Source organism: Perca fluviatilis, chromosome 7, assembly GCF_010015445.1.
Source record: "Perca fluviatilis chromosome 7, GENO_Pfluv_1.0, whole genome shotgun sequence".
NCBI classification, from domain to species: domain Eukaryota; kingdom Metazoa; phylum Chordata; class Actinopteri; order Perciformes; family Percidae; genus Perca; species Perca fluviatilis.
In genome coordinates this window covers 37,924,117-37,987,614 of record NC_053118.1, presented here as the reverse complement: position 1 = coordinate 37,987,614, position 63,498 = coordinate 37,924,117, and the positions used below count along the sequence as shown (strand labels likewise).

At 41.2% G+C, this 63,498-nt stretch overlaps 1 protein-coding gene across 1 annotated transcript; it reads left to right on the top strand.

Annotated features, from left to right (window-relative positions):
* The first annotated feature begins 16,415 nt into the window (after positions 1-16,415).
* LOC120562474 (cell wall integrity and stress response component 2-like) lies at positions 16,416-29,166 on the top strand. The gene is made up of 9 exons (XM_039806186.1): positions 16,416-16,549; positions 16,813-17,136; positions 17,269-17,304; positions 17,439-17,582; positions 24,617-24,700; positions 24,802-24,830; positions 27,588-27,644; positions 27,977-28,042; positions 28,342-29,166. Exons 1-9 carry the CDS (start codon positions 16,489-16,491, stop codon positions 28,432-28,434), a joined length of 894 nt encoding a protein of 297 aa, XP_039662120.1. The 5' UTR covers positions 16,416-16,488; the 3' UTR covers positions 28,435-29,166.
* The last annotated feature ends 34,332 nt before the right edge of the window (positions 29,167-63,498 follow it).

Sequence of the window (63,498 nt, the reverse complement as noted above, 5' to 3'; positions counted from 1 at the left end):
CTTTTGCCTGAGGGGAGGTGGGAAAACAATCTGTGTGCAGGGTGGGTAGAGTCTCTCATGATGCATGATGCATGATGTCCCTGCATCGGCTTGTGTAAATGTCTGAGAGGGCTGGTAGGTCGCATCCGATGGTCCGTTGTGCAGACCTTACCACCCTCTGCAGCATCTCCTTCTCTGCCACTGTGCAGCTGCCATACCACACAGTGATGCAGGAGGACAGGGTGCTCTCACCACGCACCTGTAGAAGGAGCTGAGGATGTTGATATCCAGCATTGCCTTCATCAGCTTCCTCAGGAAATAGAGGCGTTGATGTGCTTTTTTAAGGTGCAGGTGTTGTGGCGCCAGGTGAGGGTGTTGGAGATGTGTACTCCGAGGTATCTGATGCTGGGTACCCTCTCCACAGCTGCACCGCCGATGCGGAGAGGAGGGGGGCAGTGCCCGTCTTGTGGAAATCCACAATCATCTCCTTGGTCTTGATGGTGTTCAGAATGAGGTTGTTCTCCTTGCACCACAGCTCCAGTCTATCCACCTCCTGCCTGTATGCTAACTCCTTCCCTTTGGTGATGAGCCCAACTACTGTGGTGTTGTCTGCGAACTTCACTATGAGTTTGCTGTCATAGTGAGCTCTGCAGTCATGTGTGAGCAGTGTGTAGAGCAGCGGGCTGAGGACGCAGCCCTGGGGGGAGCTAGTGTTGAGGATGATGTATGATGATGTGGTGTTGTTAACTCTTACAGATTGGGGTCTGTTGGTCAGGAAGTCCAAAATCCAGTTGCAGAGTGATGGAGCTAGACCTAGTGCTGCTGCCAGTTTGTTCACCAGTGTCTGTGGGATGATTGTGTTAAATGCAGAACTAAAGTCCAAGAAGAGCAGCCTCACGTAGGAGTCCTTGTTCTCCAGGTGTGTGAGGGACTTGTGGACCACAGCAGCGATGGCACCAGCTGTGGAGCGGTTTCGCCTGTAGGCATACTGGTGATGGTCAGCTGTTATGTCGATGGCCTTTTTTATGTGCGACATAACCAGCCTCTCAAAGCACTTCATTGCTATTGGTGTAGCGATCGGGCGGTAGTCATTAGGGATTTATTTTCCTTTCTTATTCAGACTTTATAGTGTTACCTTTTTCTTCTTCCCCACAAACAAATAATGAACCGTACTTACCAGATGGCGTACAAGGGTTGATAGAGTAGAAAAGTAAAATATATTTTAAAAAATTACTTAAACTCACAGTCACTTAGCGGTACTCGGCAGTCAAAAAACCGTGTCGCTACAAACCAAAGAACAAAGACTGAATGACAGCTCGGCTCTTATAAACCAGCTGATACAATTACTGCTTCAATCAGCTGATGGTCAAAAGGGTGTGACTATAGAGGTGAAGTCCCTCCCCTTCCTGGTGGATCACCATGGGACCTTATTCAGAGAAAATATGTACTGTAGTGAGCGGGGAGAGACTCATTATTTTATGATCCATTTTAAATTGTGGTGTCAGATGTATAAGACTGGGGAAAAACGTAAGAAGACTACACACTTCAAAGTTGCATGGATGACGTCTCTCTGAAGCTCTGCGATGTGGGTGTGTTTCCGTACCAGGATGTAACGTGTGAGTGGCAAATTTTTATTTTAAGCATTTTGTTTAATGATGTTAACCATTTGTTTAAAGATTTTTTTAAACCTCCACAAAATCCTGCTCCTTCCTCTTAGACTCTTAAAGACCCAGAGAAGGGACAGCTGCAGCCATGAACTCTCAGCCTAGTAGTTTTATTTTTAAGAAACTCTAGCTTCTCATTTTGTTTAACTTTTAGCAGATAAAGTGAAGAAGGCAATAAACCGTGTCTCCTTCTGCCTCCTGAAATAAACTGTTGTTTAGGCTAATGTTAGGAACAGAGAGCAGAGGGGAAGGTGAGACAATGGTGTGACTGTTAATGATGTCCTCTTTTCAACTATGGCCATGCTAAGAGATAAGTGTAGAGGGGTGGCTTAATGGAGGTTTTTTACTATATGATGTTTTGATGTTTAGACTTTAGGTTAGAAATACTTTTTTCAGACGTGCTGCTTGTACCTTTGAAACTGTGTTCCTCTATTTTGCAAAATATAATAAATGCTCAAAGACCAGACTTTGGTTTAATTCTCAAACAGTCTTTATTCGTTTTCATTCTTATCATTGATATTACTAAAACTCTGCTGCTTCCACCATAAACGGATCTTGCTCATTCTTTTGCTCCTCGGCTGAGAAAACTTCACAGAATAAAACACATCAGGTAAGATAACGTAACATGTGTTGTGGAACAGAGGCCTAAGCTAGCTGGCTAGCGACCAGGCCGAGCATCAAGAAAGGTGACGTATGTTGTGGGAGACGAGAGATGTCGTTCACTGAGCGGTTTCACAGAAACTAAGTGGAACCAACACAAACTGAGACTATCTTCAGTTGCTAAATTATATTTTAAATTGACCAACATCATGGATCAATTCAAACTGGATTAAAAAATGATTTGTCTCTCCCTATTCACTACCATTCATATTGGTACCACATACAATTACCACAACCCCACTAGTTTACAATGAGTCATGTTCTACTCGCAAAATCTTTATATCTATGCACAGTTCATAAAAATAAGTTCTTATAGAAATTACATCAATATTAGATCACAGTATTCCAATGTACATAAAGTAGTTAAAAGTAGCTCAACCTCAACAATGAAATGCTACTCATGTGTTGATGCATCAGTATGAAGGATTCACTTTCCATTATGACTTTGCTAGTACATGAAGGAAGCACAAAATGAAGTGGTGAACATTTCTTTATTTGCAGATTATATTGTAATGAACTTTGAGTTAACCAACACTAATGTAGAAAAATACAGCCCTTTTATTTAACAATGCATAATTCATAAGGCAACAACAGTTCCTTTGTGGACAGCACCAAGACGGATCAAACTATAGCGTACACTTTTACGTCAAATCTGGCCTCCGCTAATCAGCCCCTAAGTAGCGCCGCGAACCCACCCACCCCACCCATGCAGGTAACCACACGGCAATCAACATGCGAATACACAATACACATGCCAAACTTTGCAAATGGCATTCAAGCACAATGAACTGAATGCAGGACCCCGCGGACTTGTTTCACCACAGATCAGCACACTTTCATTTACACTATCGTCCCCCCATTTAATTAACCTGGGCTAGACAGGCTTGTATCCACTCGTACCAATCAGCTGGGCTGTCTCTCACCCAGCACTTACCCTGAGAGTCAATTACTGTTGCTGCAGCTTTAAAACCCACTCATATTGTACATATATAAACAATAGATAGGCCCTACGGACATAACTAGACAGGACTACACATAAAACATTTAACAGTTTCTATTTATATGTGACCACTTAACTCTCCGAGTTGTCAGGACCTCTCCCTTAAACCGGTCCGAACCGGCTCATGTCGATCCGGGCCCCGTGGGGGTGAGGTCAGTCCAGCGCTGGAGCAACGGAACGGCTGACAGCGTGTCAGACCCTCCTCCAAAGCGTACGTGAAGGAGGGTCTGGCTACTCCGCATAGCATTTTGGGGATGGGAGGAAAACATGCTCTGGTTTAGTGGCATTTCTTTAAAGGTCCCAATGCATGAGCATTTCACTTTATGAGTTTTTTTTTAACATTAATATGAGTTCCCCCAGCCTGCCTATGGCCCCCAGTGGCTAGAAATGGTGTATAGGTGTAAACTGAGCCCTGGGTATCCTGCTCTGCCTTTGAGAAAATGAAAGCTCAGATGGACCAATCAGGAATCTTGATCCTTATGACCTCATCAAATCAAATACATGCATCCGGCCGAATTTCCTGGGGCACCGGAGCAATCCCGAAGGAATGAGGCAGTCAAGGCAAGTAAATCCCAGGGGGTCAGGTGGAGTCAGGACCCCACCATCTAAAGTTTTTCCCCACTAGAAATATTAAAACAATGCTGTGTATTGTAAATAGCATAATGATGTATACTTAAAATATCTGTGTAAGTAGTAAAACAATACAAGCCCCCAAAAATGCTTTTAAGTTTAGAAAATAAAATTTGAGTCCCCCCTCCCCTTGCCTCACAGTGGTTCGGTCCACTGCCTGCTGTATGTTAGGATCTGCACTAGACTCAAAGTCCCATCGGTAGTGACAGGAAAAGTAGTAAGTAGGCTGTTCAAGGCTATTTTATTCACATTAAACATCGCATGAAGTTTATCTTTTCTGAAATAGAAATGATGCTGAGTAATTAATGGATTAGTCACGACAAAAATAGTTCGCTATGTTAGTGTAATACAAAAGTATTGTATTTCTTTTATATGGGGACACTTTTTCAAAATAAGTCATTGTGGCTTGATTGTAAACAACTTAAAAATAAATACATGGTTTTTAAAGAAGAATATTTTGGTCAATTCGGTCAGCTTTTTAATTGAATCAAGAGAAACACTGAAAAGAAGGATAATGGATACGGTCTCCATGCTACACTAATGATAGTATTAAGGCTTTCCTCTGTGTACATGATCCTCTCTGAAGTATAAATGTGGCTGTATTATTTGTGTCCTCTTCAAAAATTGCTCTTCAGAAATTTTACGTTTATTGTCCCTCCCCCCTACTGTTAGATCAGATTTACACCCATGCGTCAAGGATATAGACTAACAAACAGAGCTGGAGAACAGGCAGCACTCCTAGTTCTCCCGGTCCCTCCCTGTCACTGTCACCACACCTCCCGTGACTGCAATACTGGTGGCTTGGTCCCGACAACCAGGAAACACGCTCCTCCCCAGAACACCATGCCCCTCGCTCGGCTCTACTTTATCAGTTCAGCGTCTCAGTAATCAAGTCCAGCTGAGACTGATCAACTAGCAGAGTCTCTGACAGCAGCAACAATGTGGATCAGGTGGATCTTATTAGTCTTTGATTAGTTGTCACAGTCCTTACAGACAACCACCATCCAAGTTTACTACAATATTATAATCACATATAAAGAAGACTGTTACTGACTCTACTAGGGACACACACAACTCAAGTTGCTGGAGCTTCAAAAATAAGCAGTACATCTTAAAATCAGCTCTGAAATCTGCAGCTGGAAGACTATTTCAGGAAGTTAACAGATAAATGAAGTTCAAATCCAGCTGCTGTTCTCACCTGGCTGCAGATGAGAAAAGGTTTTTACAATTGATGCAGGAAAATACATCAGTCTTTAATAAAATAATCCTTAATGATTCTTTTTGTTATTTCCAGTCTTGAACTGCTCCAGTAAAAGGTGACGAGTTGATCAGTGGAGTCTGATGGAGGCAGAAGTGTTGGTCAAACTCCATCAGGAGATCTGATGTTTTCATAGTTCACTGTATCATCATCTACATCCGAACACCTGGGAGAAACAACACAACACAATCAAAGACACACTTTCCAATCCCAATCCCACTTCTCTGATCTGGTAGGCATCCAGCGCCACATTTAGCTCAGGGAAATAAGAAATAAGGTAAAGACAACAAGTACATTTCATTACATTCATTACAGTGAGGAAGACATAATGTAGTATTTATGGGAGCTCAAGGAAATTGAAAATTAAGTTCATTTTGCTTTGTATTGTCCATATTATCATGATTTAAGATTGTAATTATTTAACAAAGTTGTAGTAAAAGCGATGAGGCACGATATAGATCTGTTAGTTTGGATGGTTGAACATGAAACATTTTTATTTGCAGACTTTTTAGAACAAACATGGGCTAAAATAAAGACGGCTTTGTATCGATGATTCTGTCTGGAAGTGACATTCCTTGTTTCTTTTTTTGTGTCTGTAGTAGTTTTGTTTTCTGAATGAAATGTTAAGTTCTAGTTGGTCCATTTAGGGGTTACACTATTGTGTTGTGGCTGCTGTAATATGTTTTCTTTATTCTTTGTGCAGAGTAGAGTACAGTTGTATGTCTGTGTATTTTAATAGAAATTGTCTGTAGAACAAGTTTCAAAGTTAAATTTTTTTTTTGAAATTTGTGTAGCTTTTTTTCACCGTATTGTATCGCTTTTGTCGTTTTTTTTCAACATTTGTCCCTTTTTAAACGTTTTTGTCACTTTTTTGACATTTTGGGCGATTTTTTCCAACGTTTTTTTTCAACCATTTTTTTATTAAAGTGATGGTTCGGAGTAATTTACCCTAGGGTCCTTTGCACCATGACCTCGAGCCAAACACCCCCACAGAAACTTTTTTCACCTGGGTCTAACATTGGGCGAGTTAGCGTAGAGTAGCGTTAGCCGCTGAGTAGCTTAGCGCGGGGCTAATGGACCCACGTTTGTATCTCTTAAATGACCCCACTAATAATGCCCAAAATGATACCAAAGGTCTACACTAGTATATATAGGTTATGCTCTCATAAAACGCTGGATTGGAAAGTTTGTAAGTACACCAGAAGTTTATGAACACTTGCCTGCTCTCTTCAGCTCTCTGTTGCTGCTGCTACCTGCAGTTAGACGAGTGCTTAGGGTCGTCTAAAAATTACTACACCGAAAAGAGATACAACAAAAATATGTATTAATTTAATGATTAAATAAGGTAATGTCTCCAAACTTACCTCAATTATTACTTGTCTCCTGCTAGTTATATTACAGCACTTACTTTAAAAAATAAGTTAAATTAAAAATATTTTTGTTGCATCTCTTTTCGGTGTTGTAATTTGTAGATGTCCCTAAACCTCGTCTCACAGCAGCAACAACAACAACAAGAGCAGAAGCCAGCAGGCAAGTGTTATTTACATAAACTTCTGGTGTACTTACAAACTTTCCAATCCATCGTTTTATGAGTGCATAACCTATATATACTAGTGTAGACCTTTGGTATCATTTCGGGCATTATTATGGTCTTAGAGATCAATAAAAAACGTAGGTCCATTAGCCCTGCACTAAGCTATTCAGCTGATAACGCTTCTCTCACGTAACTTCCATATTAGACCCAGGTGAAAAGGCTTGGGGGGTGTTTGGCTCCAGGTCATGGTAAGTTTCAAAGAATGCGAACCATCACTTTAAAGGACAAAGTCCAGGTAATAAGCTTCCATAACTTTCTCTGTTATTTTACAGATTTATTTCTCAAAGTGTTTGTGTGGACATTGGAGCAGAAGTAGTGGATGAAATGTATTTTGTATTGGTGTCATGTAATTCTGTGTGGGATGGACCACATGGTGGCATCTGCGTAAACAAATACTCTTATCATTAGAAGATGCTTTTAGTCACAATTACTGGATTTAAGACCAAAGTAACATAAATATGTTGAACTAATATTTCGTCCACTTCACCTGTTTATTGTTGTCTGCTGTCTTCTTCTATCTAAATGTACTGTTTTATAATGAAGGTGTATATAAGGCATCAGCTGTGAAAACTTTTCATTATTTTGGTATGAAGCACTCTGGCGATTTCCTCTGTCTGTGTTTTCTTCTCTGGAAAGACCAGAAGAGAGAGAGGACTTCAGTTTCCACAGTGAAAATCAGCTTCATCAAAACTTGTTGTTTCTAGAGTTTGATGTGTGGATGTTCTCACCTTTAGCTCACCGTCCACATGTTGAGCCGCCACAACAATTATTATGAGGCTGCTAAACCCACCGGGCACAAAGAGGAACCTCCCCAACCTGGAGAGGAGGGACAACATCAGAAAATAAACTTGATCAACATTTTAGTTACAGTAAAGGTGTCTAAATGTTCCACTACATCGATGCCAATATGCAATTTTTATTTTATTCTGAAAACATGTTTCATCATTAACAGAAAAGCAGATTAAACCAAGATCTTGTTAAATGTCCTTGGTTTCAGAGAAAGACTTCGCGCCAGCTTTATTCATGTTGTCAGTGAGTTCTTCAAGAAAATATTATATTATATATATATATACACAAAAACACCTTTTAGAAATAAATCTGTAAAATAACAGAGAAAGTTATGGCAGCTTATTACCTGGACTTTGCCCCTTAATTAAAAAATGGAAAAAATCGCCCAAAATGTCAAAAAAGTGACAAAAACATTTTTTTTAAAGGAACAAATGTTGAAAAAAGCGACAAAAGCGATACAATACGGTGAAAAAAAGCTACAAAAAATTTCAAAAAAAAATTAAACTTTGAAACTTGTTCTACAGACAATTTCTATTGAAATACACAGACATACAACTGTACTCTACTCTGCACAAAGAATAAAGAATTTAGTCCATTTAGTGTAACCCCTCCATGGACCAACTAGAACTTAACATTTCATTCAGAAAACAAAACTACTACAGACACAAAAAAAGAAACAAGGAATGTCACTTCCAGACAGAGAATCATCGATACAAAGCCGTCTTTATTTTAGCCCATGTTTGTTCTAAAAAGTCTGCAAATAAAAATGTTTCATGTTCAACCATCCAATCTAAAGATCTATATCGTGCCTCATTGCTTTTATTTCAACTTTGTTAAATAATTACAATCTCAAATCATGATAATATGGACAATACAAAGCAAAATGAACTTAATTTTCAATTTCCTTGAGCTCACATAAATACTATAGTATGTCTTCCTCACTGTAATGAATGTAATGAAATGTACTTGTTGTCTTTAACTTATTTCTTATTTCCCTGAGCTAAATTTTGGGCGGTGGACGTCACAGATCAGAGAAGTGGGATTGGGATTGGAAAGTGTGTCTTTTGATTGTGTTGTGTTGTTTCTCCCAGGTGCTATGATGTAGATGATGATACAGTGAACTATGAAAACATCAGATCTCCTGATGGAGTTTGACTAACACTTCTGCCTCCATCAGACTCCACTGATCAACTCTGCCAACTTTTACTGGAGCAGTTCAAGACTGGAAATAACAAAAGAATCATTAAGGATTATTTTATTAAAGTCTGATGTATTTTCCCCTGCATCAATTGTAAAAACCTTTTCGTATCTGCAGCCAGGTGAGAACAGCAGCTGGATTTGAACCTCATTTAACTCTTGTTAACTTCCTGAAATAGTCTTCCAGCTGCAGATTTCAGAGCTGATTTTAAAATGTACTGCTTGTTTTTGAAGCTCCAGCAACTTGAGTTGTGTGTGTGTCCCTAGTAGAGTCAGTAAACACCTCTCTTTATTCTATGTGATTATAATATTGTAGTAAACTTGGGTGGTGGTTGTCTGTGAGGACTGTGATAACTAATCAAAGACTAATAAGATCCACCTGATCCACATTGTTGCTGCTGTCAGAGACTCTGCTAGTTGATCAGTCTCAGCTGGACTTGATTACTGAGACGCTGAACTTATAAAGTAGAGCCGAAGCAGGGGCATGGGTGTTCTGGGGGAGGGGGAGCTTGTTCTCCGGTTGTCGGGGCCAAGACACCGGTATTGCAGCTCAGGGAGGGGTTGGGTGACAGTGACAGGGAGGGACCGGGAGAACTAGGAGTGCTGCCTGTTCTCCAGCTCTGTTTGTCAGTCTATATCCTTGACGATGGGTGTAAATCTGATCTAACAGTAGGGGGACAATAAACGTAAAATTTCTGAAGAGCAATTTTTGAAGAGGACACAAATAATACAGCCACATTTATACTGTTGAGGACATGTGTACACAGAGGAAAGCCTTAGTACTATCATTAGTGTAGCATGGAGACCGTACCATTATCCTTCTTTTCAGTGTTTCTCTTGATTCAATTAAAAAAGTTGACCAAATTGACCAAAATATTCTTCTTTAAAACCATTTATTTATTTTTAAGTTGTTTACAATCAAGCCACAAAAATACCTTAAAACATAATGACTTATTTTGAAAAAGTGTCCCCATATAAAAGAAATACAATACTTTTGTATTACACTAACATAGTGAACTTTTTTGTCATGACTAATCCATTAAAGGTCCCATGGCATGAAAATTTCACTTTATGAGGTTTTTTAACATTAATATGAGTCCCCCCCCAGCCTGCCTATGGTCCCCCAGTGGCTAGAAATGGTGATAGGTGTAAACCGAGCCCTGGGTATCCTGCTCTGCCTTTGAGAAAATGAAAGCTCAGATGAGCCGTTTTGGAATCTGCTTGTTATGAGGTCATACCAAGCAAGGTTACCTCCCCTTTCTCTGTTTTGCCCGCCCAGAGAATTTGGCCAACCCATGAGAGAGAGAGACATCATGGCTTTCAAACGAGAAAAGTGGCAGTTGGTCAAGGCCACACCCCCACCATCCACCTTTCCACTCCCACTCTCCCCCTCAATAGCTACAGACACAGAAATGGCACATCCTAAGGAAAGCTCATTGTAGGACTGGCTCTAGTGGCTGTAATTCTGCACCAAAGCTGAATTTCGGGAAAGAGACTTCAGATAGAGTATTAGGGGACCACTAAGGTCTATATAAAAGAGACTTCAGATACAGTATTAGGGGATGACTAAGGTCTATATAAAAGCATCCAAAGAGCACCATGTCATGGGACCTTTAGTTACTCAGCATCATTTCTATTTGAGAAAAGACAAACTTCATCCGATGTTTAATGTGAATAAAATAGCCTTGAACAGCCTACTTACTACTTTCCTGTCACTACCCGATGTGACTTTGAGTCTAGTGCAGATCCTAACATACAGCAGGCAGTGGACCGAACCACTGTGAGGCAAGGGAGGGGGGACTCAAAATGTTTCTAAACTTAAAAAGCATTTTTGGGGGGTTTGTATTATTTACTACTTACATAAATATTTTAAGTATACATCATTATGCTATTTACAATACACAGCATTGTTTTAATGATATTTCTAGTGGGGAACAACCCTTAGATGGGGGTCCTGACCCCCTTGGGATTTACGCCCTTGCCTTGACGTTCCACTTCCGCCGGATGCATGTATTTGATTTGATGAGGTCATAAGGAGCAAGATTCCTGATTGGTCCATCTGAGCTTTCATTTTCTCAAAGGCAGAGCAGGATACCCAGAGCTCGGTTTACACCTATCACCATTTCTAGCCACTGGGGGCCATAGGCAGGCTGGGGGAACTCATATTAATGTTAAAAAAAACTCATAAAGTTAAATGCTCATGCATTGGGACCTTTAAAGAAATGCCACTAAACCAGAGCACGTTTTCCTCCCATCCCCGAATGCTATGCGGAGTAGCCAGACCCTCCTTCGTCGCACTTTGGAAGAGGGTCTTGCAAAGCAACGTCTGACACGCTGTCAGCCGCTCCGTTGCTCCAGCGCTGGACTGACCTCACCCCCACGGGCTCCGATCCAACACATTCTCACACCCAACTCAGAAATAAGGACGCCTCAGTCGCCCTTCTCGCTTCTATTTGACGTTAAAAGTCTCCTTAGCGGCCTTCATGTAAACCGTTAAAAAAAAAAAAAAAATGGTCGCCATACCAGCCCCCCCCCTTTTCTAAAAAAAAAAAAAAAAAGGGCCCCAAAAAAAGGAAAAAAAAAACCAACACACGCCGCAAACCCAACCCCCCTGTGGGAAGTCCGGGGGTTCCCCCCCCCCCCCCCCCACCCACCCCCCCAACCCACCCCCCCCACATACCACCCCCCCAATCCACCCCAACCACCCCCCCCCCCCCCTCTCTCCCAAAAAAAACAACACAAAGGGCCCCTCCGCCCCCTCTTCCTCCCATCAAGGCTGCACAAACCAACCACCACTCCTTAAACCTCCCAAAATAAACGGGGTGGGACAAGGCAGCACAACCGCGCGACCGCCCGTTTGAGGGGGGTCATAGAGAAGGCAAAGAGGCCATAAATATAAAGTATAGTATATAATATGTAATCTTTATGTTCCCTTTCGTGCCTAGTTATTTCTTTTATTCTTTTAATATTAGTGTGTGTGGTTCCCAACTAAAGGGGTAGTAACGCTCCCGCAAAGGTAAGTGGGGTCAAGGGAAGGGTAGGGGAGAAGGAACGAAGCCTGCCTCCCTCATGCACAAATGAGGCCAAGGGGGGTGTAAAATAAAAATGTACAATGGGGAACAAAAGTGAAAACAAAGCAGCCGTCCCTTGTACAAAACCCCCTGTTCCAAAGCCATTGTTCAATGTGCTTGTATACCCCCTCCTTTTTCCCGTGGGGGTGTGGGGTTTCGGTGTGGGTTGTTGCCGTGTTTCCCAGGGGGGGTTTTTCCCAAGGGCACATTTGGAGAAAAACGTGCGCTCGTTTTGTCCACAAACGAAGTGGTGTCCCCTAATAACTGTTGTCAACATTAAAAAAAAAGCCCTTATAAACAATAGTTTTTAACAAAAAGTTTTTCAAAACCAAAAATAAAAAAACAAAAGAACACCACAATATAAAAAGCAACAAAACAAATTACCACCACCCTCTTTATAGAAACAAACATAATATACAAAAACAACAACAATGAAAAAACACCCAACAAACTATGGTTAAACACTAAAACAAAAAACCTACTAATTTATGTACATTGAAATACTGTGATCTAATATTGATGTAATTTCTATAAGAACTTATTTTTATGAACTGTGCATAGATATAAAGATTTTGCGAGTAGAACATGACTCATTGTAAACTAGTGGGGTTGTGGTAATTGTATGTGGTACCAATATGAATGGTAGTGAATAGGGAGAGACAAATCATTTTTTAATCCAGTTTGAATTGATCCATGATGTTGGTCAATTTAAAATATAATTTAGCAACTGAAGATAGTCTCAGTTTGTGGTGGTTCCACTTAGTTTCTGTGAAACCGCTCAGTGAACGACATCTCTCGTCTCCCACAACATACGTCACCTTTCTTGATGCTCGGCCTGGTCGCTAGCCAGCTAGCTTAGCTCTGTTCCACATCACATGTTACGTTATCTTACCCGATGTGTTTTATTCTGTGAAGTTTTCTCAGCCGAGGAGCAAAAGAATGAGCAAGATCCGTTTGTGGTGGAAGTTTTTCGTGAAGCAGCAGAGTTTTAGTAATATCAATGATAAGAATGAAAACCAATAAAGACTGTTTGAGAATTAAACCAAAGTCTGGTCTTTGAGCATTTATTATATTTTGCAAAATAGAGGAACACAGTTTCAAAGGTACAAGCAGCACGTCTGAAAAAGTATTTCTAGCCTAAAGTCTAAACATCAAAACATCATATAGTAAAAAACCTCCATTAAGCCACCCCTCTACACTTATCTCTTAGCATGGCCATAGTTGAAAAGAGGACATCATTAACAGTCCCACCATTGTCTCACCTTCCCCTCTGCTCTCTGTTCCTAACATTAGCCTAAACAACAGTTTATTTCAGGAGGCAGAAGGAGATTTAGGTTTATGGCTTTCTTCACTTTATCTGCTAAAAGTTGAACAAAATGAGAAGCTAGAGTTTCTTAAAAATAAAACTACTAGGCTGAGAGTTCATGGCTGCAGCTGTCCCTCTCTGGTCTTTAAGAGACTAAGAGGAAGGAGCAGGATTTTGTGGGGGTTTAAAACAATCTTTAAACAAATGGTTAACATCATTAAACAAAATGGTTAAAATAAAATTTGCCATCACACGTTACATCCTGGTACGAAACACACCGACATCGCAGCTTCAGAGAGACGTCATCCATGCAACTTTGAAGTGTGTAGTCTTCTTACGTTTTTCCCCAGTCTTATACATCTGACACCACAATTTAAAATGGATCATAAAATAATGAGTCTCTCCCCGCTCACTACAGTACATATTTTCTCTGAATAAGGTCCCATGGTGATCCACCAGGAAGGGGAGGGACTTCACCTCTATAGTCACACCCTTTTGACCATCAGCTGATTGAAGCAGTAATTGTATCAGCTGGTTTGTAAGAGCCGAGCTGTCATTCAGTCTTTGTTCTTTGGTTTGTAGCTACACGGTTAAGGGACTGTGAGTTTAAGTCATTTTTTAAAATATATTTTACTTTTCTACTCTATCAACCCTTGTACGCCATCTGGTAAGTATGGTTCATTATTTGTTTGTGGGGAAGAAGAAAAAGGTAACACTACAAAGTCTGAATAAGAAAGGAAAATAAATGTGACATAAAGTTAAAGTCCCTAATGACTACCACCTGATCGCTACACCAATAGCAATGAAGTGCTTTGAGAGGCTGGTTATGTCGCACATAAAAAGTCCATCGACATAACAGCTGACCATCACCAGTATGCCTACACTGCTGTGGTCCACAAGTCCCTCACACACCTGGAGAACAGGGACTCCTACGTGAGGCTGCTCTTCTTGGACTTTAATTCTGCATTTAACACAATCATCCCACAGACACTGGTGAACAAACTGGCGGCAGCACTAGGTCTAGCTCCATCACTCTGCAACTGGATTTTGGACTTCCTGACCAACAGACTATAAAGTCTGAATAAAGCCCTATTCGCACGGGATAAGTATTATCTAGGGACCTCGTGTGAATTATAAATTACCCCCCACGTCTGAGTTTCATCTGGCGCATTCGAACGGGATAAGCGAAGCCTGTGATTTTACTCGAATTTACTGACATTAAACAACAGTAGAAACATGGGTGTGGGTAGCTCTGCTACGTGTGTTTGTGTGTGGTCAGATCTCGAGGACACACACACACACACACACACAATCTCAACCGGGTAGTCAGTCATCGTCCGAACTGCCACCTCTCCTTTTTCTTTCTCTCACTTTTTTCTCCGGGTGGTGTCAAGCAGGGTCCGGTTAGATGGATAAAACTAAACATTTCACCAGGTTAAAATCTATTAGCTTGATTTATTTGTAACATTAACCTCTAATTATGAAGTGAGCCCCCTCGCTTGATTGTGCATTATTTTTGATTAGCTATTGCTTGGAGATGTCTTGTCGTTATCTCTAGATGTATGATACAAACATAAACAATATATTTACCGCATGCTGCTATACATGTCATCCATCGCCATCTAATTATTCTTTTTGTCTTCGCACTTGTGGTGGTTTTCATCTTTCTCTTTCTGCAAATTGTATATGATGTATAACGACATGACCCAGCACCCAAAACACTGTCAAACACCCTAACGCACCCTCCATTCTTCGAAAGATGGATAAAAAGGCGCAAAAGAAGGAAATAGGTACCTTTGAAAAAAAAAAGCCCCGCCAAATCCTGGACAAATGAGAGATGCGATTCGCACGGGACTAATATTATCACAGGACCTCCGTTTTCAGCAATATGGTAGGTCATTTGCGGGGGAATTATTTACAAAAAATTACAAACAAATGACCGATTCGCACGCGGATTAAGATCACAGACAACCTCCGCATTAATTACAAATGACTGGAGGTCACCAGGTAATACTTATCCCGTGCGAATAGGGCTTAAGAAAGGAAAATAAATGTGACAAAAGGAAAGAAATGGGTGGAGTCATGTTTGAGCATGTCGACCCAAAGGACAAGAAAGTAAGAAATAAGCTGTTTGTTAGTATCAAATGTGTCTAAAAAACAAATCAACATAAATATAATAACTCAGGCTATGTTCAGAAGTTTCAGAAGCACACGACCTCCTACTGTGATCTAATATCGATGTAAAAACATTTCCCACATCTTAAACGTCCAACTAGTCGTCTCTGCAGTGTGTCCCATTCTGCCTCTCTGTCCCTCCAGACACATTCACACTTCCTCAAACCCATTCACTGCCATTCTCTTCCTGTCCACCAGATGTCCTCTGACTTTTTCTCCTGTCCTGTCCAGTCGCCTCACTCAGTTCAGTCAGGACTCTCATCAGTGTTTTAACCGTTTGTTGAAACGAGTCTCAGTGAGCCCAAACCTTCCAGGGGTTAAAGTAGTTTTCAACACAACTCAATAAGTGTCTCTTTGTCCTAATAAAGTGTGGACTGTCTGTGTGTTTCGGATGTTTATGTGGTCCTCATTAGAGGGTAAAACCTGCAGAGCTCTGCTGCTGGTGTTACCCACATTCTCACCCAAACACTTCTCCTTCAGTTCTCAGAAACAAACTGCAAAAATACAATGAGGAAGCAGCAGGTGTCAGACAGTAAGACATCATCTCATGTGTGTTCTTTCAGCTGCTACAGTATCACCATACTGCACCACGGACATCAAGAGTGAAGTCCTGCTGGGGGAGGAGTTTGACTCTTCACCTGTGTGTTCATGTGTGCTGTCAAACATCACCATGAATCCTGTCTGGTTTCTAATAAACACCATCTGAAGAAAACAAGCTGCATTACTGCAAACATTTATCCTAACCAACAATCTTCACACCCTCAACTTCCTCAGTCGTCTTCTTCTTCTTTTAAGGTGTGAAATACGTCAGTGTCACAAGTGCACCCTGGGACTGGACACCGTGTGAACACGAGACTCAACATGAGATTAATACAGTTTGTTTGTTGCAGCTTTAGATTGGATCAATGAACGCAGAAACATTTAAATATGAGAGAAAACTATCTTTCAAATATGGAAAAGTGGAAATTGTAAAAACCTTTTTGGCTGTTTGGCGTCTATAAGAGATTCAAAGAGCCTATGCCTAACCCTAAAAGTCATTATGAGGAAGTGACATCATCCTAATTACAGGAAGTAGGTGCAGCGTCTCTCGACTAAAGCACTATTTTAGAAACAGTTCTGAGCATCAGAACGAGAGAGAGAAGAAGCAGAGACACAGAGAAGCACGATGGAAGAGTTCAAATGGATCAAAATGTCTTTATTTCTGATACCGCTGCTTCACTTTACAGGTAAGAAGACTTATACCATATATATATATATATATATATATATATATATATATATATATATATATGTATATATATATGGAAGGCACATTAAAAATAAAATGTATCATAATTATTGAATTTAATTTGTTAGTTAAATTTTACTTCAAGAAAAATCTGTGTTTTTAACATGGTGAGTTTAGTGAACTCTTGGAAAACAAAGATAAAGAAATAATCGTCACACTATGAACACAACAGACATTTATTTTCTCTCATCTTCTTAACAGCAGCAGCTGGAAACCATTTCCTCTCCTCCACTGTCAGAGCTGGAGATGATGTCACTTTGCCTTGTGAACATGTGATAGACGGTCAGAGAAAGTGTGACAGTACTACCTGGATCTTCAGTCGTTCAGGAAACACAGTGACGCTGTTTGAAGATGGGCAGATTAAAGAAGAAGCCAGAGTTAAATCAGACAGACTGAGTGTTAGAGAGAACTGTTCTCTGGTTATAAAGAAGGTCACAGAGGAGGATGCTGGTCGTTACACCTGCAGACAGTTCAGATCAGGACAACATCAAGGTCCAGATACTCTGGTTGATCTCTCTGTTACCAGTGAGTATTTACATCATGATGTTTTCAAATTGTCTAATTTGAACAAAATACTGAAACATAATAATTGATTACAGTGATGAAGTTAATTTTACTCTTGTTGTCTTTTTCTCACAATATCTCCATCTTCACCAGCGACTGAACAGAAGAACACTAATGAGGAGAAAGCAGGTGAGAACATGTTGAGCTGTTTAAAGTCACTTCAAACTTATGAGATTAATTACCTAAAATATTAGTTTATTTTATGGATTTGAAGTTTTAATATTGCATCACAACAGTGTGTTAAGTTGTGTTCATCTGTTCAGGTAAGGACACAATAACAACAAAACCAACAACAACAACAGCAGCAGCAGCAGCAGCAGCAGCAACAACAACAACAACAACAACAACAACAACAACTGAAAGCAGCATTAAATCAGGAACCAATGATGCTTCACCAAAACGACAAGGTATGACTCAACATGTTGATGGATCTGTTTCTGCAATCTCTCTCTCTTCCCGTCAGTCTCCTTCTCTCGAGAATGTATATGTTTGTAGTGAATGTGACATACATAATTCACCTTTGTTGTTTAATGTAATATATTGTGCATGTAATATATGTTGGTTCAGGGATCGCGTTGGCTTTGCTGCTTGTGTGATGACGTGGGACCCGGATGTTGGGTTGCTGGGCAGCACCATTTTCTGAATGAATTGTTTTTCCTATTTTCCTTTATTTTACTCAGTAATTAATTTTGCGATTTCTATGGAAAAAGAAAAAAGAAGAGCTTTTTAGAACTAGTATACGTGAAAATAAGACGGTGCTTTTTGGTAGGGGGCATGAACAAATACAGTAGGCATCAATGAAATATCCAAGGCAAATATCCCAACAGTGTGTTGAGTTGTGTTCATCTGTTCTGGGGTCCGTTCCAGGTAGGAGGTTTAACAAACTCTGAGTCTAACCCTGATCTCTGAGTTGATTTACCCTGAGATGGAAACTCTGAGTTTTTGGTTCCAGAACAGCTGATTAGAGTTGGTTCAATCAACTAGGCGTAGGTTCACTCAAGGTTACGCGCGTGCACAAAAGGCAGCATGAATGGAGCCATGATTCTACGATTCACCATGGCAACAACCACAAACAAACGGGTCGGCCCACAAACAGCGTCGTTTGAATGTGTATTTCGTTAAAAAAGCAAGACAGCGGCAGCTGCTGCAAAAGATTGAGAATTGGTGTAGGAGAAAATTGCTGCTCGAGTCAATGCGTACGCATTGACAGTGTATTAATTTCATATTTAATCACAGCTAACTTAGAATATTACTGGTGAAAATTGGAATCGTATTACACCTATAATTTCATTTAGGTGCAATCCTGCAGGCGAAAAAGTAAACTATAGGCTACTAATCCCATTCTGAGGCTGCAGCACCATGATCATTAACAGAAATATAATGTATAATCATTTATTTCTTTTTAATGGCTCTCACTGGTTTGTGTCCAGGGAACACTACAAAACCGTTTAAAAAAAACGTTTCAAAGCGAGTTACACTTTTCTGACGTCTCTGCATACAGTGGCTTTACTATTACAGTATGATCCGCTACACTGTTATAAAGAAAACTGCCGTTTGCAAAAAACTTAATGCGACACAAAGAATCTGCTGGGATGTTAAAGCCTGTCCACGATGGTGGATGTTAGTGATATGAGGACGGATAAGGTATCTACATATCTAATGGACTGTGATAAAAAATACCTCTCAAATCGGTTATGTGGAAATGAAAATACATCTATAGTCGGGACTCAATACCATCTCCAGACGTAAACTCTCTGTGAATTAATACAGCTTTTTCATCAACGGGATCGTCGACAAAAGGACATGACAAGTGTGGTGTAATCTGTTTTATTGTGAAGGGCCTAACAGGAAGTACGGGTACTACTGTGTGATAACCTGAATGTGAAAGGCTGTGAGTTGGAACGACGCAAATAAATGCTGTTCAGTTTCTCTACAACCTGTCGCTTGAATCTATGCCCAATAACACAACATGGTGTCAGAAGTGGTAAGCAGTAAGCAGATAGTAAGATAGAAAGTAAGCTATCATGGGAGTGAAAAGAAGACTTTATCCGGAGAAAAAGATGTCAGATACAGACGAAGCAGGAGCTAGCGCCTCGCATGCTACCGCCTCGCATGCTACCGCCTCGCATGCTACCGCCTCGCATGCTACCGCCCCAGCTACAAGTAAACAGCAGCAACAATGCTAACGCTAATCCACCCCCGAACGCCACATTCACCATTCAGCCTCCAGAAGCATTTGATTTTTCTAAGCCTCAGCAATGGGAAAAGTTGATACGGAGGTTTGAAAGATTCTGATTAGCCAGCAATCTCCACCTTAGCTCAGAGGCTAACCAGGTAAACACGCTCATCTATTGTATGGGGGATGAAGCGGACGACATTCTTCGAGGTCAAGCTTTATGGGATGTGCAGAGACATGATCAACAGTATCAAGCGGTAAGAGACACTTTGGACATATATTTCGTGCCCAGGAAAAACATTATCTACGAAAGAGCCCGATTTAATCAAAGATTGCAGCTAGCTAATGAGACTGTTGACTCGTTTGTCACCGCGCTTTACGCTTTGGCTGAAAACTGCAACTACGGTGCACTACACGATGAGTTAATAAGAGATTGCCTCGTCGTGGGACTCAGAAACACTAGCTTAGCTGAGAGATTACAGATGGACAAGGATTTGACGCTGGAGAAGGCGGTAAATCAAGCCCGGCAGTCAGAAGTCATAAAAAGGCAACAAACAGACATCAGAGGAGAAAGCAACATGGAAAGAGATGCTGTGTCAGTGAAATATAGGAAACAACAGCATCCAAAATACAAGTCCCCAACTCAACCAAAATACACAACAAAGTCCAAAACACCAAATGATAGATCCTGCTACAGAAGTGCTAAAACCCCTGCACATGCTAAAGGACAATGTCAAGCAAAAGATGTGACCTGTCATACTTGTGGTAAAAGAGGGCAATACAGTGTGTAAATCTGTTAAATCTGTGCATGTGATAGAAACAGAGAAATATAATGACACACCCATGTTCCTTGGTTCTGTAGACGCAGGTTAAGATCCTTGGTATGCAGATCTTACAATCAGAAACCACAAAGTCAGATTTAAGATGGACACTGGAGCTGATGTTTCAGTTATCCCAGCCCAGATGTACTACTGTATAAACCAAAATGAGACAGAGTTATGCAAACCAGATGGACCATTGTTTGGACCAGGTGACACTCCTCTCAATGTATTGGGTATGTGCAGAGAAACATTGTGCAAAGGTGAGGAAGAAATAGAAGAAAACGTGTATGTTATCAAAGATTTGCACATAGCGCTGTTGAGCAGGCCAGCAAGTGTCAAGCTAAACCTTATGTCTAGAGCAGATAGCATAGACATGAAAGTGTTAAATGAGAAATACCCAAAGTTGTGTCAGGGTTTGGGGTTAATGCAGCAACCTTATACTCTTTAGCTGAAACCTGACGCTGTACCTTTTTCCCTGGCTACACCAAGACGTGTCCCCATTCCTTTGTTGGGAAAAGTGAAACAGGAACTGGAAAAAATGGAGTCCATGGGAGTAATCAGCAGAGTCGAAGAGCCAACTGAATGGTGCTCAGGTATGGTCCCAGTGCCAACCAAAACTGACTCAATGCGCGTTTGTGTGGACCTCACTCACCTCAATGAAGCAGTGTGCAGAGAAAAGTGCATCTTGCCTTCAGTGGAACAGACACTTGGATCCCTGGCTGGAGAAAAAGTCTTCAGTAAGTTAGATGCAAACAGAGGCTTTTGGCAGGTTCCTTTGTCACCTGAGTGAGCACACTACACAACATTCATTACCCCTTTCGTACGCTACCATTTCAACAGACTTCCTTTTGGGATAGCCTCAGCCCAAGAACATTTTCAGCGGAGAATGTCAGTGATTCTCAATGGGCTGCCAGGCGTGGTTTGTCACATGGATGACATCCTCATTTGGGGAAAGGACCAGCATAATGTCAGACTTCACACTGTGCTTCACAAACTGCAAGTGGCCAGTGTCACACTAAATATGGAGAAATGTGACCTAAGCAAACAAGAGGTAAAGTTCCTTGGACACATTTTGTCTGCAGAGGGAGTCCAACCTGACCCGGACAGAATCAGAGCAGTCAAAGCGATGAAAGAGCCGTCAAACTTCAGCGAAGTGCGCAGCTTTCTTGGGATGGTCAACCAGTTAGGCAAATTTATTCCAGGACTGGCTGAAAAAGATAAGCCCCTAAGAGATCTGCTTTCAAAGAAAAACCAGTGGGTTTGGAGCTATGCACAACAAATATGCATTTGATCAGCTGAAAAGTGAAATGATGTCAACGCCTGTTCTCACACTCTACGATCCAAACAAAGAACTTAAACTGTCTACAGATGCCTCATCCTACGGACTTGGAGCGGTTGTATTTCAAAAAAAAGGTGAGCAGTGGAGGCCTGTAGCATACGCCTCACGCTCCTTAACTGAGACAGAGCAGAGGTATGCACAGGTGGAGAAGGAGGCGCTTGGACTAATGTGGGGATGCGAAAGATTTAAAGAAACTTAGAAACTGACCACAAGCCACTTGTCAGTCTGCTGGGACAACAAGCCCTAACCGAGCTTCCAACCAGGATCCAGCGGTTCCGACTCAGGCTCATGAGGTGCAGTTACTCCATCTCACACACTCCAGGCAAAGCACTCTTCACGGCGGACACACTGTTACGCGCACCTGTCGAGCAAGATCAACGTACATCACACAACTTAAAGAACAACTAAAAACAGACAACACATGTTCTGAAGTCATGTCATTGTGTCAGAGAGGCTGGCCAGATTACAGCCATCTCACAGGTCCAATCAAAGCATATTGGCCACACAGAGACACTCTAACTGTACATGATGAACTGTTACTGAAAGGCACCAGACTCGTGATTCCTACCACTATGTGCAACTCTGTCCTCGTAGCCCTATATGAGGGACATCAGGGAATGTCTAGATGTAGAGAGAGAGCTAGAGAGACAGTGTGGTGGCCTGGTCTGAGCGGCCAAATCAAGAACTTGTGAAAAACTGCACCATATGCATTAAGGAACGTGCCAACTCAGTGGAGCCTTTAATGCCCAGTGAGTTCCCTGAAAGACCATGGCAAAAAGTTGGAGCTGATCTTTTTACTCTCAACAACAGTAACTATGTACTGGTGGTGGACTACTAATCCAGATTTGTGGAGATAGCCAAACTGACACCCAGGAGATCAGAAGATATTATAGTACACCTAAAGTCAATCTTTTCCAGACATGGCATTCCAGAGCTTTTCTACAGCGACAATGGACCTCAGTTCTCAAGCCAGCTGTTCACAGACTTCGCAGCAGCATATGGTTTCAGACATGTAACGAGCAGTCTGAGATTTGCACAAAGCAATGGTGAGGCTTAGCGTCATGTCCAAACTGTGAAAAGACTACTAAAGAAAGCAAAAGACCCATATCTTGCACTTTTAGCCATCAGAGCGACCCCATTGGCTAATGGGTACAGCCCGGCGCAACTACTGATGGGACGGAGACTTTGCACGCCAGTACCCCAGCTTCCCTCTTTGCTCGTTCCCAGCCTGCCAAACGAGGCTGCAGTGGTGAAGAGAGAGAGAGAGGAGACTAAAGGACAGTACTGTGTATAACAAAAGACATCGTGTGAGAGATCTTCCTCAACTATCTCCAGGACAACCGGTGTGGATCACAGACACCAAGAGTGAAGGGACTGTCATCTCACCTCATTCTACACCCCGCTCATATGTCGTGGAGAGCCCTTCAGGAGTCATCAGGAGGAATAGGCATCATCTATTACCATTGCCTGAAATCACACCAAAGGTACAAATGCCAAGTACCCCAGTCAGACCTACAGAGGGCGCCAGGCTCACACCAAACTGTTCAGAGTCTGCAGTTAAGACTCCAAAGGCAGCTACCCCAGGTCCTGTCAGAACTAGGCTTGGCAGAGTTGTCGTAAAACCTCAAAGACTGGACTTGGGAATACAAAAGAGTTACATAAAAAGTAAAAGAAAAAATTCATGCTGCATTCATCTCATAGAAAGGGGGATGTGGTGTAATCTGTTTTATTGTGAAGGGCCTAACAGGAAGTACGTTGTACTACTGTGTGCTAACCTGAATGTGAAAGGCTGTGAGTTGGAAGGACGCAAATAAATGCTGTTCAGTTGCTCGTGTCGCTTGAATCTATGCCCAATAACACAACAAGTTTGAGAAAAAAACATTTTATAATCTGCCTAGCATATTATTCATGCAGATAACAAACTGCATTAAAATGCGCCAGATAGACTGAATGAATGAATGAGGAAATTAGTTTCTCCTCCCTCTCAGAGGGAGGAGACTGACCGTGCATTCATGCCACCTCGGAATAACAGGCACCGCCCCCGTGGTTACGTTGTTTTTTCCGACTGCCAGCGTTCACATGGTCGGGATGCATGTTCTTCTTCTGTTATATTGGGCGTTTGGCATAACAACTTTTTGCATGACTGCCACCGGTTGGCCGTAGCCGAGAGCATCAGGTGTGAGAAAACATGGAGGCCACAATAACAAAAGATTTTCTGCTGTTTTCTTATGCGAGCATCCAAACAGCACATCGCCAGGTGTGTGTTTGTGTTATCTGCAGGACACGGAGAATTTGATTTTTTTTTTTACATAGGCCTATTTATGAATAATTTCAAACATATTATGTCTGTGCATGTTTCTTGGCAGAGGCATTTGTCCACAATAAACAGTTTATTGTCATTGAAATATGTTCAGTGAACCAAAGTCGCCTCCATCAAACGTCAGTTGTCAACAACGCGTCACCAACTGGGAAACTCGGGTATCAAAATCCAGCCCGAGTTTCCCACCTCTGATTCCCACAGGAAGTTACGTGAATGGTGACGTTTTCACTCGGAAAAACGTTTTTCCATGAACGCACGGTCAGAGAAACTCAAGGTTTTTTTCTCAGTCTCCTCCCTCTAACTCGAGGTTTCTTGAAGAAAACCTGCTCCCGACCAGGTTAGGTTCACAGGCTCAGTTACCATAGTTACTGACTCTGAGGTGAAGTTACCTCATCTCAGGGTTAACCAACTCAGAGTTTTCACTAAACCTGCTTTCTGGAACGGGCCTCAGGTGAGAACACAACCACAACAACCACAGAATCATTAACAACTGAAAGCAGCATTAAAGGTATGACTCAACAAGTTGATGTATCTTTATGTTACATATCGACTGTGAAATGAGGTTGGAAGCTTTGGAAGAACTGTGTGGCTTCAATTTGTTTTGTTTAAATAGTTGCAGATTGAGTTTTCATGGCATGCTCTATTGTACCAAAAGTAATTTGATTTGGTTAAAATTATAAGCTCAATGTTTAAACATTGACATATAATTCTCTTTTAGCTACAGAATTTTCAACAAAGCAAAACCTGCAGTCAAAATGCTTTAAATATTTCTATTATGTTGGCAGATATGTCGGTGTACATCATCGTGGCTCTGGTTTTGGTAGCACTCCTAATAATCGTGGCTGTCATCAGTTGGAAGAAAATGAAAGGTGAGAGAAAAGCTCAAAACTTTTATAAAGCAGAAAGTTTTAATAAAACTGGATTTTCGTTGTGCAAGCCTTTAGGTCAACCCCCTATTTTGTCTTTTCAGGAAACACAACACGGAGGAACGACAATGTTGTGAGTTTAAAAACTGTTCTTCACTACACATTTGAATTCTAAAGCTGAGAAAGGATAAGATTAGATGAACAGCAGGGGAGACTGGGGGCAGTAGTAACAACCTTTGGTTTGGACATCCTTAGTCAAAACCCTATAACGTGTATCTGTGTTCTACTTGTTGACAGTCATCAAATGTTTTTACCAGCAATGTTAGAGTCAGAACATGCATTGAAACACTACAAGTCAAATATTTCAACTGCCCACTTCTAGGGGTAACTGTAACAGCACACGTAATACCTTCATATTAATACCAATGACCACAATAAACTCCCTAAAGTATTGGGATATAGTTAAAACAATGTAACATCTATTCAAAAGCTAACTCAAAACTTTACTAAAAAAAAACTTGTTTTAGTTTTTTATGCTTTATTCTAACATTTATGCTGATCTTTCTTTTTACATTTTTCTTCTAATTTAAATTCCCATGCCATGACAATTTCACTTTATTATGGATTTTTTTTTAACATTAATATGAGTTCCCCCCAGCCTGCCTATGGTCCCCCAGTGGCTAGAAATGGTGATAGGTGTAAACCGAGCCCTGGGTATCCTGCTCTGCCTTTGAGAAAATGAAAGCTCAGATGGACCAATCAGGAATCTTCTCCTTATGAGGTCATAAGGAGCAAGGTTACCTCCCCTTTCTCTGCTTTGCCCGCCCAGAGAATTTGGCCCACCCATGAGAGAGAGAGAGACATCATGGCTTTCAAACAAGCAAAGTGGCAGTTGGTCAAGGCCACACCCCCACCCTCAACCTTGCCCCCCCCTCTCTCTCCTCCTCAATAGCTACAGACACATAAATGACACATCCTAAGGAAAGCTCATTGTGGGACTGGCTCTAGTGGCTGTAATTCTGCACCAAGGCTGAATTTTGGTAAAGAGACTTCAGATACAGTATTAGGGGACCACTAAGGTCTATATAAAAGAGACTTCAGATACAGTATTAGGGGACCACTAAGGTCTATATAAAAGAGACTTTCGATACAGTATTAGGGGACCAGTAAGGCCTATATAAAAGAGACTTCAGATACAGTATTAGGGGACCACTAAGGCCTATATAAAAGAGACTTCAGATACAGTATTAGGGGACCACTAAGGCCTATATAAAAGAGACTTCAGATACAGTATTAGGGGACCACTAAGGCCTATATAAAAGAGACTTCAGATACAGTATTAGGGGACCACTAAGGTCTATATAAAAGAGACTTCAGATACAGTATTAGGGGACCACTAAGGCCTATATAAAAGAGACTTCAGATACAGTATTAGGGGACCACTAAGGCCTATATAAAAGAGACTTAAGATACAGTATTAGGGGACCACTAAGGCCTATATAAAAGCATCCAAAAAGCAGCATGTCATGGGACCTTTAAAGCGCCCATATTATGCTCATTTTCAGGTTCATAACTCTATTTTAAGGTTGTACCAGAATAGGTTTACATGGTTTAATTTTCAAAAAACACCATATTGTTGATAGTACTGCACAGCTCTCTCTCACTGCTGCAGATCCTCTTTTCACCTGGTTTCTGTTTTAGCTACAGAGTGAGACCTCTTTTCATCTTCTTCTTCTGTACTATCTTTGATTGCACTCGCACATGCTCAGTAGCTCAGATGTAGAGCATGTCAGCTAGCTAACTCTAGAGACAGTAAAAGAAAGCCTGTTTCTCCGACTTTGGTCAGTTACAAGGCAGGATCAGCTGGGAGACTTCTAAATGAGGGCGCACATGTAAGTAGTTCTTTTGGAGATTATGGTGAACTTGTGTGTGTTGTAGCAGTGCTTTGCTATTGAGAACCATCGTAGCATGCTAAGCAGTGTAAGCAGTCGCCTTGCGCTAGCATTAGCCGGCTAACGCTAACGCTACGAGCTAACGGTTGTGGTTAGCCAGCTCATTTCGGACTGTGACGTCACAGTCCGAGGCCAATTTTGAACAGCTCACTAGGAGACTGAAAGCAGGACACATTCAGAAACCTGTATCTCACTCAAAACAGCATGGATGGATTTTTTTCAAAGTTTGTATGTGTGTGGAAGCACCAGAGACACAAATGAACACCCCAAATCCCAGAAAAAGTGTTTTTTTCATAATATAGGCACTTTAAAGCAGGTGCTTTGTAAATAAAATTGTCATTGCCATATTGAAATAATAATTTCAGTTTAATTAAAATGGTATACTTATACTGTATATCATATACTGTAACTATACAAGTCTTGGCAGAAAAACTAAGGATGAGACATCAGTTTGTCTGTTGGCAGGCAGGGAGGGATCATCACAGACCCTTTGCATGTTTTTCATGGTTGTGTCTCGTTTCTGATTGGTGCAGTTTGAGATGTTACATCGCCCCTGGTCTCCCCTAATGACTGTGTTGTATTACAGTAAAAAAATTATGTTGTATGTCTATTGTAAGTGGTTGCGGCAGCAAAAGTCAAGGAAGTGATTGTGAGATAAAGTAAAAAGTGGCCCAAAGCTATTTTTTTGCTTTGCTAATTCAGCCATAAAACATACCAAACATAACAGCCCCTAAAGTGACGACAGAGTTTAATCACCTCCTCTCTGACACAGTGTCAACAAAAACTGAACATTATCAGCGTCAGAGATATTTGTGGTGGTTGTATTGGATTGCATCTCAAGTCCAATTGAATTCATTCACTGGACTGAAGTTGTAGATTTGAAAATGTTTGGATACTCCCATGTAAGATGCTTTTCATGCAATATGCTTTTTGTCCAGGGGCTGACCTCAAACTCTGCAGCAACTCAGTCTGCTCCAGAAACCAATCAGGACACGGTGAGATCACACACACAGACACACAAGGTCATGTTTGTAAATGAGAAGATGTTCTCAAACAGTTTACCTGGATAAATAAAGGTTGAATAAAAAACACAACACCCAGTACAGTCACAACCAATGTGTGTGTCTAACACAAGAGTCTTGAGAGCGTGAGAATGTGCAAGAAAGATAAAAACCGTAAAAAAGGGGAAGTAAAATGATGCAGCTGTACTTTAATAGAAGAGAACATGGGTGTAAAACCAGAAGTCAAACCACCATGAAAAGACCACTATTGATGTTATAGTATGTTTAAGTTACTGAGCAGCCATTATGTTGTCTCCTCTGTGCAGGCTGATCCTGAAGGTGGTGTTTCCTACGCCTCCATCAGATACACCAAGAAGACCAACAGAGCCCAGGTCAGCTGTTTATTGGTTTTACTTGTGATGTTAGTGAAGAAGAAAAAACAAAAAACTCACTTTGCTTTTGCATTGTGTTGAACTGTGTCACAATGTGTGCTGTGGTTTGATGCGTTCTAATATGCTGTGTTGTAAAGTGTGATGATGTTTTGTATGTTGTGTTTTACTGTTGGATAGCATTATCTCTTATCTTTTATAGTGTCATACAGTGTGTTATTGTGGTGGGTACCACCGTGCCATATTCTGCTGTGTAATTCATATATATATTATATATATTTATATGTGCTTTTTCCTTCCAGGTTCAGCGTAAAAATGATGATGATGCATTGACCTACGCAACCGTGAAAGCTTCCTCCGCTGATCCCAGTGACCTCTACGCTACCATCTACTAATCTGTCTAATCTGTCATCAGATATTTGCTAATCTCTGTTAATGTTCATGATCATTTTCATGATGGATTACTGTAAACAGCTTCCTATTCAGAAGGGCGTGTAGTAGGTTAACTAGTGTTGCAATGTAGAAAGGGGAAGTAGTAGTTCAAAATGTATATATGTGGTGCTTAAAATGTAAATGAGCAAAACATATACATTTTGCTTGATGAACTTTATTGTGCTGAGTGATGGATGTGCTAATCTTAGGCTATAGTTCAAGGTTAATAAGATTTTTTTTGTCTTATACTACATATATTGCCTGTAAATATTTTATATGCAACAATTTATCAAGGGCAAGCAATTTTACTGATTTTCTCATGTTCTTAATTTTCACATTTTTTTCTGTGTAGTTTCATCTGTTATTGTTTCATATGCAATAATGCATTTATGTCTCCTTTTATCAAAATATTCAAAGCATCCTGAAAAGGGGAGGATGTGAAATTACTTATTAAACAACTGAATAAGTGAAAATTGGAAATTCAAATGTAAATTTGATTCAAATCAATTGGAAATGAGCAATAAGGAAGTTAAGCACTTAAGAGTGAGAGACAATGAAAAAGGATGAAAGTCACTATGAGGAAGTGACACCTTACTGATCACAGAAAGTAGTAATAATAATAATAATAATAAATTGAATTTATATAGCGCTTTTCATGGACTCATGTAGTAGCATGAATTTCTCTCTAGAAATGTACGGTGAGCTCTTTATAAAGGAATAATGATGTATGTTGATGTATATTTTTTTCTGTGTACTAATATACAATAAATGTTTTATTCCAATAAAGTTTTGGAGGAAAAGTATTTCTCTTTAAAGGTTTTTAAAATCTTAATCTGCAAAGTATCTATATCAAGGGGCTACAAGTACTTCTGAATAGTACTTGTAGTACAGTAGGCCTACTTGAGTATTTAAGTAACTTTCCACTAGCATAAAAGATCGTGCCCAAAACAAGTTTTTTTGTACCAGGGTTAAGTAACAGGCTTATTTCTGCTTTAAAGTTGGGCGTTTTAATAGAGGGGTCTATGGGGATTGAGGAACACTTCTAACGCCAGATTATCGGCCCTGTGTGTAGCTGCCTTTACGAGGGAGATTGGAGTGAATGAATGAAAACTTTATTGAACAACAATCAACAAGAGGTGTTCAAAAGGATAAAAACACAATAAAGCCCAAAGGCTTGTTTCCATTGTGGTCCTTAAGATGGAAGGGGAATAGAACACATGGACTAAAAACATTGAGGACAAAGGGGAAAGGGGTCAACTAATAATCAAAACAGATCTAAAACACAATGGAAAACAGGGACTAGATTCCCTGACAGACATACAGCCACATAAACAGACAATACAGTACAAACAACATTACAATATTCCTAGTACTTCAAGGATCTTTTGAGTTTGTTTATGGGCTTGATAACCATTTTTTTATTGAAGATTTAAAATGAAAGTAGGAGGAGCTCAACAATTTAAAGTTGGAAGGTAAACCATTCCACAAGACAGCTGCCAAGTATAGGAAAGAGTACTTTCCCATACAGCTCTTAAAGGGGTGATAGAATGATTATATAGGGTATTTCACACTGTTCCTTATGGTCTCCTAATGGGGTATGTAACATTGGTTGGGCTGAAAATGGCCTGGTTGATATTTTATTGGCCCTTATGCATCCCTGTGTTTTGGCCCTATTTGTAACAAGAGCTTTTCTTCCAAATATGGTATGGTCATGAATATTTAGATGAGCTGCGCGCTGATTGGTTGAGCGACTTGCCATACGCACTTATTAGAGACGCGCGCTGATTGGTTGAGCGAATCCCCAATACACATACATTAGAGAAGTGACAGAATCTCATATTCCAGACACTGCAATGTTTCATTACCAAATTCACTTCTGAGACTTTTGTCGTGAAATCAACTATATAAAGCTGAAATATGGGCCGTTTTACAAAAATTGATGGCTAATTGCAAATTTGGTAAGACGGTCGGACTTTAGGAGCTCCACACAGTCTGAACGAAAGCAGCCTGCTGGGCTCCATACCCAGGGCAAAGTCACCCTTTGTGGATACTGCACTACGGGGCTCCGCGGCCAGCTGCCGGCATAACTAATATATTTACGGTTTGAATTTTGTCATGCCACTTTGATTTTAAGGCATTTTTATGAACGTGAGGCGTCTTTGTAGGACGAGCAGCTGCTTGCTATATGTCCCATTCATTACAATGGGGAAATACCGCAGCTAGCTAGCTACACTGTCACCATAACTAAATTATATTTACAGTTTGAATTTCGTCACGCCACTTATATAACATCATTCCCCAATGTCTTATAAAGCTAACCGTTGTGTCAGATTTGATTTTAAGGCATTTTTATGAACGCAAGGCGTCTTTGTAGGACCAGCAGCTGCTTGCTATATGTCCCATTCATTACAATGGGGAAATATCGCAGCTTGCTCACTTTCGCATAACTAAAGTATATTTACAGTTTGAATTTCGTCACGGCATGAATATTACAGGTTTCTCAAGGTCTTACAAAGCTTAGCTAACACTTGTCCGATTTCGGATTTCAATTGAATGTATTTTTGTGAATGTCAGAGTTAGGAGGAGGCTAGCTAGCTCTCATTGATGGACTCCATCTCACCGCGGCTCTATCAATGAGACTCGCGGACAAGAGGCATTTATTTCCCCGATTGTTTGTTTAAATAACTCAACACACATACCTATTATAAGATTAACTGGAACCCGGGGCTGCGGTAAAAGATTGCGGGGTAACAAGCTCGCTGACACTGCCGGTCAGGGTGGCGTGTAGCAACCCAGGCAGCACCAACACCCGAAACGACACACAGTCGAAGAAAATTTGCAATTAGCCATCCATTTTCGTAAAGCGGCCCATATTTGAGCTTTATATGGTTGATTTCTCGCATAAAAAAGTTTCAGAAGTGAATTTTGTAATGGAATAGCAGAGATCTGCGTGACCTAGCTAGATTCAGAAGACTACCTGATCTCAGGTCAGTTGTGTAGCCTATGTAAATGTACTACCTGATCTCAGGTCAGTTGGGTAGCCTATGTAAATGTACTACCTGATCTCAGGTCAGTTGTGTAGCCTATGTAAATGTTGGGGCGTGACTGTTCTCTTAAGGTTCCGGATTTTGAGATGTTTGCGTAAGCAACTCAGCTTTGTTGGGATTCGCCCGTTTTCAGCGGCAGTTTCAAAATATGAGATTTTCATAGTAAAGGGGTGTCAATGGGACTTTGAGCTTCTATGTATGTCCTATTTACCCACCGAACTGTCGTTATTCAACTATGACAGGGTAAAATCGGTTTTGCATTCTATCACCCCTTTAATACAGCAGGGCCTGTAATCTGTGGAACTCCCCCTAGTGGAATAGCTATGCATATCACTAATTTTTGAAAAGTAATTACATAAATACTTGGGTGCCAGGTTATTTCTTATCTTATAAACTAAACACAGTTGAACCCAAATGCAGACAGAGCCAGAGTTAAAGTTCAACACGTTTATTTCAAAGTACTTAAGACAGTCCAGGATTCCTGAGAGACAAACAGGTCCAGGGGTTCTGAGCAGGAGTGGGTCCGTCAGAATATCCTTTGAGCAGTCTGAGGTGAGGTCCAGATAGAGAGCCGGTCTGGTGGATGGCAGAGAAAAAAGGCAGGCAAAATACAACAAGCAAACAGGTAACAAACTGGGAAAATAAGAATCACATCAAGGGCCAGACATGTTTAGTTTATCCACATGCTTTCATTTAATCAAAAAAGTCATTATTGGACTAGAGAATCTAAACATGGAACTATAAACCCCATCCGTCAATAAAGAGTTAAAAACACGGTCGGATTTCTGTCGATTACTTCCTGTTTTAGCGTGTACTGATGTTTTCTGGGGCCTGTGGTCCGAACGCAGCTTGATGACTACAGGTTGACAATTTGTCTATCAATCCACGTCACATTTGTGTGTTTTGCCCAGAGATAACGCTGTACCTGAGACAAAAGCGATGAAACATCAGTAGATAAAAATGTTGTTTTTACCGTGTGAATATGAATCTGTTGTAGGCACAGGTTCTCTGAATATGTGAACGCTGTGAATACAAAACATACGCTGCTGTATGGGTTTTCTAAAGTCTCCTGTCGATGGAGACAAATAAACACATCATCAGTAATCTCAGTCCAGTCAGTCAATTTTTACAAATAGTCACAAGGTGTCCTGCGTCTGTTTCCTCTTCTGTTGGAGACAAAGAAACATGAATGTGAGCTTTTGAGTTAGAATTTCTGAAAAACTTATGTAGTTTATCAGTCAAGGTAACATCCACTGGACTTGTGTATATGCCAGTGGACAAAAGAAAACTCATGCTCGTCCTTTGCTTTGTTAAAAAAAAAAGAAAAACTTTTCAACGTAATCTTCTTCAGGGTCAAAAAAGGTGACAAAAGAAATGGATGTAATATTTGTGATTCCTTAAACTTAGCTACAGGTGTCCCAATTTATTTTACCGTAGTCAGGAGATTAACAGACTGACATGGTACATGCTCAATTAAAATTTGTAAACAAATACGTATTTTTAGGCTGTAACAAAAATATGTCAGCCAAAGAGTGATTTTTATCAAGCCGCACAACTTTAAAGCCAGTGGGCAGAAGAATAGACATTCCTAAGACCCGTTGGTGAAAGAATTACTTCGATTTCAAATAGACATTTTCAAATCTCTGCTTAATAAATTTTCAGGACACTCAGATGAAAGGTAAAAAACACAATGAACATTTTCCTTTCTTATCTAGTTCAGGATCCTAAGGATCTGAATATACTCAAATCATAAGAATGGTGAATTCTCTGAGATAACCATTCTTCTAACCATTTCTCTATAAAAACTAGTTTACCAGAGAGCTTCTGATTTGAAGAACAAAACTTCACTAAACCCAAATTATTGCTCCTGAATCAACTACAAATTTTATTTTCTTCCCTTGTATAATTAACGCCATGGTAGGCAATTTGTATACATACCAGACAAATCCAAAAGTTATTTCTATTTACCTAGCTGGTTTTTTTTCCGTCTAATTTGATCTGTCTATCGTGTAGGGTGCGTTTGTAGCATGCAAAAAGCATGTCTTCATTGCAAGCATGTGTATGTACGTGTATGTCTGTATAAACTGTTTTTAGGGATCTGGCAATCCCAGCATCGGGGGAGACTGCAGAGCCAGTTTCATATTCACGAACGCTTCAATAGCTTTGGCAGCAAAAGTCTTACAGTGACATCAGGAACGTGTACAGACATTTTAGGTGACCGGCTCAAGTAAAAATCTAATCGTTAACACTAAACTGAAAAAGCTGCTATTCTGTTCATTTTACATGAAAACACCACTGCACCAAAAAAAATAAAAAAGCAGATGCAGCCTTGAGAGATGTACAGTAGAAAACACAAGCTGGGCACAAAATAAAAGGTGATATTGGTTGTCAGGTTTCATGCAGTCAGAGGCAGGGCTGATTACAGACACCGCCTCAGTGAGGTCATTTTAGCCACACTGTAATTAACAAAAGTGGTTACGTCAGCTGCATCATTACGAGAAATTCTCAATCCGTCAGGTGTGGAGGTTTAACCAATGTTAAAAGTGCACATTAAATCACTACCTAAACCAAATAAGTGGACATAATCATACACCAAGAATTGTTTTTCCCATGTACAGGAGAGAGGAACAGAGAATTGCTCTCTTACTCTTTGACCTGCAGCCCCAATTGACCAAATAGAATGACCAAATAATCTTCAGTGTCAAATCTATAGCTCTAATAATCAAGTTATGTGAGTGGAACCCCTTTAACTTTACACTCAGTAGTAGGCATTTCTCTTGTAGGTTTTTAGAAGATAACATACTATAATGGTTTAACTGAATAGATTATTTTTCAGAACTTTCTAACCTATCAATTGTCCCTAATAGCAAAACCTAAAACAGTGTATCAGTGCAAAGCATTTTTGTGTGTGTGTGTGTGTGTGTGTGTGTCAGCACTACTTTCTTCATCAGCTTTTGGACTCAGTCAAACAGAGGGACAGGTGTTGTTCTTTGTCTGAGGTGTTTTTTGCTTTTTCTTCGGGCAGTTATATACCCAATGTCCTGTCTTAATTTGTTTTCTCTCTAACTCTTCTAAATCTTGTTTTAACATCCTTAGCTTTACTGGACTCAGAGATAAATTTTTAGGAAAGCCAAAGTTTTCTGACCAGTATAACAGACATCGCAAACAATCCTGTCCATATTTCTGACCCATCTCACCCACAATGGGTCCAGACGCTTCAAAGGGCTTCGATGGTTCGTTACCCATGATGACAGAAGCTTTTATTTTTCAATGTGATCGTCACCACAAAGCGAGGTTATTTCTTCGGCAAACCTTCGTAAAAACCCGGGACAGCCCTGCAGACAAAAATCTCTTAATAGTCAAGAACTCGCTTAGGGTGTCACAGACTATTTACTATTTTATGTCTTCTGCAGTCCGTCTCTAAATAGTCAAGAGCTTGTTTAAAGTGTCACAGACCATTTTTTTATAAGTAGTCAAGAGCTTCTTTAAAGTGTAGCTTCTTCAAAGTGTCACAGACTATCTTATAAATAGTCAAGAGCTTCTTTAAATTGTCACAGACTATTTTTATTTCTCTTTTTAATAGTTTCTCAGACTATTTCTGTTCAATTGTAATTGTTTTGGTCTTCAGACCCTTTTGTTAGTTATCAAACTAACTTTGTTGACAGTCCACAGCCTGTCTCTTCTGTAATCTATTGTCACACCGGTATCAAAGAAATAATCAGAAATATGTCCGTGTCTGCTAGAGGATGTCAATCATAACCCCAGTTATATCTTTTTCCTATCTAATGACCCAAAAAATACCAAGTTACTCACTTCCCAAAAGTCAGAATTAGTTTCATTTATTCTCTTTAGTTAAAGAGAATGATTTCGCCAATTATTCATTACTTAATTCGTTCAGCAACGGTTGCTTATTTAGAATGTTTCTTCAAAACCTTGAATTCGCAATCCAATTGTAATTAATCAATTTTATCTTAACGTGCTGCTTGAAATTTCTTCCTGTTCGTTTTTATCGGAGTGGAAAACAGTCAAGAGCGCTCCGCGGTCCTAACCCTCTTCTCTCTGAAAAACCTTTTTAAAGGTTTAGAGGTATGAGGCAGGTGATTTTTGATCCCTGGATAGCCAGTCATCAGCGACCCAAGGGAGCTCTTTTCTCTGTTTTTCTCATCCGATCCTGCCAAGACAACGCCAAATTGTGGTGGAAGTTTTTCTTGAAGCAGCAGGGTTTAGTGATATTCATGATAAAATCAAAACGAATAACGACTGTTTGAGAATTAAACCAAAGTTTGGTCTTTGAGTATTTATTTACATTTGTAAATGGAGAAACACTATGGAGTTAGAATGCCAAAACCTCACACACACACAAAACGTGTTTAACTCACGCCCAACGATTCACAAACTAATGCATTTTGTTCTGCAAAAAAGAAACCTACCTATCAAACAAATACAGTATGTTTTACACATACAAAGAAACGTATTTCTTCAATTACAAAAAATATCCTCCAAGTACAAACTAAAATTTTTAAAGTACAAAAAAATCCTTCAAGTACAAGAAAATCCTTCAAGTACAAAAAAAAATCCTTCAAGTACAAAAAAAGAATTCTACAAGTACAAAGAACTGTCACGTGACTTTTGGCACTAATTTTCCGCCTTGCTGATCCACAAATAAATATTTGCCTTCAGATCCAACCATAAATGCCAGTAAACTTTCAAATGTCCTGTAATTCGCACTCCACAACAGCAGGTGGCGCTGTTAAGTCAATTTAAGCCCAGCAGGACCATAGACATATACACGCAGATTTTTTAAAACGATATTACAGTGTATAACTTACTGGAACAAAGCTGAGCAATGTGTTGTTGCTGGTGACAAAACCACTGATTTTATATATATGTACATTGAAGCGAAACTGGCGTTAAAGACCCGCTGATCGTTGTCTGATTCTCTGAAATGAATGCTGGCATTGCATTGTGGGAAATCGGCTTTGCATGCGCCCAGCTCTGATCATATCGTGTTCCTACTGTAATATTTCACCGGTAATAAGATCAAAATAGTATTATTAAAATAAAGAAAGCATACTATGATAATATCGACATATATGTTGCTAGATGTAGCATTATAGTTTAAAAATATTAATAAACAACAAAGCAATCCAGCTTTCCTGGCCGAAATAGACCGAAAAAATAACATTAAAAGAAATACAATTAAACCATGATAAGATCTGGTGAATAAATGTTGATTAAAACAGCGGTTATTGGGCTAAAAGTACCAATAATAGCAAAGCTGTAGGCTATACAGCTTCTCTGTAGGCTGCAGAAAGAAACGTGCTGTGATCAGGGGCGGATTGGCCATCGGAAAACCGGGAACAATCCCGAACGGCCGGTCCATTTCAGGCCGAACCGGCCGGTGGTCAACACGTTGTTGTTTTTTTTTCTTTCATACGCGGCCGGCCGTTCAGCCGCAGCGGAGCGCTGTAGGCTCGTTCGAGATGAGCCAGATCTGCGCAGAATCGATCACCGGCGATCGGCGCCCAATGCATGCCGGTTAGATTTGTGTCCGACTTGATCCCGACTTGCTCTGACGTCATGCACACGTGGGCAACGATAATCTCACGAGACCAAGGCGGCCGCAGTTCTGAGACGCAGGCAGCGCAGTTGCTTTTCACCAACTGCAAGAGCCAGGCGGACGCAGGTGGACCCAGGGCATGCTGGGAAACGCCGGCCTCTCAGCTGATCAAACAGCTGATTGGTTCAGAATCGACTCAACATGACGACGTTTTATATAAACTTTTTATTGATTTTCAATCGGAGGGATTTTAACTGTGATTTGTCTGATTTAAAAGCTTATTCTGTACAGAACACATGTTGTGTGGCTGATAGTTATGTTTAGAAGTCAGAGAGGCTAAATCTGTACAGATTACGGATCATCTACAGTCTGTTGTTTATTAAAATCAGCAACAGATCGCATGTAGAGAATTTTGACAGCTACTTTGTCATAATAAAAACAACTGGAGACTGTGTAGGAGCTGATATAGGGGTCTGATAACATTTTATTAAATCGGAATCGGACCACCGTGTTTCTGTCACTTCCTGTTCAGCCTGAAGGTGCTCTCGTCTACTTTACAGGCGAGGCGCAGTTCATCTCGAACGAGCCTTGTGTCTGTGTGTGTGTTTCAGACCGGGCCAAACCAATGCTTTCAGTCTTGAGGCGGGATACGAGCGGCCCCTCCTAACTTGGACTGATCCTCGTTTTTCCTGACATCCGATTGGCTCAAACCTAAGGCGCCGAAAAAAGAGTTCACTTTCAGTCAGGTTTGGATTTGGTGATGTGAGGTAGGTAGCAGGAGAGAAGAGGAGGAGGAGCAGGAGGAGAAAGGAGGAGGAGGAGCAGCAGGAGAGAGGAGGATGAGGAGAGAGGAAGAGCAGGAAACAGACAGGTAGAGGGGCAGTGTGCAGGGCTGGGTAGGCAATCGTATTAGGCATATCAATCAATCAGATATTTACATATAGGATAAAATGCCAATAGATAATAACTTGACTGAAGCACAGATTGAATTAGAACATGTTTTATTCTTAGTCATATTTATAACTGATGTTCTTCTCATGCATATGATATGTAGCTGCACAATCAGTAAGCAGAGGCAGGGTCCATCACAGGGCAAGCTGAGCCAGGGAGCCAAGCTGAGAAAGTAAGGACACACACACACACACACACACACACACACACACACAAATCTCTATTTTATGGGACTGCATTGTAGTTTTTGAGTATATGAGTGTGAGTATTTGTAACTATTTGATCACTCTAACAGACTGTGCACATGACATGCTGGTAGTTAGCAGTATACTGTTTTGCTGACCTGATTGTGTTCAGTGCAGTGGTGACTTGCTTATACAACCTGAGGAGGCAGGTGTCATCCTAAAGTTTCTTGAAGGTCTTCAGCGTATTCTGATTCTCTTTATACCATAAAAACACTATTAGAATTAAAATAACTGCAAAAAATCCTTCTGCTCGTGCACCAAGGGCACTCGCGTAAAAGGCCTTCAGTCCCAGTACAGCCCTGGCTGTGATCAGGGAATATGTGCGTAGACCACGGATAATGTCATTGACCTTCATAGGCATCGCGTCCATGGGCCCGTCACGGAACTTTCGGCGAATCTGTGAAACTGCCACAGATTTTGAGTTAAGGGGCCGTGTTCATTTCACGAAATTCTGTGAGACCGGCAGCCTGTAGCCTACTACGAAGCAAGATCAACATGTTCTGGATTTCTTTCAGTAATCCGGCTTCACCTAACCTAACAACCGCGGTCCCGCATAACCGGTGTCATGACGGTGGTTATCAACTAGTTCAATCAACTATCAGGGTTTCCCAATCCAGCGAGGCGCGCGTTCACATAAAAGAGGCGGTGTTTGCACAGCACGACCAATCGCAAACATCTACCAGAGCCGCATATTTTACATAAGAAGAGCAAACTATAATTATACATAAATAAGAAGAACACAGACTCGGTTTTACAGGCAAAATGCAATAGTCACTACTTCCTAAAACAGGAAGGAAATCTGGTAAAATAATAGCCGACGCTGTTATGTGTAAATCACAACTCTTATTAATATCACTTCCTCATCAGTCAGGACCAAGATCTGACCATCATTACACTTGTTGCTTTCCATAAACTGTCGTTGCTTTACCTATTATTTCAGTTGCAACCCTGGCAGTGGTAAGTGATCGTGAGAGCAAATAAAACATATAAAAACATAATTCAAACCGCTGTGCGTATTGGCAACACACTGATCAACAAGCTGACAAATAGCCAATACGTAATTCCCTCCCATTAAAATCTATATACCTAGGCCTATTTCATAAAAATACCCATCAGGGAATGTTAACGGGGTTGTCGGTCTCTAAATGTTTTAACTTTTATGAGCGCATCTCTCTCTCTCTCCCTCTCTCTCTCCCTCTCTCCCTCTCTCTCTCTCCCTCTCTCTCTCTCTCTCTCTCTCTCTCTCTCCCTCTCTCTCTCTCTCTCTCTCTCTCTCCTCTCTCTCTCTCTCTCTCTCTCTCCCTCTCTCCCTCTCTCTCTCTCTCTCTCTCCTCTCTCCCTCTCCTCTCTCTCTCTCTCTCTCTCTCTCTCTCTCTTCTCTTTCTCTCCTCTCCTCTCTCTCTCTCTCTCTCCCTCTCTCTCTCTCTCTCTCTCTCTCTCTCTCTCTCTCTCTCTCCCTCTCTCTCTCTCTCTCCCTCTCTCTCTCTCTCTCTCTCTCTCTCTCTCTCTCTCTCTCTCTTCTCTTTTTTCCTCTCCCTCTCTCTCTCTCCTCTCCTCTCTTCTCTCCCAAGTATGGGTTATCAATCAGTAGCCATTGATTGGTCAAGGAACCGCTATTCCAACCCCAGGTTGTCAGAGCTAACCGTTGAACCCGGTAACAACTGATCCACCGTCACCGTCACTGTGTCACTAGTTGATAACCACCGTCGTGACACAGGTTATGCGGGATCGCGGTTGTTAGGTTAGGTGAAGCTGGGGAACTGAAAGAAATCCAGGACATGTTGATCTTGTTCCGTGAAATGAACACGGCCCCTTAACTCAAAATCTGTGGCAGTTTCACAGATTCGCCGAAAGTTCCGTGACGGGCCCACGGATGCGATGCCTATGAAGGTCAATGACATCATCCGTGGTCTACGCACATATTCCCTGATCACAGCACGTTTCTTTCTGCAGCCTACAGAGAAGCTGTATAGCCTACAGCTTTGCTATTATTGGTACTTTTAGCCCAATAGCCGCTGTTTTAATCAACATTTATTCACCAGATCTTATCATGGTTTAATTGTATTTCTTTTAATGTTATTTTTTCGGTCTATTTCGGCCAGGAAAGCTGGATTGCTTTGTTGTTTATTAATATTTTTAAACTATAATGCTACATCTAGCAACATATATGTCGATATTATCATAGTATGCTTTCTTTATTTTAATAATACTATTTTGATCTTATTACCGGTGAAATATTACAGTAGGAACACGATATGATCAGAGCTGGGCGCATGCAAAGCCAATTTCCCACAATGCAATGCCAGCATTCATTTCAGAGAATCAGACAACGATCAGCGGGTCTTTAACGCCAGTTTCGCTTCAAAGTACATATATATAAAATCAGTGGTTTTGTCACCAGCAACAACACATTGCTCAGCTTTGTTCCAGTAATTTATGCACTGTAATATCGTTTTAAAAAATCCGCGTGTATATGTCTATGGTCCTGCTGGGCTTAAATTGACTTAACAGCGGCACCTGCTGTTGTGGAGTGCGAATTACAGGACATTTGTTAGAAAGTTCACTGGCATTTATGGTTGGATCTGAAGGCATTTGTGTGTGGATCAGCATGGCGGAAAATTAGTGCCAAAAGTCACGTGACAGTTTTTTGTAACTTGTAGAATTCTTTTTTTGTACTTGAAAAATTTTAGTTTGTACTTGGAGGATATTTTTTGTCATTGAAGAAATAAGTTTCTTTGCATGTGTAAAACATACTGTATTTGTTTGACAGGTAGGTTTCTTATTTGCAGAACAAAATGCATTAATTTGTGAATGATGTTTTGTATTTGCAAACCACACTGAGTTTGTTTGTGAATCGTTTTTCATGAGTAAAACACGTTTTGTGTGTGTGTGTGTGTGTGTGAGGTTTTGGCATGATTCTAACTCCATAAAACACAGTTTCAAAGGTACACGCAGCACAACTGAAAATGTCTTTCTAACCTAAAGTCTAAACATTCGTAAACAGTCATCGGCCTTCTCCACTTCTATCTAAGCAAAAAGACAACAATGTGAGGAGCTTCAGGCTAGTAAAACTAAACTCTACTCGGCTATAGTTGAAGGCTGCAGCTGTTCCCCTCTCTGGTGCTTTAAAAGTCTACAGGAAGGAGCAGGATTTTGTGGAGGTTTAAAACAATCGTTAAACAAATGGTTAACATCATTAAACAAAATGGTTAAAATAAAATTTGCCATCACACTATCTTAATACATAAAAAAATACACTTTTCCTTGGATAAGGTTCTCTATGATAGGGCTGGAAGATATCTGATTGTTGTGGGCCTGCTTGACTACACGCCTGTTATTTTGCTCCTAAATTTGATAATGTAGAAATTGCGAATAACCTATTGATGCAGATCCCAGCCTTAAATATACATTTATTGATATTCGGTGGTGATTTAAATTGTGTCATGGACCCTGCACTGGACCGGTCCAAGTCACGTACTAGGGTTTCCTCTGCCATGTCAAAATATTTTTCAGATTTTATGGCCCAATATGGATGTGTTGATGCCTGGAGATTTCATAATCCATAATTCTCATTCCCGCATAGATTATTTTTTTGTAGATGGCTCTCTACTCCCAAGGGTGAGAAACTCTGAATATCTACCCATTGTCATTTCTGATCATGCTCCGCTGGCTCTTGACATAATCATTTCCTCCAATTGTAAAAGCCGCCCCCCATGGAGACTCAATTCTCTACTTCTTTCTGACCCGGCCTTTTGTGACTTCATCTCTACATCTATTGACGATTTCCGTATTATAAACAAAACAGATGGTATATCTTACTCTTTATTGTGGGAAACACTCAAAGCTAGGAAAGGCTAGACAGGAGGAAGTCTCCAAAGCTATTCTCAGCCTGGACCGCCAATATCGACTCCTTCTCCTGAACGCCATAAACAACACCTCGACCTTCAGGCAGAGTTTGATCTTTTATCCACAGGCACAGCTGAGCGTCTGTTACTACGTTCTCGGGGCACGTATTACAAGTATGGTGACAAAACCAGTCGCCTTTTGGCTCATCAGCTAAAACGTCAGGCAGCCGGGCCATCTATATCTCAAATAGAGTGTCCATCTGGAACTTTTACAATTGACCCTATGGAGATTAACTCTGTTTTTAAAAGTTATTACTCCTCACTTTACACATCAGAGTCCCCAGATAATTCTGATGTGATGGTAGAATTTCTGGATAACTTGGAGATACCCACAATTTTACAAAATGTTTCATGATAAACTGGCTCCACTACTATTGTCTGTGTTTGAGGAGTCGCTGAAGCTGGGCTCTCTTCCCCCCACATTGATGCTACGTTTCCACGTGGCCGGCTATTTTCATAAACGGACATTGCAACCTCTCCGTTTTCAAAAATAGCATTGTGCACAGCTATCAGTTTTCAGAAAAATGTTTGTTTACACGTCCCCGTGTATATTATATGCTGTTAATGCCGTCAAGATCATGCCAGACCTGTAGGTGGCAGTGTAATGAGAAGCTCAAGCACACGTTAGCCAATCAGAATCCAGAAAATAGCAACAACAGCAACAAATCACTTCCTCTTTCTATCTCTCGGCTGCCTAAACCTCCGTTTGTCTCAGTTTACGTGCAAACGAAGATTTGAAAAATATCCAGTTTTTAGAAAGACTTGGTTTCAGAGGAGAATTCTCTGTTTGCGTGTAAATGAAGGGTACAAACGAAGGGAAATGTGTCCGTTTGTAAAAATAACCACGTATGTGTAAACAGGGCCTGAGACAAGCCTCAATATCCCTTCTCCTAAAAGAGGGGAAGGATCCCACTGCTTGTGGTTCATACAGGCCCCTTAGCCTTCTCAATGCTGATGTTAAGGTTTTGGCAAAGTTGCTGTCATCTCGCATAGAGGGTGTTCTCCCCAGCATAATATCGGAGGAACAGACTGGCTTCATTAAAGGTCGTCATTCATTTTTCAACATTCAAACCCTGTTTAATATAATTTATACCGAAGATATAAAAAGACAACCTGAAGTAGTAATTTCATTGGATGCCGAGAAGGCTTTTGATAGAGTTGAATGGGAGTATCTTTTTACCACATTGAGTAAGTTTGGCTTAGGAGATGCCTTCATATCTTGGATACGCCTCTTGTATACATCACCTCTAGCCTCTATCAACACTAATAACTTAAAATCTGATTATATTACTCCGTCCCGTGGTATCCGGCCGGGGTTGTCCACTTACCCCTTTGCTTTTGCCATAGCTATTGAGCCTCTCTCAATTGCACTCAGAACCTCACCCTCATTTGTAGGGTTATCCCGCAGGGGATCTGAACACGGACTTTCCTTGTATGCCGATGACTTGCTTTTGTATGTAACTGACCCTGTCTCCCACATACCTAAGATCTTGTCTCCATAGACCTTTTTCAAAGCAGACATGTTGACATGTCAGAGTAGGAAACACACAGGTGTATTCAAACCCATTAATGATGGCTGCATTCCACTTAGGAGAGACCCTGGTATTTATCCATTACTGATGGCTGCATTCCACTTAGGAGAGGTCCTGGTATTAAACCATTACTGATGGCTGCATTCCACTTAGGAGAGGTCCTGGTATTAAACCATTACTGATGGCTGCATTCCACTTAGGAGAGGTCCTGGTATTAAACCATTACTGATGGCTGCATTCCACTTAGGAGAGGTCCTGGTATTAAACCATTACTGATGGCTGCATTCCACTTAGGAGAGACCCTGGTATTAAACCATTACTGATGGCTGCATTCCACTTAGGAGAGGCCCTGGTATTAAACAATTAATGATGGCTGCATTCCACTTAGGAGAGGCCCTGGTATTAAACCATTAATGATGGCTGCATTCCACTTAGGAGAGGCCCTGGTATTGGGTATGCTGACTCACTGAAATATCTTACTGGGACACTTGATGGAGTTGAGCCATTGTTAAGGTTATCAATTTCAGCTGTTCTTTTCCTATGATGACAAGTCAAAATGTCTGCTGTGAAAAAGGTCAATTGGAAACTTTTGGTTCTTTTTCTGGGTACAAGCTCAACCTGCAAAAAAGTGTATGTATGCCTTTAATGAGCAGAGCTAAAACTGAAGTGCCAAAATCATCTCCCAATAGATCAGTGTTTGATGGGCTAAATGACCATTTACTTTGTTGTGTATAGTGGGCTTAGTCAGACACACAAACAGTCAGGTCCCGTGAGATTTAATTTGTCTCTCTATGAACAATGTTTTGCAGCCCATTAGTGGCTCCTAAAGGCGGTGTGATGAACCCCTCTGGACAGGAAGTTTGTTCACACCTGCATGGGTTAGTCAGATGAGGACATCTCGACCAATGAGGTGTCGCTGCAATCAGAGGTGTGAATACAAACAAGCATCAGCATGAACCCATCAACATATGATGTAATCATTACTGAACAGAACTGTTTTTTCAGTTGATATTGTGTCTGAGAATGCAATAATTTAATCAAGTGGATTTTTTTAGATTTTTTTTTAAATAAAAAGGGATTCACTTACCATGTGTAATGTGAGAGGGGTTGCTGTCAGTCACAAATCCACAGAGAATTATCTCCCAACCCTGCAGCTCCTCTCAGCTCTACAGACAGTTTACTGTTTAGTCTACTGTTTTTAACTCATTGGTATTTTGGTTTTAAGGCCCAAACCTTTACTGTTTTGGGTCACTCTCACAGCTCTTATAATAATAATAATAATAATAATAATTCCATACATTTATAAAGCGCTTTATCATAGACACTCAAAGTGCTTCGGGGAGACCACGGTCTTCTACCACCAATATGCCTCACAATGCCACACGCTCGCCTCTCATCCGAGTCCATTTCAGGACTCTAAAACCCACTGTACCAAAGAGTTTGGTGTAGCTCAGCAGCACACAGACAGTTAGAGACCAGCTGGAGAATAAAGTGGAGAATTTAGCAGGTAAATAGGGGTTTAGTGCTGCCGGCGTTCACCAGACAGTACGAAGGGGGGCAATAGCAATTAAGCAAAGCATTAAATAAGGACACAAAGTATAAGCGCCAAATAACGTGTAAGAAAGCAGGTCAGGGTGGTGGATGGGTCAAACAAACACAGGACCATCAGGGACCGTATCCTGTTTGAAAAGAAAAGTAGTGGGGCGTTTTTTCTTGCCAACGATAGGGTGTTAATTCATATAATTCTCCTATGGGTCGTATTAGGGGGTAGGAATAAAACAACTATATTGTCATAGATTTGTTGGACCCTTTATTATCCTACTGGTTCTACTTCTGCATCTGTCAGTCCTGCAGGGTGGGTGGTTAACATCCAATGGTGTTTTTTTTTTATTTTTAAATTTTCAATGGTGTTTAACAAGACAGCGCCAGCCAAATTCAATCAGACTGCAATGGAGAGGATATATGGGAGGTGGGAAGGACCGAGGCTTGCTGACTGTTAAAGTGGCAGAAAAGCCAGTCGAAATGATCAGTCTCCCCGTGTTGGTCCAAAAAGTGCCACAGAACACACCAAAAAGATGAGACGAGACATAATACGTCTCTATAACAGCAGGCGGCACTAATCTGTATTGTTGCCCATGTAACGGGCGTGCCTCGTCCTTAACAGTTTAAAATCCGGCTGGATGCACGTCCATTAACTCTCGTGTGTTCTGCGTTGTGTTCTATGCTGTGCTGAGTGAGTGAAGGAAGGACCCGTACCACGACCAGCTGCTGGTTTCTCTTTTAATGAAGGCAGAATGGTGGATTTGTCTGTACAAATCAACAGAAAAACTCTGTAACACGCAGTCTCCTCCACATAGCACACAGGCTCCTCTCAAGCTCCTCCTCTCAGCTAGTCTGGCGCGGACTGCACATACATACATGACTAACAAAACTCCCAGTATTAACAGCAAAAATACTTTTGAATAAAAATGTGGAAATGAATTAAATCAACCATAAAATGCTCAATGTATTTAACATGAATTTCTTTTACATGCTTAATACAACCAATGTAAACACATGTAAACACTATGCAAGATGAATTATAATGAACATTATACACATACCTGTACAAATCAACAGAAAAACACAAGGCTCTGTAACACGCAGTCTCCAACTCATAGCACACAGGCTCCTCTCAAGCTCCTGTTAGCAGATAAAACATACAGAAAACCCTGTAGACTAGCATGTGGAAATGTCTACTTTAAAGCTTGCAAAAAGTCTGTTTAGAAGGTTTATATTCAACTGACACAGTAACTGCATGTTCCCAACCTAGAAACTAACATTTATAAATGCATAAAACAAGGTTTGCATTGTCCAAAAACCGAAATAAATGTTTAAAAATGACGAGCAAAATAATACATTACCTCCTCTCAGCTAGTCTGGCGCGGACTGAGAGAGGCACCTGAATGACGGCACAAGGCCTGCGACGTCTTAAAGTGACAGTACGAGTATTAACACCTTGGTTTGAATACAACATTCAGGCATAAATATAGGCAATAAACACATCTTAAACATATAGAAAACAATATTCATCAGGATTTGGTGACATTTCAACCGTAAAAGTAAAGATAATTTCAACCTGGTTACACCCAGGAAATGAACACCGAACATTTTAAGTGAGAGGCTGTGCAGTTGCTGAATCTGTCATCATTTCAGCTCAATAAAGGTCAGTTTAAAAGATTTTCATCAGATTTTGAGAGACTCTAGTCACCTCATTCTGCTCGCCATTTCCGGGTGAGTCCCGACTGCCCTGCCTCCGACCGAACATGTCAGGTCGGCCAAAATGAACGCCGACAGCCCCCCAGACGGACGACGGCACGGGACACACCGAACAGACTCAAGTCACTGACCTCGCCAGACTGTCCCACGGCCAGTAATTGGCCCTGTGTGTCCTGACTATTAGGCTATGCTCGCAGGCCGAGAATCAGAATAGTTATAAGTCGGCAGGAAAGGAGCTGGGGGCTAGCCGGTAACCTGTTTGACTCCAGAGAAGTCATAGAGGGCCCATGGAAGCACTGGAGGTCTGGGAGCAGAGGTTGGAAGATGCAAAGGAGACTGGAACAGGCTAAAGAGAGCCAGGTTCTGGAGCAGAGCTTTCATACAAACTCAAGTGTTCAATTGCAAATATTTCATGTTTCCTGGAAATTGGAAATTAAAGAGTGAATTTTTTTCTTCAAGCTACAACAGACTTATGTGCAAAACCCTTTCAAATTGTCTTTTGTCTTTTCCTTGTTTTTTTGTATGCTGTTTGTATGGTTTTTCTTAGAATCACACTGATGGACTGCAGCCATACTCCCTAACTTTGGTACCTCGACAATTCACAAAGACTTCGAAACCAAAGCAGGCTTCTGTCTCTCAGTTTCAGAGCCTTGTTTCCTGCACTTCTGGTGACTTTTAAAGAATGAAAATAAATTAATAAGTACACTGCAACTGGTAGCCAATGAGAATTGAGTGACTCAGATGTTTTTTGCCACTTACTGTTGTTCTTTTCACATTTCAACCAAGTCTGTCATTTCCTTGAATTGATCTAAAAAATGTGGCGGCACATCACTGGGGTGAAGCGGCTGTCTAAAACAATCAACTGACAAAAAGATGAGGATTATTCAAAGAAAAGTAAAAGATGTTTTCAATACCAAACGGGACAGGTGGTGACAATGGCGAGGTTCGTGGCTGATTTACGAAGGTGCTCTAAGCGATGTTGGGTGACATTACTTATTGTTGACGTTCAAAGTATTTTCAAACAAAACCAAGACTAGCTCGCTCCTCCCTCCTCCTCATCCCGTCCCCTCCCGTCTGTGCTTCAGCGCACTAACCCCCAAATCCTTCTTGTCCGTTATTGGCTGAACACTGGAACACGGTTTGTGTATGTTTGCATGGTCCAGGGGCCCGTTCCAGAAAACAGGTTTAGTGAAAACTCTGAGTTGGTTAACCCTGAGATGAGGGAAACTCTGGGTTTTCCGTTTCAGAAAGAAAGGTAACTTAACCTCAGAGTCAGTTACTATGGTAACTGAGACTGTGAACCTAACCAGGTCGGGAGCAGGTTTTCTTCTCACTCATTTCCTCATTCATTCATTCAGTCTGTATCAGGCGCATTTTAATGCAGTTTGTTATCTGCATGAATAAAAACACTTATTGGTTGAGGTTAGGCTGACTATAAAACGTTTTTTTGTCAAACATGTCATGTCCTTTTGTCGACGATCCCGTTGATGACAAAGCTGTATTACTTCACAGAGAGTTTACGTCGGTACTGAGTCCCGACTATAGATGTATTTTCATTTCCACATTTTTTCATAGTCCATTAGATATGTAGATACCTTATCTCATATCACTAACATCAACCATCATGGACAGGCTTTAACATCTAAGCAGATTCTTTGTGTCGCATTACGGTTTTTGGAAACGGCAGTTTTCTTTATAACAGTGTAGCGGATCATACTGTGATAGTAAAGCCACTGTATGTAGAGCCGTCAGAAAAGTGTGACTTGCTTTGAAACGTTTTTTAAACGTTTTTGTATTGTTCCCTGTACACAAACCAGTGAGAGCCATTAAAAAGAAATAAATGATTATACATTATAGTTCTGTTAATGATCATGGTGCTGCAGCTTTAGAATGGGATTAGTATAGTTTACTTTTTCGCCCGCAGGATTGTATCTAAATGAAATTATAGGTGTAATACGATTTCAGTTTTCACCAGTAATATTATAAGTTAACTGTGGTTAAATATGAAATGAATACACTGTCAATTTGCTCTCTTTTGCAGCAGCAACCGCTGTCTTGCTTTTTTAACGAAATACATGTTCAAACTCGTTGTTTGTGCGCATGAGTATTTCCACCGACCCGTTTGTTTGTGGTTGTTGCCATGGTGAATCGTAGAATCATGGCTCCATTCATGCTGCCTTTTTATTGTGGTGGTGCACGCGCATGTACCTACTCCGAGTTGATTGAACCAACTCATATCAGCTGTTCTGGAACCAAAAACTCAGAGTTTCCCATCTCAGGGTAAATCAACTCAGAGATCAGGGTTACACTCAGAGTTTGTTAAACCTCCTACCTGGAACGGACCCCTGAGGCCCGTCCAGAAAGCAGGTTTAGTGAAAACTCTGAGTTTGTTAACCCTAAGATGAGGGAAACTCCGGGTTTTCCGTTCCAGAAAGAGAGGTAACTTCACCTCAGAGTCAGTTACTATGATAACTTAACCTCAGAGTAGTTACTATGGTAACTGAGTCTGTGAACCTAACCTGGTCGGGAGCAGGTTTTCTTCAAGGAACCTCGAGTTTCTCTCAGTCTCCTCCCTCTGAGAAACTCATTTCCTCATTCATTCATTCAGTCTGTATCAGGTGCATTTTAATGCCGTTTTATCTGCATGAATAAAAATAACGTATTGGTTTACGTAGCCTAAGGCAGACTAAAATGTTTTTTTTCTCAAACATGTCATGTCCTTTTGTCGACGATCCCGTTGATGAAAAAGCTGTATTAATTCACAGAGAGTTTACGTCGGGAGATGATATTGAGTCCCGATAGATGTTTTTTCATTTCCACATAACCAATTTGAGTGATATTTTTTATCACAGTCTATTAGATATGTAGATACCTTATCCTTCCACTAGTTCAACATCGTGGACAGGCTTTAACATCCCAGCAGATTCTTTGTGTCACATTACGTTTTTTGCAAACGGCAGTTTTCTTTATAACAGCAGCGGATCATACTGTAATAGTAAAGCCACTGCATGCAGAGCCGTCAGAAAAGTGTGATCGCTCTGAAAAGTTTTTTAAACGTGTTCCCTGGACACAAACCAGTGAGAGCCATTAAAAAGAAATAAATGATTATTCTTATAATTCTGTTAATGATCATGGTGCTGCAGCCTCAGAATGGGATTAGTATAGTTTACTTTTTCGCCCGCAGGATTGCACCTGAATAAAATTATAGGTGTAGCCTACATTTCCAGTTTTCATCAGTAAAGTTAACTGTGATTAAATATGAAATGAATACACTGTTAATGTTTACACATTGACTCGAGCAGCAATTTTCTCCCACACAAATTCTCTCTCTTTTGCAGCAGCAGCCGCTGTCTTGTTTTTTTAACGAAATACATGTTCAAAATACTGTCTATCCATAGACTGTTAATATCTATGGTTCAAACTCGCTCTTTGTGCGCATGAGTATTTCCGCCGACCCGTTTGTTTGTGGCTGTTACCATGGTGAGAATCATGGCTCCATTCATACTGCCTTTTGTGCAGCGTAACCCTGAGTGAACATACTCCAAGTTGATTGAACCAACTCAAATCAGCTGTTCTGGAACCGAAAACTCAGAGTTTCCATCTCAGGGTAAATCAACTCAGACATCAGGGTTACACTCAGAGTTTGTTAAACCTCCTACCTGGAACGGACCCCAGGTTGGACCACTTTGTTTTTGTTGGCCTGTGTGGACCCTAGGCTGTCTACAGAGACTGCATTTTTTTACAGTGTGTTCAGGAGACAGGCAGCTAGCAGATAGTGAGGAGATGTTTTTTACAGTGTGTTCAGGAGACAGACAGCTAGCAGATAGTGAGGAGATGTTTTTTACAGTGTGTTCAGGGGACAGGCAGCTAGCAGATAGTGAGGAGATGTTTTTTACAGTGTGTTCAGGAGACAGGCAGCTAGCAGATAGTGAGGAGATGTTTTTTACAGTGTGTTCAGGGACAGACAGCTAGCAGATGGTGAGGAGATGTTTTTTATAGTGTGTTCAGGGGACAAGCAGCTAGCAGATAGTGAGGAGATGTTTTTTATAGTGTGTTCAGGGGACAGGCAGCTAGCAGATAGTGAGGAGATGTTTTTTATAGTGTGTTCAGGGGACAGGCAGCTAGCAGATAGTGAGGAGATGTTTTTTACAGTGTGTTCAGGGGACAGACAGCTAGCAGATAGTGAGGAGATGTTTTTTACAGTGTGTTCAGGAGACAGGCAGATAGGGAGGAGATGTTTGCTGTATGTGACAAAAAATGTTGTAGCCTAAAAAACGTGTGACATCGCTTAGAGCACCTTTAATCATAATAACTTGAAAACACTTAAATGTGTATTCTTAACAAGTTCAAGAACAATGCTTGTGCTTCCTTTACCAGCAAAACGTTGGCTGGTAAAAAGCCTGTGTGGCTGGTGGCCAAAAAAGTTAACTTCAGGCCCTGCTTACAACCATATGGTACTAAAATGAAAAACTGCATTCAAACAATGTAGTCTTCAGCAAGTTTAGAGAGGCAAAGTTCATGTGAATGCTACAGTATGGTGTCTTAATTAGCAGAGCTAAAACTGAAGTGCCCAATTCATCTCCCAATAGATCAGTGTTTGATGGCCTAAATGACCATTTACTTTGTTGTGTATAGTGGGCTTCGTCAGACACACCAACAGTCAAGTCCCATGAGATTTAATTTGTCTCTCTATGAACAATGTTTTGCAGCCCATTAGTGGCTCCTAAAGGCGGTGTGATGAACCCCTCTGGACAGGAAGTTTGTTCACACCTGCATGGGTTAGTCAGATGAGGACATCTCAACCAGTGAGGTGTCGCTGCAATCAGAGGTGTGAAGACAAACAAGCATCAGCATGAACCCATCAACATATGATGTAATCATTACTGAACAGTGATGTTTTTCCAGTTGATATTGAGTCTGAGAATGCAATAATTTAATCAAGTGGATTTTCTTTTTGATTTTTTTTTTAATAAAAAGGGATTCAATTACCATGTGTAATGTGAGAGGGGTTGCTGTCAGTCACAAATCCACAGAGAATTATCTCCCAACCCTGCAGCTCCTCTCAGCTCTACAGACTGTTTTTAACTCACTGGTATTTTGGTTTTCAGGCCCAAACCTTTACTGTTTTGGTTTACTCTCACAGCTCTTATAATAATAATAATAATAATAATAATTCCATACATTTATAAAATGCTTTATCATAGACACTCAAAGCGCTTCGGGGGGGACCACACTCTTCCACCACCAATATGCCTTATCATGCCAGACGCTCACCTCTCATCAGAATCCATTTCAGGACTCTAAAACCCACTGTACCAAAGAGTTTGGTGTAGCTCCGCAGCAAATAGACAGTTAGAGAGCAGCTGGAGAATAAAGTGGAGAATTTAGCAGGTAAAGAGGGTTGTAGTGCTGCCGGACTGCACCAGACTGTACGGAGGGGGCCATAGCAAGTGAGCAAAGCATTAAATAAGGACACAAACTACAAGAGCGCCAAATTCTGTGTAAGAAAACAGGTTGGGGTGGTGGATGGGTCAAACAAACACAGGACTATCAGCCAGGAGATCTGGGACCGTGTCCTGTTTGAAAATAAAAGTAGTGGGGCGTATTTTCTTGCCAACAATAAGGTGTTAATTCATATAATGATCATATGGGTCGTATTAGAGGGTAGGAATAAAACAATTATATTGTCATATGGTTTGGAAGACTTGTTAGACCCTTTATTATCCTACTGGTTCTACTTCTGCATCTTTCAGTCCTGCAGGGTGGGTGGTTAACATCCAATGGTGTTTTTTTTAGTGCTTAACAACAAGACAGCGCCAGCCAAATTCAATCAGACTGCAATGGAGAGGATATATGGGAGGTGGGAAGGACCGAGGCTTCCTGACTGTTAGGCTATGCTCACAGGCTGAGAATCAGAATAGGTTTAAGTCGGCAGGAAATCAAGCAGGGGCTAAATAATTTTAGTCCCAAAACACAGGGCTTTCTAGACTAGGCTTTCCGTAGAGCATACCAATTGCATTCATGAGAATGCTTTGCATCAGATTACACACCCGGTTCCTCTTAAAAATGGAAAGGAGAGTGTAATCTAATGTGTCCTCAAACGTAAGAGAAGCTCACTCGTTTCTAGTTGCAAATTAACTCTTCAGTTTCTTGCTTTGTCACCCAAAACTATGATCTGAGCTTTCCAGGGTGCCGGGAATTTTCCCTTTCATTGGGGAAATTTGTATTGTTTGTGTCTTTGTATATTACTGTATGGCATAAGAATACAAGCAGCAGAGAAGGCAGACAGGTACCAGGTACAATGCATAATCTCAGGACCATTGCTCTCCCCCTGTTTTGGCGATGTAAAGTTTAGCCCATTAAGGCAACTACACATCTGTCTTAAGGGCTACTGCTGTACCAAAAACATTCCCTAGGTGGACAACTTCACTTCCTTCTACCACAGAACTGACCTCTTCAAACATGATTGCCTGAATCATACAGGATCTCGTCTTTTATCCATGAACATGTTATGTGTCTATTCGTGACACTCTGCATTACACCAACATAACCACCGAGAGAAGAGTTAAACTCTGCGTTTGTGTTGGCTCTGTTCATTTCCTCATTTCCTACAGCACTCAATTTGTAAAAGATCTCCCAACTTAACCAGGGATGTAAAAATCTTGCAATGGAAATTCAAACTTCTGCTTTTATTTTGGTGAAAGTAACTCAAAAGTAACGCAAAAGAAGTGTAAAGCATTACAATTCTGAGACAGTAATATTGTAATATCACTAATTACTCTCAAATTACAAAAACTAGTAATCTATAATTTATTAAATTTTAGAAGTAACTTGCCCAAAACTGGCTGCCAGTAGATCTGCACAGGACGCTGATTGGCTGGGCCTCGGTGGCATGTAAATATAATTGACTTAGCATCAGTCACGTATCCCATTGGTTTGTCTGTTTTATAAAGCTACGAGTTTGCATTTTGCTTCTTGCTATTTTGGAGCCAGAAATAACCATGTTGGGACAAGAGGGTGGAATTGGGAATAATGACGCAGCTTGGCCACCATCGTGTATGGTTTCAATGGCGCTGCACTAAGCTAAACGCTAGAGAGGGAACGTCGCAGATTTTTTACCGGTTGATCCGAGTCATTCAGCAGCCTTTTGTCGGCGAGTAAACATGGACTTCCGTGCCGATTGGTGGTATTGCTATGGAAAAAGTATGCAGGGCAAAACTCTGGTAAGCGCAATAACGTTTAACCATGTGTCCAGCTATTTTAAATAGCTCACATTACTGTATTGTGTGAACAGTAATCTTCATTTAACATTGTAAGTGGCATTTTCTTTTCGGGGATGCAAATGTTTCACCAAAACAAGTTGCTTCCCGAGACTATTTTGCAGAGCCTCCATCGCCGAATCCAGAGCTTAGCGCCTCCCGTAACAATTGTGATGGTTTAAAGGACTGCAGACAAGCCAGAGCACTTTTTTCTCTTATCCCAGAATGTATCAGTGGTGTAGCCAGACTCCACAGGGCTGTAGAGAGAGCTGGCAATGTGAGACTACTGTTTAGTAACTTTACAAGGACTGTGCGAGACATTAATAGGACAAAGGAAAGGAAACAAGGTAAAGGATAACAATGGAGAGACTGGATAGAGAGACAATGTGAGAAGCAGGGTTACAGAGGAAGTGATGAAGATGATGGTGGGATGTGCAGAGTGAGGAAGGAGGGGCATCAGCATCAAACAGGGACTGAGAAAGAGGGGATGAAGAGAATGTGAGAGAGATAAATCAGTTACATGACTCAGGTTAGTTCAGAAAGCTGCCAGAGCTGCAGCTATCTGCAGATCTCTGCAGATGGAGGTTGAGGACGGAGCCGAGCTCTGCTTCCCACAGTTCCCAAACACCTCCTGCAGGAAGCCCTTGTCTCCTTGGCCCCAAACAGTTACCATTATGCTGTACTCTATCTCTCTGCTCACTGTGACTCTCAACCTGCTCATCATCATCTCAATCTCCCACTTCAGGCAGATATTAACTTTTTGTCTTCTCTCAAAAGGATTTGTAACTTAAAAATGTGAACAGCTGCTGTATATTTAGAAGAATTGTCTTTGAGATAGTACTGAATAATGTTGCTCCAAATGTCTGACTTTGATGCCAAATACTGTTGTTCATGTCTGCTCTGTTACCAATACTAAGCATTGCTTTCTGTCCACCGTGACCTCAACCAAGTCATTTTAGCTGTCTACATTTAAACATATGGTATCTAGTGATGTGGGGGATCGGGAAATATTCAAAATCAAGTGGATTTTAATTTTCTTTATTTTGAATACTATTTCTGGGTTGTTTTGTTATTATTGTTGTGCTTTTCTCTTTCCCTCCAGGCAGCTCCACACACACACCAACATCCTCCTCCTCTCTCTGGCTGTCACAGACTTTCTAGTGGGCCTCGTGCTGATGCCTGTAGAAGTTCTCCGAAAAACATCCTGCTGGTTTCTTGGTAACTTTGTGTGTGCTACGTACACTATTGTTGCAACCATCATTACCTCAGCCTCAATAGGTGACATAGTGCTCATATCAGTTGACCGTTATGTGGCTATTTGTGACCCTCTGCATTACACCACTAAAGTCACTGGGAGAAGAGTTAAACTCTGTGTTTATCTGTGTTGGCTCTGTTCTTTTTCTTATAGTTCTCTCTATATAAAGGATCTCCTGACTCAACCAGGGAACTATAAATCTTGCAACGGAGCATGTGTGTTTTACATTGACAATAACTTAGAGACTGTTGAGCTTGTAGTGACCTTTTTTCTTCCAGTTACTGTCATCATAGCTCTGTATGTGAGAGTATTTGCCGTGGCTGTGTCTCAGGCTCGTGCCATGCACTCTCACATTACAGCTGTCACACTCCATTCAGTGAGTCCAAAGGCAAAGAAATCAGAGCTGAAAGCAGCCAGGAATCTTGGTGTTCTTGTACTTGGTTTTCTAATGTGTTTCGCCCCATATTACAGTGTCATTATTGCAGGTCCCCAATTGATAATTGAATCATTCGCAACTTTTGCAGTCCATCTGTATTATTCTAACTCTTGTCTAAACCCTGTGATCTATGCCTTTTTTTACCCCTGGTTTAGAAAATCAGTTAAACTCATAGTTACTCTTCAGATCCTGCAGCCTGGCTCCTCTGAGACCAACATGCTGTAGAGAGGGACTGAGATCAGACTCGGTCTAAGGGTAAAGGAATGAATATGTTATTGATGTTCAGTGAGTGAATTATCAAATACAGAAAGTGACGATATACTTTCCTGTCTTTAAGTCTAAATTGTGTATGAAAAACAATTGAAAGGCCTCTGCTTCAGCTTTATCTTGTTGTGTATTTTGTCTCTCTGATTCTGCTGCATTTAAAGAAACAGTCATAAGCACCATATACTATTAATCACCCATTTTAATGCAAGCTTTAAATTCACACATGTATGAAACCTATGAAGACTCCTTTTTCCCAGGGAACCTTTTGTCTTTGTGACAGTAAATATTTTAACCCTACACAATAACAAAATGCTCTCCTAAACAGCACCACTTTCATGTATATGTATGTATTCAGTATAGAAAAACATCAGCTGTTGTTTTTCTGATAAAACTATCAGTACAACAACATCATCTTCCCTTTCAGTTTAGGAACAACATTTGTTTTAATCATTTCATTTAAGTGTCATTCATATTTGATTCCTATATAAAATGTTTTTTAAGCACTATGAAGTCTTTTTAGGCAAGAAGTTAAACAGATTATTTTGAAAAGACAGGATTATCTACAGTTCAACATCAAATCAATTATTACATCAAATAATTGCTGCTGCATTTCCAGGGAAACATGTACAGTGTAATCATAGGACAGAGAAAATTAAAGTTTTACAAACTATGTGGAATCTGATGGGTTGCAATATAAATCAGATTTGTCATTCATTCTATTTAACATAGCATGGTGATTTGTTGTAAAGTAGCATGACATATGATAATAAATTAGACTTATTCATAATGTAATGTCATGTCTTTTTTTATTGATTTTTACACTAAGTGATGTGATTTGGACTGGTCAACAAAAATGACAAGAGACAATAATGGCATGGTAAAAATGGGGTAAGAGGTTAAATGATGGAGTTGAGCAGCAACAGATATGTCATTGCAGATGAATCTTCTGTAGAAATGAAAACCACCCAGGGACCTCTGCATCATCCAGATAGACAAAGACACATTTGTTTACAGTGTCTCTGAGGTTTGCTAACCTGCAGGGCATTGATCAGTGTCAGAGACAGAACCAGATACTCTTAATGGCCACTGGGGGGTGTTAAAAGGATATTTTCCAATTGTGCCAAAATCTCACTAAGTGATAACCATTTGAGATGTGAAGCTGCATTTAGTCTGTAAAAAACACAGTCCTCTCATTCATTTAAATGGGACAACTGTTAAAGCAGAAGGTCTTCTTTAAAAAACAACAAAAACAAACAACAGTGGTACAAGCTTTGCTGGCACGTAATGTGACATCATCCATAAAGGTCGTGTCTGGGGTTAAGGTCAGGAATGGAGGGATTAATTAGGGTCAGAGGGAGAAACTAGGGTTAGGGTTAAGGGAAAAGGTGTTTGATTCGCAGAAATGAAAAATAGGATCCTCTGATACCTACGGGATGACTGTTAATGTAACTGTTAGTGTTGAGTTAGGATTAAGAGAATGACTTGGCTGGACACTAGAGAAACAAATGATGCTCATCCTTCCAGCCATCATATAGTTAAAACACAACACAATGATGGGATGCATAATTTTCAGCCAGTCACTGTCACTGAACTCCACAGTCTGACATGATTTGCAATTTGCCATAACTTTTTGTAAAACGGCCCATTTTTTAGCTCTACAGAGTTGATTTCTCGCATAAAAAAGTATCAGAAGTGAATTTTGTGATCAACTGTGAGCTTTATAAAGACGCATAATCACTTTTTTGCATGTATATCAATGCAATTCGGCCGCCATTGACCTACATTACTATTGAATTTTGGCCAAGAGATGGAGGACTGCGTAAGTAGGAGGTTGGTTGGGGTGGCAGATGGGTAAAACACAGGACTTTCACGTGGGAGGTCTGGGTTCATGTCCCACATGTGGTGATTTTTGCCGGGGTTTTTTTGTTTTTTTTGGTATGTTGTTCTCGCGATAGTACGTCGCGTCCTCGCGATAACATGCAACATGGCGACGCAACGTGGTGGGTACGTTTACATCTGCTGTATACAGCGTAGACATACACGTGGATATCTGAAAATGCGTACAGATAACACGCCATTTGGCTTGTCATGAAGCCATGTTGAACTGTCGTAATTCAACTATGACCAGGTAGACTCGGTTTTGCATTCTGTCACCCCTTTAAACTGCCACAGTTATTCATGAAATGCTCTGCTGACTTGCCAGAAGATGGAGCTGTTGACTTGTATTTTGCAGGATAGAACTGAAGTAAATCAGTTGATATGACAAGGTGAATAGTGGGGCAGTCAAGTCAACCTTTGTCAAGTCCCAGACCAGCACTTGTCAAGACCGAGTCCAAATGAGAGACAGAAAAATAGAATCCTCTTCAAGACCACTTAGATATTATTTTAATATTTATTTATTATTTTGCATTATTTTTTGTAATGATACAAAAGTACAGTGTAACAACACTGTAGGATCAAATGAGGCTATAGACAGGTGTCACAGGTGTCACTAAAAACACAAATGTTCCCATTTTTAAAACTGCTCAGTGACATTGTGTCTGTGGCCAAAATCAAAAATAGTTTTGCTGCTCGGCCCCTAATTATCATCAAGGGATTTACTGGAAATTTCCTTGGCTTTGTAAAGTATATCAAATGTGGCCAACCGCACTCATCCCAGAGCTGAGACATAGGCTATAGTACACTCAAAAGTAAGTGAAAGAGCAGGATGCTCCAATGGGGTTATTCACTGAAACATCAGCTATCATGGAAACCATGGAAAGGTTGTTTTTAATCCAAGGACTAACAATGTAGTCTATTTAGCAAAATTGTGATAAGATGTATTTGGGTACACGTAACATGGGGGGCACCAACTATATATACTCCACAAGTCTGAGCTATTGTTATGTGGTCAGGTGTTCCACAAGTCTGAGCTAGTGTCTCCTGTGGTCAGGTGTGTTCGTATCTCTGTGTTCAGGGTTTCAGCAGCTGGTCTAGTGTAGTCAGGTGGTCAGCAGTCTGAGCTAGTGTCCCTGTAGTCAGGTGTGTTCAGCAGTCTGAGCTAGTGTCTCCTGTAGTCAGGTGTGTTCAGCAGTCTGAGCTAGTGTCTCCTGTAGTCAGGTGTGTCCCAGTCTGAGCTAGTGTGTCGCCGTGAGTCAGGTGTGTTCAGCAGTCTGAGCTGATGTCTCCTGTAGTCAGGTGTGTTCAGCAGTCTGAGCTGGTGTCTCCTGTAATCCGGTGTGTTCAGCAGTCTGAGCTATCGTCTCCTGTAGTCAGGTGTGTTCAGCAGTCTGAGCTAGTTCTGTAGTCAGGTGTGTTCAGCAGTCTGAGCTGTGTATCTTGTAGTCAGGTGTGTTCAGTTAGTCTGAGCTAGTGTCTCCCGTAGTCAGGTGTGTTCAGCAGTCTGAGCTAGTGTCTCCTGTAGTCAGGTGTGTTCGCAGTCTGAGGTGGTGTCTCCTGTAGTCAGGTGTGTTCAGCAGTCTGAGCTGATGTCTCCTGTAGTCAGGTGTGTTCAGCAGTCTGAGCGATGTCTCCTGTAGTCAGGTGTGTTCAGTCTAGCTGATGTCTCCTGTAGTCAGGTGTGTTCGCAGTCTGAGCTAGTGTCTCCTGTAGTCAGGTGTGTTCGCAGTCTGAGCTAGTGTCTCCTGTAGTCAGGTGTGTTCAGCAGTCTGAGCTAGTGTCTCCTGTAGTCAGGTGTGTTCAGCAGTCTGAGCTGATGTCTCCTGTAGTCAGGTGTGTTCAGCAGTCTGAGCTAGTGTCTCCCGTAGTCAGGTGTGTTCAGCAGTCTGAGCTGATGTCTCCTGTAGTCAGGTGTGTTCAGCAGTCTGAGCTAGTGTCTCCCGTAGCAGGTGGTCAGCAGCTGAGCTAGTGTCTCCTGTAGTCAGGTGTGTTCAGCAGTCTCATGATGTCTCCTGTAGTCAGGTGTTCAGCAGTGCAAGCTGCGTCTCCTGTAGTCAGGTGTGTTCAGCAGTCTGAGCTAGTGTCTCCTGTAGTCAGGTGTGTTCAGAGTCTGAGCTAGTGTCTCCTGTAGTCAGGTGTGTTCAGCAGTCTGAGCTGATGTCTCCTGTAGTCAGGTGTGTTCAGCAGTCTAAGGTGATGTCTCCTGTAGTCAGGTGTGTTCAGCAGTCTGAGCTAGTGTCTCCTGTAGTCAGGTGTGTTCAGCAGTCTGAGCTAGTGTCTCCTGTAGTCAGGTGTGTTCAGCAGTCTGAGCTAGTGTCTCCTGTAGTCAGGTGTGTTCAGCAGTCTGAGCTGATGTCTCCTGTAGTCAGGTGTGTTAGCAGTCTGAGCTGATGTCTCCTGTAGTCGGGTGTGTTGATCAGTCTGAGCTGATGTCTCCTGTAGTCAGGTGTGTTCAGCAGTCTGAGCTAGTGTCTCCCGTAGTCAGGTGTGTTCAGCAGTCTGAGCTAGTGTCTCCTGTAGTCAGGTGTGTTCAGCAGTCTGAGCTAGTGTCTCCTGTAGTCAGGTGTGTTCAGCAGTCTGAGCTAGTGTCTCCTGTAGTCAGGTGTGTTCAGCAGTCTGAGCTGATGTCTCCTGTAGTCAGGTGTGTTCAGCAGTCTGAGCTAGTGTCTCCCGTAGTCAGGTGTGTTCAGCAGTCTGAGCTAGTGTCTCCTGTAGTCAGGTGTGTCCAGCAGTCTGAGCTGATGTCTCCTGTAGTCAGGTGTGTCCAGCAGTCTGCGATGCAGCAGAGCAGCAAACTGTAGCAGCTTGCAGTGTTTCTATCACAGAAATAAACTGCAGTCAAGCTCGCTGTCCGTCACTCGTATCTCCGTGGTCAAACCAGCCGCCGCTAAAGTCTCGGTGACCAGAGCAGACATAGTAAAGTCTCTCGCTAAACCAAGTCTGATCATTTTAATGAAATGAGCTGGTTTGACCACAGAGATGCGAGAAATATGCACTAGTCCAGAACACAGGACCTTCTTCCTGTATTTATTTTCTTGCTCCCGCCCCCAGACACATCCGACCAATAAGAGGAGTGGACATACTTGCGTGATTTGTAATGGCGCATTTTGGTACACTAGATTTTTCCAGGTTTGAAACCAAACCAAAATGAACTGAGGGCAAATCGCTCCAAGTTTACTACTTCACCAACTGATTCGGACCAAAGCAAAGCAGGCGTGAAAATGCCTTCAGTGAGATAATGTCCAGAGGCCTGTACTACGAAGCAAGATTTGGTGTTACCGAGGTAACTTAAGGTTCAACCCATGGTTTTGTGTATCACGACGGTGGATCACTTGTTTACCGGGTTAAATCACCGTGGTAACTTATACTGAACACCTAAACTGCTCGGGAGCAGGTTATGATGGAGATTAGAGATGTGGTGAGATGTCGTGTAAAAGCACCACCTACTGACCAATCAATACTCGGTTGATAACGGCATCACCGTTCAGAAACGTTAAAACATTTAGAGCCCGACAACCCCGTAAACATTCCCTGATTGGTATCTTTATGAAAGATATAGATTTTCAGCGGAGGGAATTACGCATAGGCTATTTGTCGGCTTCTTGAGCCGTGGGTTGCCAATGCGCACATCGGTTTGAATTATGTTTTTATTTGCTCCAACAATCGCTTTGCCAGGGTTGCAACTGAAATAAAAGGCTAAAGCAACGACAGTGTATGGAAAGCACAAGTATAATTATGGCCAGATCTTGTGCCTGACTGATGGGGAAGTGATATTGATAAGTCTTGTAGTTTACACATTTACAGCGTTTCTTCGCCTAAATCATCTACTCATGGTGCTGGCCACCTCTGGTAAAATTGCCTAAATCCTCAGTTAAACAGGTCATGTGATTTTACAACTTTAGTATAACGGCCTAAGTCAAGAGTGGCAATTTGACAAGCTTTTCAAAATGGCAGCCACTTCAAGAAGAAAAAAGATCTACCACTCTATCAAGTTATTTCCATGATTCAGGGCTCGTCCCCAATTAGTAAGTGATGAGGATTACTATAATATAGGCTAGGCTATACATATAGTATAGTTATTTTGTATTTTTATTCTGTCGCGTTTCTAATGTGTGTGTATTGGGGATTCGCTCAACCAATCAGCGCGCGTCTCTAATGTGTGTGTATGGGGATTCGCTCAACCAATCAGCACGCGACCTCTAATGCGTGTGTATGGCGATTCGCTCAACCAAGCAGTGCGCAGCTCATCTAAATATTCATGACCATACCATATTTGGAAGAAAAGCTCTTGTTACAAATAGGGCCAAAACACAGGGATGCATAAGGGCCAATAAAATATCAACCAGGCCATTTTCAGCCCAACTAATGTTACATACCCCATTAGGAGACCATAAGGAACAGTGTGAAATACCCTATATAATCATTCTATCACCCCTTTAATAAATCATAATTTCTGTTTTTTTTAGCTTGAAAAAATAGCTATAATGTCATTTTTATTAGGTTTATTGACTATGAATAAAGAAAGCTTTGAAAGAAGTGACATAAACAAAAAAAGTAAATTTATAATTTTTCGCCAGAAGGACAACAAGTAAATTGTCGATGGGAAGACATAACCAATACAGACAGACAGACACACACACACACACACAGACACGAAAGACAGACACACACACACACACACAGACAGAGAGAGACAGACAGACACGCACACACACACACACAGAGAAACACACACACACACACAGACAGACAGACACACACACACAGACACACATACACACACAGACGACCACACAAACACACACACACACACAGACACAGACACACACACATATACACACACAGAGAGACACACACACACAGAGACACACATACACACACACACACACACAGAGACAGAGAGAGAGAGACACACACACAGAGACACACACACACACACAGAGACAGAGAGAGGACACACACACACACACACATACACAGAGAGACAGACACACACACACAGAGACAGACACACACACAGAGACAGATACACACACTTTATTTCTGACTGATCGTGTACTTTACCTGTACTCCACCAGTTCCTGGTTCCATCCAGGATGATGAGGATTAGTAAGTGCCTGAAACTATTTATCTGTTACATAGAAACTACTGTTCGCATAGACCAGCAGGAGAGGGTATATAGCTACAGACATGGCACCCCTTCTCTTCTCTGCTTCTCTTCATAGTCGTCAGATTCATCTACCAACCCTTATAGAACTGGCTCAGGTTTGCCTTGGACCAGCTCTTAGTTATGCTGTTATAGTTTTAGACTGCCGGGGGTCTTCCTTTGACACACTGAGCTCTTTCCATCTGTGTGCATTCCTGTCCCAGAAATGCTCATCACCAACTTAGCTCCGTGGAGTTTATTCCCCAGAGTCCTTATGTTTTCTCGCCT

Excerpts from the sequence above, each read along its gene's own strand:
- LOC120562474 (XM_039806186.1), top strand. The coding sequence starts at position 16,489 with ATGGAAGAGTTCAAATGGATCAAAATGTCTTTATTTCTGATACCGCTG. Across the intron at positions 17,583-24,616 it reads TGCTTCACCAAAACGACAAG|ATATGTCGGTGTACATCATC; the intron begins GTATGACTCAAC and ends TTATGTTGGCAG. Across the intron at positions 24,701-24,801 it reads CAGTTGGAAGAAAATGAAAG|GAAACACAACACGGAGGAAC; the intron begins GTGAGAGAAAAG and ends TTGTCTTTTCAG.